Below are 57255 nucleotides of genomic sequence, written 5' to 3'. Positions count from 1 at the left end.
AAATTGTACCACATACTTGTGAAAATAGTCCTAAAGCGATAACAACAATGTTTCTTAATTCCCAGTTCCGAGTTCCCAGTAGGTTTAAACGCGGCATAAGGTGCTCCAACGCGAAATACTCATCTCATTGGTGGTGGTGAGATAAGAGATAGTATGTCAGACTAAATTGCAATTGACTATCATAGCCCCACATTAAAAAGTCTGTGATGGTGAGATGAGACGACAATCAGAAATAATGTTAAAATGTTTTTCAATTGACTGCCATAGCCCCAAATAAAAGAGTAACAATTGGTTGTTAATTAGGCTACATCATTTCTTTCACATTGTTGGGGCCAAAACAGTTTGGGAACCCCTGTTTAGTATATACAAATATACATGCATGATCCTGAAATATCATATGGATTGCTTTTATAAGGTTGTGTGCCTATCTTCACCAAAGGCGATGGAATAAAATAATTTTAACCAAAGACATTCTGCTTCCTTTGCGCACAAAACATGTCTGAAATGAATGAACCCACAAATGAGAAAACCAATGTCATGTTCTTCCTACGTTAGAGACACTGATTAACATAGCCTAATGTATTTTTATTTTTTATTTTATAAGTCAGTTAAGAACAAAAGTTAAGGACAAATTCTTATTTACAATGACGGCCTACCCCGGCCAAACATGGACGACACTTGGCCAATTGTGCGGCGCCTTATGGAACTCCCAATCACAGCCGGATGTGATACAGCCTGGATTCAAACCAGGGACTGTAGTGACACCTCTAACACTGAGATGCAGTGCCCTAGACTGCTGCAACCACTTGTGCATTTTGTCAAAATGTCTCTTTATGATGGGCAATTCTACCTTCAGTGTCCTGCCAACCATATACAGTAATAGGCCTACATTTACAGTATTTTTTCCATAAGATACCTCACTACAGAGATAATAAAGTAAGATAATTGGGTGGGTTTATTTATTTATTTATTTTATTTTACCTTTATTTAACCAGGTAGGCAAGTTGAGAACAAGTTCTCATTTACAATTGCGACCTGGCCAAGATAAAGCAAAGCAGTTCGACAGATACAACGACACAGAGTTACACATGGAGTAAAACAAACATACAGTCAATAATACAGTATAAACAAGTCTATATACAATGTGAGCAAATGAGGTGAGAAGGAAGGCAAAAAAGGCCATGGTGGCAAAGTAAATACAATATAGCAAGTAAAACACTGGAATGGTAGTTTTGCTTACATTGGTCCTATTTTACACATGAGACACCCTTGGGGAGTTGGGTCAGAGCCAGGGATCAGACATTATTTGACGGTGACCCTGGATTCGGACTATAGAAACTCCACCCCTTTTGTTATCAACCAGCCAATAAAATCTGAGCTATTTTGCATTATTTCGAAAAACCCTCCTTTAACAACAAACTTCGTTTAATATTTGTATTTCTTTCATTATAGAGTCAGCAAAACGCTTGTTATTTTCAATTGAGCAAATCCTTACATTCCCTATACTAAATAGTATGGTTGCTTTCGACACAAAATTTGGAAACCGAGACTAAAACACTTATGTAGACTGTCAGGTATAAATTATCACTGGAAACTCCCTCTTAGGTTCCCGGATGAGCCTCGGTGGTCCGAGGTGCAGGCTTCAAACCTGTAGCTGCTTAGCGGCAGAGTGGTTCAATTCCACCTTTCGGGCGTGATTTCTGACCGCGAAATTGTCTTGTCTTTGACCCCCCCCACTTTATAATATTCATCTCAGTTCGCTAATAGAGAATTCTACGCAACAACAAAAATCCATTCCTTGTAGAGCTCTTGAAATTAAATGGCTACAATTGTTGATACTTGTTGTTTCGTTGGAAGGTTTTATTTCAACATAGTCATGCTTTCTAATACAGTTTGGTATTGATGAAAGGTAGCCTAGCTGTCACATTACAGCTTTCGGCCAGTTACTGAAAGGCCGTGGGTTCGAATCCCCGACCCTTGAGCAAAGCACTTGAATGCTTCTGCTAAATGACTAAAAGGAGATGAAAAGATGCCCCGTCAATCAAAAGTCAGGTGCTGCGCGCGCCGCGGCCCATATGGTTTGCATCCTTCAACGAACCAGACCGGATGTACATAATGACTGGCAAGCCTGATAAACCAATCACCACTTCAACGTATTTTTTCTTAACCAATCAATGTTCTTGTTAGAGTGAGTGGGCGGAACCATCTTTTTACGGAAATGTGTGCATGTCCTTGATTATGAAGTAACGTGGAGAGGAATAAGCTTCATCTGATGGTGTAATTTGTCGCTTATCCAATTCAAAGGTAAATTGCTATTTGAGCTGAGTAGAAACTAGTATTTGGCAACAATTTTGGAATTCTATTATAAATGGCTTCATTGCTGTCCTATCTAGCTAGCTATCTAGCTAGCAACTTGTGGTATTGTTCGCCGTTGACTGCCGGACAATCCAGCAGCAACATAGATAGCTAAATTAGCTAGCTACACCGACCTTACCTTGATGTTGTCTAACAACGAGTTTAACACAAGCACATTTAAATGCAACGATATTCCTTTAACGAAATAAGAAAGGACCTGTAAATAAGACTAATCTTTGCCCTATGATATTTTTATGTTTCCCTAACTAGGCGTGTGTCAACACCAGCTCAGTGACCATGCCTCTCCACAAGTACCCCCCCAAAATCTGGGAAGCCATGAAACTGAAGCAGGGGATCTATGCCCGCCTCCCCAAACACTACCTCCGCTCTCTGGAGGAGACCACGCAGCCCACCCCGGTCCACTGGAAGGCCCTGGGAATCAAGTACAGGGCCAACCCCAAAACAGGGCACAAGGAGCGGGTACAAGACGTCCCCATCCCCATCTACTACCCCCCAGAGTCCCAGGATGGCCTATGGGGAGGTGAGGGATGGATATCAGGCTTCAGATATGCCAACAATGACAAAGTGAGTACTATGCAGGGCATTAATTAACATTTGTTTTGTTCCCTGTATTCACATACACACTTTATTCTATATCTGAGCATGTATCATAACAATGTCTCTTTCTTCAGCTCTCCACCAGGCTGGAAAGAGTCTGGAAGCCACAGCTGTTCACCAGAGAGTTGTACAGTGAGATCCTCAACCACAAATTCACCATCACCGTAACGGCTCGCGCACTAGACCTCATTGATGCTGCCTATGGCTTTGACTACTACATCCTGAGGGTGAGAGAGAGGAGGCTGCATGTTGTCATCTTTAGCTATTGTGTGTGAATATATGTAAATTCCCCAATGTGCTGTGTTTTGAGAAGATGACATGGGTTTCATCATCCAGTGACTTGATTTGATTCTCTTCCAGACACCAAAGGAGGACCTGAACTCCAAGCTAGGAATGGACCTGAGGCGGGCCATGCTCCTGAGGCTGGCCTTTAAAGACACCCAGCTCTACCCAGAGGACCCTGCCAAGAGGGAGAACATCTACACCAAGTACAAAGTGGGTTCGTTATGTTTTGGACCATGACAGTTTGAAGTATCAACATACTTTTTTTTTGTTTTGACCATTCATCAAGTTGCTATAGGAGATGATGCAGGAGTTCATAAAGTCAGTTTGTAGATAGTTAAAAGAACTCATTACATTATCTCTCCCTCTCATTCTGTCCTTGCCCCTCTTCCCTTGCCCCCAGCAGCAGTTTGAGATCCCTGCAGAGGAGGCTGAGTGGGTTGGCCTGAGTGTGGATGAGGCTGTGGAGAAACAGAGACAACTGGAGCACAAGGTAACTGCATCGTTTCAGTCAATAAGAACAGGTGTCACTCAGTAATCACCCTGCCAGGGTAAACATACACGGTCGATATCGACACATTTTTAGATTGTATCTACTCTGTCCCATACTCTCTCTCACTATACTCTATTGTTTTGTGTCCCAGGAGCCGGAGCCTCTGTTCAAGAGCTGTGTGGAGAACCTGGTGAAGGAGCTGGCCATCCAGAAACTCTCTGAACCACAGCTGGTGGAGAAGAAGTAAGGGTCATTTTCTGAGGAGCACTAAGGTCACTTAATGTTGACAGTGACACTTCGTCCCATTGAAAGACACTTATTTATTCAGGTTCTATTTTTCAGCAGCAAATTTGGACATATCTCCATCTGGGTTGTTACGATGTAAATATTCCCCATTCCTCTGTTTGATAGTGAGACTTTCCTTGATCAGTGATATCTCATTTGTCTGAGGAATAAAATGTTCACATTTCTTGATTTGTTTTTATTGACAATTTGATGCCTAATCTAGACTGTCATACTCCAGTTTATCCTCTAGATGGAAGTGTTTTTCAGTATCAGAATTTAAGAATGATAGAAGACAGCCAGGAGCCTCTTTTATCAAAGGTGCTTGCGCACGGAAAAATACTCTAAACCGTGCTTGTGGCAGTTTTCCCGTATTGATAAATGTTGAACTTAATGGGGAAGTGTGCGTATCGCAGGTACAGTTCATACCATATGCAGAAGATTCACATTTTCTAGTGGTTGACCAATTGTATTGCAAGCAAATATTGTTATTTTTGGAGGAAGTGGAGGTGTTTGATTCATGTGTATTGTCATAATGGTAGGCTATTAAAAACATGTAGGTCTAATTGTAAAACGGATACATCAGGAGATCAGATGGCAGCAGGAATCCTAATATGTTTCTTTTGCTTTAAAAAAATTTTTATAGGCCTAAATTATTGTCATGTTGCAGGACGTGTCTCTCCTTTTCAGCCATGACTGGTTTATTCCTGCTACACAACGAATAGGTAGTTCCACGAAAAGAGTGCCTTTTTGCATCCCTTTGATATTTTAAGTGGAAATTGTGCACCAATATTGAATTTTAAAAGCCTGTTATTAAATGAAGTGCCCTTTTAATATAGACCGCATGGAGAAGTCAATACATCTGAATAAAAGCTTGCTAGTGTCCCTCCGTCAATCCCTCCGTTCCTCCGTCATTGTAAAGCCCTAGATATTTTGTTGCTTTGGCAAATTAATTTCTGAAGATAATTATTTAGTTATTCATTTACGTCTCTCCCTCATTTTAAGGTCAACCCTGTTGCGTTAACTGAACTCACTTTTTAATATGATGAAACTATTCCTTTTTAAATGTTTATTTCAAAAGAAACATTGAACATCTATTAGTCAAATCATAGTGTAAAAGCAGGTGAGCTGGTTCTAGTCTTTTCGGCAATTTTGTGGTGGAAAAGTGAGCGGGTCGAGCAACAACAAAAATCCATTCCTTGTAGAGCTCTTGAAATTAAATGGCTACAATTGTTGATACTTGTTGTTTCGTTGGAAGGTTTTATTTCAACATAGTCATGCTTTCTAATACAGTTTGGTATTGATGAAAGGTAGCCTAGCTGTCACATTACAGCTTTCGGCCAGTTACTGAAAGGCCGTGGGTTCGAATCCCCGACCCTTGAGCAAAGCACTTGACTGCTTTCTAAATGACTAAAAGGAGATGAAAAGATCAATCAAAAGTCAGGTGCTGCGCGCTCCGCGGCCCATATGGTTTGCATCCTTCAACGAACCAGACCGGATGTACATAATGACTGGCAAGCCCGATAAACCAATCACCACTTCAACGTATTTTTTCTTAACCAATCAATGTTCTTGTTAGAGTGAGTGGGCGGAACCATCTTTTTACGGAAATGTGTGCATGTCCTTGATTATGAAGTAACGTGGAGAGGAATAAGCTTCATCTGATGGTGTAATTTGTCACACCCCTTAGGTTCCAAATCATCAACCTTGTTACTTTATTTGGCACCTAGTAATGTTTTTATATTTAACCACTTGCGTGTTCCAGGCGGAGTTGTAATCCTCATTCACAAGAGCACAAATATACACTGAACAAAAATAGGAATGCAACATGTAAAGTGTTGGTCCCATGTTTCATGAGCTGAAATAAAAGATCCCTGAAATTTTCCATACGAACAAAAAGCTTATTTCTCAAATTTTGTGCTCAAATTTGTTTATATCCCTTTTTAGTGAGTATTTCTCCTTTGCCAAAATAATCCATCCACCTGACAAGTGAGGCATACCAAAAAAGCTGATTAAACAGCATTACACAGGTGTACCTTGTGCTGGGGGCAATAAAATGCCACTAAAATGTGCAGTTTTATCACACAACACAATGCCCCAGATGTTTTGTGGGACCGTGCAATTGGCATGCTGACTGCAGGAATGTCCACCAGAGCTGTTGAAAGCTAATTGAAAAAATTGAATATTAATTTCTCTACCATAAGCCATTTTAGAGAATTTGGCAGTACATCCAACCGGCTTCACGACCGCAGACCACTCGTAAGCACTCCAGCCCTGGAGCTCCCCATCTGGCTTCTTCACCTGTGGGATCGTCTGAGACCAGTCACCCGGACAGCTGATGAAACTGTGGCTTTGCACAAGCGAATAATTTCTGCACAAACTATCAAAAACCATCTCAGGGAATCTCATTTGGTTGCTCATCGTCCTCACCAGGGTCTTGACCTGACTGCAGTTCAGCGTCGTAGACAACTTCAGTGGGCAAATTCTCACCTTCGATCGCCACTGGTACACTGGAGAAGAATCCCAGTTTCAACTGTACCGGCAGACAGCATGTATGGCGTTGTGTGGGAAAGCGGTTTGCTGAGGTCAACGTTGTGAACAGAGTGCCCCATGGTGGGGTTATGGTATGGGCAGGCATAAGCTACGGACAACGAACACAATTGTATTTTATCCATGGCAATTTGAATGCACAGAGATACTGTGACGAGATCCTTAGGCCCATTGTCGTGCCATTTATCCGCCGCCATCACCTCATGTTTCAGCATGAGATCCATGTAGCAAGGATCTGTACACAATTCCTGGAAGTTGAAAATGTACCAGTTCTTCCATGGACTGCATACTTACCTGACATTTCACCCATTGAGCATGTTTGGGATGTTCTGGATCAGCGTGTTCCAGTTCCCACCAATATCCAGCAACTTCACACAGCCATTGAAGAGGAGTGGGACAACATTCCACAATCAAAAGCCTGATCAACTCTATGCCCTTACCTTTTGTCAAGGTATCTGTGACCAACAGTAGCATATCTGTATTCCCAGTCATGTGAATAGATTAGTGCCTAATGAATGTATTTGACTGATTTCCTTATATGAACTCTAAGTCAGTAAAATCTTTGAAATGGTTGCACGTTGCGTTTATATTTTTGTTCAGTGTAGTATGGCTCTAATTTATCTATAAAAACATGCATATGCAGTAGAGGTCTTAACTGATAAACCTGTACTGAATACCTGAGACCCGATCCCAGATCCGGCACATGAGCGGGCCCGGATCCAGAATTCGAAGTAATGTCACACGTCTGGGTCGGATCTGATGTGATTGTCATGGGCCGTAAGTAAGTGTAATTTTAACTGATTTGTCCAGAAGGGCCGGTAAAGATTTTCTCAAACTCTTGTTAAGTTAGATGGGGAGCGGTGGTGAACAGCAATTTTCAAGTCTTTCCATTTTGAATTCAGGTTGTAAGGCAACAAAATGCGGAAATAAGTCAAGCGGTATGAATACTTTCTGAAGGCCCTGTATGTTCCATGCCACAGTTTGATAAATCCCAATCATTTGTTGCGCACGCAAATCCTACAATCTCCACCTATGCCAGATTTTAGTACGAAATGTACTCACGGCTGATAAATGAGGCCCCATGTCATTAATCTAAACACAACAGGCAATAGCCTACAGTAATTGAGTCTTAAACAAATAAGCTCATTTTTCTCATTACAATTTGTATATAACAATTTGTGTTTTGTCCCACTCTCTGTCTGTTTGTGCTTTTTGGGAGATTACGAGGACCATAAGGCAAGATGGACTTCGTCTTATTTACACCACACACCCCTTAACTCACTTAAATGGCAGATAGACCACATACACCCTTGTCTATGAATTCCCTTATATGGAGCCAATGATATTATTGAAAAATAAGCTGCTTGGGTCTTCAGTAAACACAGTTTCTTTAGTGGCTTTCGCTTTCGACTCCTTCAGTGTGCCTGCACAGGTCCGCTGTAACGGTTTCCATTACAAAATGGTGTGTGGTTAAGACACTTGTAGGGCGGGGAGTCCCTGTTAGTTGGGGGACTCCCGTGGGTGGAGTTACCTAGCAACAAAGTAGGAGTTCGCAACAATTATCTGTCTACAGGTTCATCCTTACCTTATAAGGATAGACAATGTTGTATGCCAAAGACTTAAATTACCCTTACTGTAAATCTAATGTATGATAGCACTCGTTTTCCCCATAGGCCCATACTTTAAAAAAAAACTGTCTTTATGCCATTACACAGGCAGAGTCTATACCATGGGAATGCACAGTATGCAAACTAAGCAATAAACGGTGAAATATACTATGTGTGGAGCATCGTTCAGAGAATCTTCGTTCAGTGTCTTTAGTTATTTGATTTGATTGTAGAGATAGTGAATGGAATGACAGTGTTGTAGTATACTATAGATTTGAATATGGATATGTGACTTGAGAGCTTCTCAACTACTTTGAACTTGACGAGATGTGAGAATTGAGTGCTTTGTTCCATTCCCTTATGATTATATGCATACGCTACTGTTCAAAAGTTTGGGGTCACTTAGAAATGCAACTTTTTTTTAAAGAAAAGCAATTTTTTTGTCCATTTAAAATAACATCAAATTGATCAGAAACACAGTGTAAACATTGTTAATGTTGTAAATGACGATTGTAGCTGGAAACGGCAGATTCTTTTATGGAATATCTACATAGGCATACAGAGGCCCATTATCAGCAACCATCTTTGCAACTCTGCCTAAAAGGCCAGCATCCCGGAGTCGCCTCTTCACTGTTGATGTTGAGACTGGTGTTTTGCGGGTACTATTTAATGAAGCTGCCAGTTGAGGACTTGTGAGGCGTCTGTTTCTCAAACTAGACACTCTAATGTACTTGTCCTCTTGCTCAGTTGTGCACCGGGGCCTCCCACTCCTCTTTCTATTCTGCTTATAGCTAAGTTTGTTCTGTGAAGGGAGTAGTACACAGCGTTGTACGAGATTTTCAGTTTCTTGGCAATTTCTCGCATGGAATAGCCTTCATTTCTCAGAACAAGAATAGACTGGCGAGTTTCAGAAGAAAGTTCTTTGTCTGTTTTTAGCCTGTAATCAAACCCCAAAAATACTGATGCTCCAGATTCTCAACTAGTCTAAAGAAGGCCAGTTTTATTGCTACTTTAATGAGAACAACAGATTTCATCTGTGCTAACATAATTGTAAAAGGGTTTTCTAATGATCAATTAGCCTTTTAAAATGATAAACATGGATTAGCTAACACAATGTGCCATTGTAACACAGGAGTGATGGTTGCTGATAATGGGCCTCTGTACGCCTATGTAGATAGTCCATAAAAAATCTGCCGTTTCCAGCTACAATAGTAATTTACTAGATTAACAATGTCTACACTGTATTTCTGATCAATTTAATGTTATTTTAATGGACAAAAAAAAAAGTGTTTTTCTTTCAAAAACAAGGACATTTCTAAGTGACCCCAAACTTTTGAACGGTAGTGTACGTGAATGGTCTACCACCCAAAGGACATCCAGGCAACTTGACACAACTGTGGGAAGCATTGGAGTGAAAATGGGCCAGCATCACTGTGGATTGCTTTCGACACCTTGCAAAGTCCACTCCCCTATAAGTTGAGGCTGTTCTGAAGGAAAAGAACATCTATTTTAGGAAGATGTTCCTAATGTTTGGTATACATGTTCTAGAGGGACTGTTCATTATGAAGGTTGAGTCATTTTGCATTCACACTTTTCCCCTATTGTAACCATTGTGGTTCAGGGGGAGACAACACGATCAGCTAAATTCAGAAGATAGCATCTTGTTTGCTAATTTTTTCCACACAACGATCAGCCAGTCAGCCTACCAGGCCAAAATCCCCTTGAATCCCCCAGAGAAACAGCTATGTAGGCCATCTCTAAACCAGAACAACACCATAGACTTCATTTATACAGCCAGCCCAATTCTGATATTTTGCCACTAATTGGTCTTTTGAACAATCAGATTGTTAATTTGGCAATAATTGGAGCAGCCTTTGTGACTGGTTGTGTTCATGTGGCCCATGATAGATTACAGCTGCTAAATCCCACTGTGTAGGGCCATCAACATTCAGTGATCCCAAACCAAGGTTGGGTAAGGTACCTATAAATGTAATCTGTTTGACTAGTTACCTGTCCAAAATTGTAATCAGTTACGTCACTTTTGGATTACCTAAACTCAGCAACGTAATCTGATTACTTTCAGTTACTTTTGGATTACTTTCCCTTTAAGAGGCATTAGAAGAAGACAAAAAGGATCCATCATAGTGGTCTTTGACTTGTGTTCAGACTTGCTCAGGTGGAACAATGTTGGGCCTTTTTTCAATGTTGAATTGAATGTCATTGAGAAAAAAAGAAAGGCGTCAATGTATTTTTATTTTGCAAACATCCTATCGGAATGTAGAAGTCATCCATGAAGTACTCTAGTTTTTAAAAAGTATATGCAATCTGATTATAATCTTTTTTCTGATAACCTGACAGATTACAGTTAGTTGTTTGTAATCAGATTACATTTAATGGCTCACATGCAATCAGTTTCTCCCCAACCCTGTCTGAAACCAATAGGAGGCAGAAGAGAGTCTGCTAAAATAGAGTGCAAAGGAAACTGTCAAGTTGTACCACTTCCAGGCTTAATCATGGCTCATCCTTATAGCAAACTCCACTCCTATAATTCTGTTATACGGTAATTAAGTTTCATCCTTCAACATGATTTAATCATTCCACATTTAGGACAATCTAGTTTAAATTAATTCTATAATATTCTACAAAAATATTGAATAACATGTCACAAAGATTCAAATTGTCTCACACACAGGTTACATTTTAACACCAGAAAAGGTGAAAGGTTAAACGTCGACTTTGTTATGTCACACATTCTCATTTGCATTCAAACACATTTGCAGGACATACAGTAAGTGATGTGTGAGTAAGACGAGGAGATATGGGGATTGTTGTATGGCCACACAGGACATTTCAACTACCTCAATCAGCATTTTTATAGATGGGAACTTTCAATATCACTGACTTCCCACCATTGTCCTTATATTACAGGGAATAACCACACTGAGAGGGTAGCGGCAGGTTACTCTCTACAAGGTAACCTCATGTCTATGCTTTCTTATGACTAACCGAAATACTTGAAAAGCTCTTCAGCATGAATCTGTAGAAATTTTACGTTACAAAATCCCAAAGTTAATTTCTGGCCAAGTATGCAAATTCTCCTAAAGCTGCTGAGCTAGTTTTAAAGTGAATTCAGACCAAAGCAGGATAAACTTGAGCATGTACAGTAGGCCTAAAGAAATAAAACCATTCATGTGAGTGTGTATACTTTAGTCAAGTATGAAATGTACTATAGTCAAGTTTGAAATGTGTATTGATTTTACCTCTAGTAATACTCATCAGGGTGTGACTAACTGTGTGTACATGCGGGAATGAAACTTTTGGCTGTGAGCCCAGTGTGGGGTTTCCCTGTGGCTTCATGCCACGCTTTTTCCAGTGTTGGTCAACAGGGAAAAGCACATTTAGAGATACACCTGCTCAGACTGGGCCTGTACATCTACAGGAGGAGCAAAGAGACCATTTAACTGGGATATCCAGCTTCTGTGTTATTATTGAGCTTATTAAACAAATGTATGTGGTCATATTGTTCCCCGTGGACCTGTAAAGAGAGATCCATTGAGGCTTGTGCCGTTCAGCAGATAAGGGCGGTGTGAATTGTGCCTCTCTTTCACTGGGTTGCGTTCAGTAGGCATAAAAAAAGGAGCAAACCGCCTAAACTTCTCTCCTGTAAAAACATTTGAAGACATTGTTACTGTTTGTGCCTAATAAACAGGACCTGGGTGAAAGCTTGAACTGCTGCCGAGATTGGGATTTTACAGCGGCCTTAGAACTTCCCATAATGGTCCTCTGACTCAGCAAAAGACTGAACACGGGGGATTAAACTATGACAGTTTAATAAATACATCCAAATAGAAATGCTTCAAAATAAACGAGAACAAGTTTCAGCGGTACAACACACAAGCTGTATGGGAGAATGAGTCATTGTTGACTCAGTGAAGCGCCTCATCAAAGCGCTTCCCAAGAAACTGATGAGCTAACATAAGAGCATTTCTGCTTTTTCATTGGGTAAAACACCCAGTTATACATACAATTCAAATAATATATTTCTGTGTATTACAATAATTGTCAAGTCACAACAGTCAAGTCAGGTCCCATGTACACGACTGGGCAGGTTGTGTGGGTGAGGTTAGGGGAAGTCACGTTGTTTTTGGAGTAAATGTGAGTGAGGCATTAGGAATGTGAGGGGGATGGACTCTGACCGGGCAAGAAAAGCTGGCTGCTAAAAATAGGATTGCATTAAAAGCAGCCGAGCCTGAACACAACAACGGACCCAGGAGGGGACACACTCGTTCTCCCACAGCCGTTGTGTCTTTCATTCAGTCCCCTCTCTTTTTCACTCTCCTTTCTGATATTGGACAGTTTGCTTTTTACATTTAGTAAAAACCTACCATGTCAATTATATTAAATATGAAATAGCCTATACAACCAACAATAAAACGCATTTGAAGTGACCAGAGTTTAAGATGACGACTTGCAATCATTTTATTTTTGAAATACTAATGACAACAATCAAAACGCTAGTGTGAAGGGAGGAGTCTGGCATACAGTATACAAAGAAGCTGTGGATCTGTTAAGAATCTGAACATACACTGAACATGTTTAACTGAATAGGACTTACAGCAACACGACAGAGGTAGACACTAGGAAGGACAGCGCATTGGACTATGGTCGTTTCTACTGTACATGAATATTGGTTATTACAATAAACAGAGTCAACAGGTGAGCCAGAGGTTAAAACTGATGTCAACGTTCAAAAAACGACAGATAACAGACAATGACTGACTACACAATAAAGAATATATCACATATGGAAAGTGAAAAATAAACAGCCTTTGATAGATGGTCCCTTTTACTTAACAATTTCTCCACAGAGGGGTCGTTTTCAGGTTGTCTTACACCGACAGTTAAATGCTTAGGGCTCGATTCAATCTGTCGTGCTGAAGATCCTCGCTACAGCACAATATACATTTAAAGGCAATGATGGCACATTCGCAGAGACTGCATTCATGGTAAACGGTGCATATGTCGGCTCAATTGGAAATGACCTTTCATGTTCAATCACGCTATAGCGCTGAACATCCGCGATATGGATTGAAACGAGCCCTTAGTTATGCTTTCCTTTAGTTGAATCCTCAATTCAGGGATTTCCTGCAGGTCCTTGTCGAAGTCTGCCTCAACCACAATATATACACAGACGGAGCCTGACAAGGAAAACTGACAAGGCAGACAAGAGTTGAGTTTAAGTGTCCATTTTGTATTTGGTCAGAGTACTGGATGGTCCCCTAATCACCACAGGTAGTATTGACAATGGGTAGGTAGGAACCATTTTTAACATCCATGGCTAGCCTATTGGAAGGGCAACTCGTCTCCACCAGTATCACTCTGGTCCCCCCGGAGGCGCTAAAGCTACATGTCATCTGTGAGTGCTGTGCTGATCACGGCTATTAGCCTTAGGCTAACGTTAGCAGCATGGTGAAGGCAACACATTACACTCAAAGGCTTGGGTCTGGACAGACTTTTTGAAATGTATTCTTTTAGGGTCTGGTAGTGGTCGTGTGTGGGAAGGAGAGACAGGGGTCTGGATTATAGCCTCGTCCAGCAAGGCCTTTGGGGGAAAGGGGTAACCACACCATTAGGGTACAAGGTGCCTCAGCTACTGCTATTACCAGTGTGTGTCCAAACTCTCATACTGTACTATGTTTGGGTGAGAGGACTGTCACAGGGTACAGAGTTAGGTCCCTACACACCCTAAACTTCTAGTTTGAAAAATTTAAAAGTTCAGGGGTTACCACATTCAGTCTTAAGGGGGTATGTTTTGCTCTCATAGGTCCCCCTCTGTCTTCACCTGGACCAAATCACACCCCTCGTTATCACACTGACCCTGAGGGGCGGAGCCGGGGAGTGACAGTGGGAAGGGCTGCATCAGAGAGGCCTGATTCTCGTTGACTAGCTGGTTGAACTGCTGGTCGTTATAGTAGCCCAAGTCCTGCCCAGACTCACACTGGTTGGGGTTAAAGTTCATGTCCATGCCACCTGGGACAAAGAGGGAGTTGACCCCCTGGCCAAAGCCAAGGAGGGCAGGGTCATGGAACAGAGGCTCCAGAAGTAGAGAGAGAACACTGATGTCCTCTGGGCTTATGCACTCGTTCAAGAAGCTGTCCTCCTGGGTGTCACTGTAGTGGATCTCCCCCATGGTGGAGGCCCCAGACTGGGTAGGAGGATGCAACTCCTCTGGGACCAGCCAGTTATCTGCTGGGGTGAAGGTGAATGGCTCGAGTGGCTGCGATTCTGCTGCAGCCACATTCTGAGCTGTGGGCGGTAGAAAGGACTTGTGTTAGAACACCTTACTGACACTCAGCTGTGCAGTCATTTGTTTTTGTGAGGCTGCTGTGTAAGCAGCCTTCATTGTTCTCTCTTTCACTTTCCTTTTTACTTTCTGTCCTGAAATAGGTCGCAGAAATTGAAGCTGGAAAGAGAGAGAGAGAGCCGAGGCCAATCCTCACCTGCCACACAGGATCTCTCTGTGAAGCTGATGTCCGTCTTTATCTTTCTCTTCCGCTTCACCTCATAGGGATCTGAACACGGCATCAAAACAGAAAAGAAGAAGAAAAATAAATCACCTAACATGTTATAACACAGCATTTATGATATCATATATAACATTCATAAGTTGTATCAACCTGTGTTGTTGGGCTGGTAGGTAAACGTGACGGGGTCACTGTCCATGTGGTCAGAGAGACGGCGCAGGAAGACTTTTACTTCCACTTCCTCCCCCACGTCCTGTTCCCGGTAGGACGGGGTCTTGAACACGATAGCGATCTGCCGGTGGACGTCCGTCTGGGCAAACTCTGCCTTGGCCTCCCAAGACCCCCTCTTGAAGATGATCTCTATGTCGTCTGAGCGGGCAACACGCCCAGGTACCATGCACGCACACACACACACACACACACACACACACACACACACACACACACACACACACACACACACACACACACACACACACACACACACACACACACACACACACACACACCAACCAATCAGCTTGTATCGTTCTCCAAGCTGTTTGACTTCAACAGTGTATTTCCTGAGAGATGTCATCACACGTCATGTGTCACTTCCATTTAGTTGTTTTAACAGGAGTTTACTTCCCCATTGTATATTACAACTTGGGAGTCTGGCTGCATCTCACCTTTCTGGACTTTGTCGCAGAGCATGTAGATCTCAGTCTTGCCGGTGCATGGCCCTTTAACAATGTTCAGGCGGTTGATCTTCAACTCAGATGTGGTGGTCGCCTCTGTGAACACGCACACATACGCACACTGAACACCTGCTGGATCGTTCAGGAAGTACATTTACATAGCTGTGGTCTTACAGTGCTGTGTCGCATCACGTTAGAGGACTATGTAAAGGCAGTCATGTGTAGGTGGTTGTGTCAGGAGGATGTTTGGGAGGGGATCTTACTCTTGTCATAGACGGGGTTGGACACTATGGGGTTCAGAAAGTCCCTCTTTCCATCCACCCACTCCAGCTCACACTGGAAACACAGCCGCACCACGTTCATGTCCATGTCCTCAATGCTTTTAGAGTGGCCCGCTGGGAGGACAGAGGAGAGGATATTAGCCTACTGCTAATGACAATACAACTTTATTGTACAATAATATTGGATGTGTGTAATTGGATACATTCTGCGTGTGCTTGCGATGTGCTTAATGTGCGTGTCAGGGCTCTACTCACTTTTAAAGGGGTCGATCTTCTGATTCCGTCTCTTCTCTAGAGAGGCATCCAGCTCCTTCCGCCTGACACACTGGATGCCCAGGTTAGCGAAACTGCAAGATGCACACAAAACATGGTTGGTTACCAACCATTAAAAACAGACATGTTTACACTAACCCAGTGCACTTTCCTAGCAAAGCACCCCAAAAATGGTGAAGGAGGAATGAGAAAGGAGGAGGATATGGGCCTCTGGTGGACAAAGGGAGAAACTTAAGAAAAGAGAGTGATGAATAGAGGAGAGAAAGAGAGGGGTACCTGTGACGTCGGTTGTTGTGGGGGTTAAAGCAGACGACACAGATTCCGGTACCATCCGCACAGTCTTTACCCACAAGGCAGTGGGGGTGTGGGCGGTACGGGTAGTCTTTGGTCACCAGGGAAACAGTGACCATCACTTTTTTTATGTTCTGAATGGGACCCTGGAGCTGAAAGAGGGAGGAGAAAGGGAGAAGAGTGTGAAGAAGAGAAAGAAATGGGGAGAGGGACAAAGAAAGAGGAGGAAGAGAGAGATACTATATGCATCATTCAAAGCGAGATATGCATCAATCAAACCGTCTTTCTTCCTCCGACACAAGTGAGAGCATGATTAAAACTGAGTAAATGTAAGGTGAACAACCAAAACGGATTCAGTGCCTCTCCCTTTCAAATGTCAAGTGTCAAACTTCGCACTTGTCTGATAGTGTTCATCTTAGAGAGATGCGGTCTGAATTGTAGTATGTGGGTGGGGATCAACAGTGTTTAAATCAGACAAAGATGTGGATTTGTGGGGTACTTTCTATTTCAGTTACAATCAATTCCTCTCACTCTCCCTCTGCCCCTGATCCTTACACTTGAAAGGCTCTACGTGTTGAGGGCAGCCAAACCAACAAGGGGGGAATTCTGGGATAGATGGTACATTCCGTTAACCCTTCCACTTCCCACACAGACATACACATCCAGTGCAGGTTAGGGATGACATTGGGAACACAATTTGCAGTAAACAAATATAAGGACTAGGTTCTATTCTAATGAGACGTTATAGCAAGGTTCTGACTGAGGGGTCACGAAGATGTAACTTATCACAAGAGTAAGGGTGTTAACTGCTAAATTGTTGTTGTTAATTAAAATACAGCCAAATACAACATGGATCTATTGGGTACCTCTATAGCAGGCAGGGTCTTGTTGGAGTCCCCACTGGAGGCCCCTAGGATGCTCCCGGCTGAGCGGCCCTCACACTCATAGCGGAACCTCATGCCTCTCTCCTTGGGTTGCTCCACCACAGCCAGGGTGGGCCTCTCCAGGATCTGCTCCAGCAGATCAGTGTCTGTCTGGGCCTGTCGAGAGGGACCCGCTGGCCCCCTGGAAGTCCCTGAACCAGAGGATCCCCGTCCTCGTCGGTTTGAGCCCGAATGAGAGACCCCACGAGTGGGGTGAGGTGCTGCCATATCTCTGGTGCTAGAGGGGTGCTGGGGCTGAGGGAAGAAGCAGGGTGCCTGCGGAGAGACATAATTTAAAGACAATGGTCATGTTTAAAAATTCATGTAAAGAACACAGCCCGACAACAAACAGTTAACTTTGTATCCAAAACATCATCATGACGGTACTGAGAATAAAACGGTTGAGGGCGTTTTCAAAGATAACCTGCATTGTTATCGTTTATCTACATACTCCCTCTCGGTACACCACTTTCTATGTCCTCATTTGACACATTCTGTTGCCATGCCCCCCTCTCAACCGTTAAACTAGAGAGCATCTCTTCCGTTTTTGGTAAACCCCTCTATACTTCCGTCCTCTCAGGCGACGGAAGTTTTTCATCCTTCATGCCTCCCTCTCTCTTGCTCTCTCTCGGTCTGCCCATTTCTCCTGGTTTCTCTTATACGTCAAAGTGGTATACTTATATCAGTAAAAAAATGGCCTGTGTTCATTACAGACAGAAGCAATCTCTCTCACACACACTTTGCCCTTAACTCTCCAAGTTCAACCACATACCTTCTAATTAACAGCCCGTTTGAAGAATCCCTAGAGACCAGCAACAGGAAAAGCGATTGGCCAAAAACAAACCGGAACAAAGAAAAACAAGCTGACCGACTTAAGGGATCGCCTTAAACTCTTTGTTATTACAAGCCGTCCTACAACTCAAATCTGTCTAAACAAACCACCAGAAGTGGATAAGGCTGTATGAACAAAAAGAGGTGTGTGTGAGATCAATGTGCTCCACTTCAAAGTAGCGTCTACAGGCGGTTTGTGTGTGTGTGTGTGTGTAAGAGTGATATTATGGGCATGCCTTAAAGCCTCTACACAAAAGCAGCTTGGATCGAGCCAATCGAGCCAGGAGCAGCATGCTCAGGAAACAGGAAGTTGACATAATCTACAGCAGATCGACCAATTAGAAAAGCAGAAAAGCCTCAGAATGTGAACTTCCACCCTGAAAAGGTTGGCCCCCGGAAGGAAGGGAACTCAAAAACGAAAGTTGGAATCAGATGACACTCTTTCTCTCCTTTTCTGCCACCTCCCCCACGAGAGGAAACAACATGCAGACGGGGGTGTGTCAACTCAGCTAACAGTCTATTCCAAGGCACCACTTTGACACACAGACACACACAGACCACAATTGTCTCACTGTGAGTTCCAGACTATTTGAGAACAGCAACCCAAGACATAACAACAAGGTGCTCAAGGACGCCTTAGACTTCAAGCACCAGTGAATCGAGGCACCACGCTATGTGCCGTTGTGCACATTCCTTATCCATGGAAACTGTCAGTAGTTGAGTTTCACTTAGCCCCGAGGTGTGTCTGTCTGCCTTGGAAAAAGCGATAGCACACATCCCTGATAAGACTATACTTCAGATCAACCCATTAGCTGTTTTCTTGACTTTATCTCCCAGCTATTACAACAAACTGAGATACCAAACATTAACAGTGTGAACTGATGCGACCATAAAGAGTACCTGAGAGGCTGCAGAAACAAATCAAATCACTAACTAACCACTACAAGTCGACCTCTCGGTTTTACCTATTGAACTCTATGAATCAATGGCCTAACAAAAACGACAATTTATTGTACATATTTTCCTTCAAGAGTGGCTGAATATATTTTTGCATTAGATCCCGAAAGGCTTGGTACTCACCCTGGAGGTCGTGCCCCTTGGCACCAGTACTGGGGGCGTAGAGGAGGGTGTCTGCCTGGGCATGACCCTGTGGTTCTGGGCCTGGAGGTCAGAGTCTACGGGGGGATGAGGAGGTCCAGGGAGGCAGAAACCAGACTGGACATGACAGGGAAACTCCCGGTCTGCAGAGATCACCTCCTGAATGATGTCTAAAAAGTAGAGGGAGTGGGATGAGAAGCCTGCAAAGGGAGCTGGTGTGTAGGCCATCTGAGTGTGATCTATGTCTGTATGTGTGCAGTACCAGCTACATTAAACCACGAGCATGATGCATAGGCCAAAGAGGCCCTATGTATGTAGACTATAGGCCTACTAGATATATATATATTTTTAAAGTATTTCAAACTGTACATTAATAATAAATAGCCTACTCACCCAAGTCGATTGCTGGTGTACAAAGCAGGAGAAGAAAAGTGAGTTAACTCATGAATAATTACTTTGTGACAATGTTATACTATAGGTGTAACAGGCCAGACTAACTACATGTATGACAATGACTAATAGTATAACAGGTAAGTATATGTATTACAATGTAATAGTATATGTTTAACAGGTAGCCTAAGACTAGTGCCCAATACTAGTGTGATATCTCAGAAGTGGGTGTTGGCCCCTCTACTCAACTGTCAGTCACGCTTGGGAAGACAGAATGACAACACAAACTGCCAATTGAATAGCATGGCAGTGTACCGTTTAAACTGTAGGTTCACTTGTCTGGGCCCCTGCAATCAGTCCCCTTTTTGACACAGACCCATGACAATGCGTTTCCTTTACACTATTCTGTATATCTGTATAAAATACGTATGAAAATTATACTACTGTCCATGCCAATGTGAATGCCGTGGGACAACACACATCAGACACCGTAGATGCATAACTCCGATTTAGTTTACGTAAAAGAAAAGTCACTTACTTGAAGTGCCATTTTGAACACTCATGTTTCTCATGGCACGTTACGATGTTTGTCCTGGAGGTGGAAAGCTTGTTCGAGTAGTTTAAAAAACCCAGACACAAACACAATTCTGTCCTATTTCCCCAGACCGATCATTGCGTGGCAACGGTAGGCTACAGCGATCAAAAAAATCGCTCTCCGATATGCTTCAAATGGCCTTTCGTTTTTAAGAAGCATACGACGTCTGGGTGGAAATCCCCTTACATCACCAGTTGGGGAAACCCCCCAGCGGCAGTGTTGTGCTGGCTGTAGCCATGTACAGACGTCAAATACCATGTACAAACGTCAAATTACGGCTCATTCCATCACCTATATTTAGCAAACTACTGTAGCACAATAGCCGCCAGTGCAATGTCCCGAGTGGGATTATTGTTTTTATCTAATACATTTGAAAACATTTCTAAAAACCTGTTTTAAGCTTTGACATATGGCTGCTACTAAAGGGGTAGATAGTTCAATAGTAATATCCTCTAAAACGCTCCGGTGACAAACAAACTCTGCTGCCCTGTTTCCAATCGTCCACATGGCTGGGAGAACCTATTCAAGTAAGTAAGTAAGTAAATACATTTCGAAAATAACTGTATTATTAGCTCATTTGCTACAGTGCAGGCTAACTCAAATGAGCTAGCCAGTCGGTTAGCTACCTAGCCATCTTCACATACTGTATAGATAGCTAGCTAAGTGAATGAAATATCACCATCTACCTAACGTCATATTAGCTAGCTATCTTGATGTATTTATCGCTGTAAAAAAAAACTCTAAATGCATTCGTAGGTAGCTAGCTAACAGCCATGGAGGACGGTGAAAGGATAGCAGCCCCAACTCTCAGTGAAAGTAACGTTAGGCTATTCTGAATAGGACATGTACTTTTGTGTAGTTCCTGTCCCTAGAAGTGAGGATGGATATAATAGCAACATAATATTCAGTGTGGTGTAATTTGACTACAATGAAGTTTGTTTCTTGTGAGGTTTTCTGTCCTCAGATAAAGAGAGCTATGAAAGCCTGTCTACATATGACGAGGTCCCAAATGAAGAGCAGTGGTTCTCAGTCCTGGGGACTCAAAGCGGTGCACATTTTTGTTTTTGCCTTAGAACTGCACTGCTGATTCAAATGCTCAACTCATCATCAAGCTTCAAATGGTATTCATGTATTCGTTTGTGATGCTATCCTTGATATGATCCTGTTATTGTTATATGCTACACATGCATATATGTGTGCCCATGCATCTTTCAATCCAATGTTATCATGATTTGTTATCAGGGATATTATACTTTATTTATTATACTTTAGTAATCCACAATGACCTGGTGATGTAAAAGTCCATATTCCTACAGATACCTTGTAACTGGAGATTCCTTCAAAACGATTGCCTACAGTTAATGTGTAGGGCACAGCAAGGTTGGGTGACTAGGGCCATCTGGGACTGCCTGCTGGAGGAATTCAGGTGTGTGAAGGAGCAATTCAGGTGTGTGAAGGCTACCTGTGTCCTGCATAACTTCATGAGGATAGACACAAGGACCAGGAGGGGATCTGCAGCACCCCGCCGTGTGCCAGAGGAAAAGTCTGCTACTCTGCAGGATGTTTTAAAGATGGGGTCCAACAATGCAGCAAGAGAGGCAATCTGTGTGCGGGAGATCTTCACCTCCTACTTCTTTGGAAGAGGGTGCTGTTCCCTGGCAACACCATAGACTACACTATGCACAACCAAAGGCTCTTTTAAGAGCCATTCACATTGCAATAAGAGTATTCTTCCATTTACTTAGCTATGTCAACTGCAGTTATTCCATTCCCAGTTTCCCTTTGATTCCTACTTCTCAGGTGAGGGTGCTGTTTAGGTAAGGGTGTGATGTTTGTACAAAAACAAAACAGGCTATTTTAAATCACCCATATTGAAAAAATGTAGAACAATTAGACACCCTATAACCCACACCTACACACTCATGTATCAATCTGATTGATGGATTGTGTTGTGCAGTAAGCAGGCTCAGGTGTATAACTGTGGCGCCTTCCACCTTCAAAGAATAGGCAAGAGTGCCAACTATGGAGAATAATAAGACACTTAATTATTTCTATAACTAGATAGCCAGCTAGCTAGCTGCTAGGAGGATGTCATGTCATGTCATTGGAGGAGTGGGTGAGTGACTGACTTTTTCCCATCATATCATTTTCGGTGGCTACACACAGCTAGAGATGCACGTGTCATTTGTTTAGCTAACAAGAACTTGATTGACTGTTATACAGTTAGCATATCTCTTGCGTTTGCAAATTCACTCTAGCTATCTAAGTTACTTTGATTTCAGAGCAGTCTCTTTTGAGTGTGCCAGAGCACAGAACAACTGATGCATTTACGAACGCAACACCTACTGAATATGGCCGGTGTCAGTACACGTAGGCAAAACAAGTAATAGTTTTTTATTTATTTAACCTTTACTTAAACAGGTCAAACCCATTGAGTCTAAAAACCTATTTGTGAGGGCGACCTTGCAAGAAGGCAAAACAGGGAAATAGCAGCGTGTCCATAAAACACAGAAAAATACGGAATACACACAAAAGACAAAGTGTCACAAGTTAAAGATACAATTGAAGATTAGAAACAACTGCAGTCTTCACAAACAGTGTTGTCGATCAGAGTCTTAAAAACAGACAAGGGCACTAAACTCCCTTAACTTTAAAATCTTCTGAAGCATGTTCCAAGATGACGGCATTATGGGAAAAATATGTTTTCCCCATTTCAGTTCTAGCCTTAGGAACAGACAAGGACAGCAGCGATTGTGAATGAAGACTATATTGAGTGACTGATCTGGTCAGTAAAGAACAGCGATACAAATGCTTTGTACACAAAAGTGTACCAGTGCTTTAGCCTCCTGGTGGAGAGAGAGTTCCATTGCACCATAGCATACAAATCACAGTGATGGGTAAGTGATTTAGCGGTTGAAATACATTTTAGAGCACCATGATACACTGTGTCCAGAGTTTAAGGTACTTGCTGAGGCATATAGACAATATCACCATAATCCAGCACTGATATAAAAAAAGTGCTTTGAACAATAACTTTTCTGACTAACTTTGAAAAGCAAGATTTGTTCCTGAAATAGAAACACAATTTCAACTTCAGTTTCTTGGTCAAGTTATTACAATTATACACTTCACATTGTTTACCAATCCTGGTCCTGCGACATCAATTGTTACACATTGTAACTGCAGTAGACTAAAACACTATTTAACTAGTTAAAGGCTGATTTGTAATTCAAATATATAGAACCAGAATTTTAAAAAACAGTACATTACACTGGGGTCCCTGGTGCTCTGCTCCAGGAATCAGGCGGTCTTCAGGAAGATCCAGGGTGCCATGTCTGAGGACCTGACCAAAGCCAGAGTGCCTCCGTCGCTCGTCCTCCCGTAGCTGCCGACATCCACTAACCGAAAGAGATAATTGGCATCCACAACCGCCAAGAACAATGGAGAACATCCCCTTGTAGATGTAGAACAGGGAGCCGGAGTTTGCTGTGGCTTGCAGGTCCACATGCTTGCCATCCACTGATTCCAGACAATGAGGAAAGTTCCACCGTTCTTCAAAGCCAGCAGCGATTGCCCTCCAGTCGTCCATGGTTGGGACAGGCATGAATTCTCCCACGAGACAGTCCCAAATGTCCCTGGTCACACGCCCTACATGGTAACAGTAGGCAGTTGTTTTGAAGGAATCTCCAGTTGCAAGGTATCTGAAGGAATATGAAGGAAGGACTAATAATAATAATGATGTAATTATAATAATGTAATTAATATACTTATATATCACTTATTATACTTTTATATCACCAGGTCATTGTGGATAACTAAAGTATAATATCTGAAAAAAAATTATGATAACATTGGATCGATACTTTAGATGCATGTGCACACACGTGTGCTGCATGTGACAACAGGATCATGTGAAGGATAGCATCACAAATGAATATATAAATACCACAATACAACAGTAGCATCAGTAACCTCCAAGATGTAGTCAATACACATTTCATGTACATTAATCCCATAAAGAATGTTTTTTAGTGTAGCCTATGAAAATGTTGTACTATTTGTTATTGTTCTGATATATTCATTTAGGCTATTGTCTCACTCATTATATATTTATTGATCGATAATAACGTGAGGATTGTAGAATTGCTTGACAATATTTACCTTAAACAAATGGCGAGATGTTCAGCTTGCCGAAATGTTGTGTCTTCCCTTGCAATGCGAGGTCCCATCCTGGACAGCAGGTCATAAAACTGGGCTTTATCAAGCCTGAAATAGCCCTGGAACATCACATCGTCGAACCGCAGCTCCTGCACCAGATGATGGTACTCTCCATACCGGCTGCTAGTCATCAGAATGAGGTGAATCCACATGGAGCGCCGTCGCTGCAGGTTCAATGGTCGATAGGTCGCCACAATAGCCAAGAGTTTCCTCAGTTTGTGATTCATGATGGTAATAGAGATATGAGGATGAAATCACTATTTATAGGCAAATACTCTCCTTCCAAAAATCTAAATATTAGCAGGAAGACATTTAATTTCGGTGTCAAGGTGTATTTAAAAAAAATGTGCCTATTGTATGCAAATAAACAATGAAATACATTTTCTGATTTTAAAACAGTTTTTATAAATCATTTAAAAAAGCTTAAATTACTCTTTACCCATGGATAAATTAATGAAACGAAGAATGGATTAAAGTATTTACCCATTTCATATACCCAGTGGCAATTTTAGCAAAAGAAAAGTGGGATGCATGCCAGCAAATACACTACACAACACTAAACAATACATTAATTGCACTGTAACGGTGTCAAACTGTGCACACAAACTGTTAGGGCCTACATAAAGCTGTCCCAACAACGGATGTACCTGTGACTAGAACCATTCAACGCTGGCCTGACCAATTGGAATCCACGTTTCAAAATTGTTTTGATCAAGTGGACTGGGAAATGTTCCGGAAAGCCTCAGAGAATAACATTGATTTATATGCGGACTCGGTGAGTGAGTTTATAAGGAAGTGCATTGGAGATGTCGTACCCACTGTGACTATTTAAACCTACCCTAACCAAAAACCGTGGATAGATGGCGGCATTCACGCAAAACTGAAAGCGCGAAGCACAGCACTCAACCATGGAAAGATGTCGGGGAATATGGCAGAGTATAAAAAGTGTAGTTATTCCCTCCGGAAGGCAATCAAACAAGCAAAATGTCGGTATAGGGACAAAGTGGAGTTTCAATTCAACGGCTCAGACACGAGACATGCCTCTTCCCCTTCATCTACACCTGAAGATGATTTTAAAAATGACATCACCTGGGTTTACCTAGTCAATCTATAATAGTAAGAGCAGGTTTTCATAATGTTTTGTACACAATGTATGTGGGATAACATAAAGCAGTGTTTCCCAAACTTGGCCCTGGGGACCCCAAGGGGTGCACATTTTGATTTTTGCCCTAGCACTTCACAGCTGATTCAAATATTCAACTAATCATTAAGCTGTGTAAATCTCTGTGGTACTCTAATTAAGACAAAACATTTTCATTAACCTAGCACCATTAAAACACAACCTGTAAAGTGTTGGTCCCATGTTCCGGGAGCTGAAATAAAAGATCCCAGAAATGTTCTATATGCACAAAAAACATATTTTGTTCAATTGTTTTAAACAAATGTGTTTACATTCACATTTCAGTCATTTACAGTAGAGAGTGCGTTAATATTTTTTTATGTACCTGCTCAGCCCACAACCCTTGCACTGAGCGACATGGGACTACATCCCTAAATCCCCATTAGTGAGCATATCTCTTTTGCCAAGATAGTCCATCCACCTGACAGGTGTGGCATATCAAGAAGCTGATTAAACAGCATTATCATTACACAGGTGCACTTTGTGCTGGGGACAATAAAAGGCCACTCTAAAATGTGCAGTTGTCACACAACACAATGCCAGAGATGTTTCAAGTTTTGATGGAGCGTGGAATTGGCAGGGATGTCCACCAGAGCTGTTGCCAGATAATTGAATGTTCATTTCTCTACCATAAGCCGCCTACAAACGTTGTTTTAGAGAGTTTGGCAGTAAGTCCAACCAGCCTCACAACGACAGACCACGTGTATGGCGCCATATGGGCGAGCAGTTTGCTAATGTCAACGTTGTGAACAGAGTGCCCCATGGTGGCAGTGTTGTTATGGTATGGGCAGGCATAAGCTAAGGACAACAAACGCAATTGCATTTTATCGATGGTAATTTGAATGCACAGAGATACCGTGAAGAGATCCTGAGGCCCATTGTCATGCTATTCATCCGGCCCCATCACCTCATGTTTCAGCATAATAAGGCAGCACGGCCCCATGTTGTAAGGATCTGTACACAATTCCCCGGGAAGCTGAAAATGTCCCAGTAGTTCCATGGCCTGCATACTCACCAGACATGTCACCCATTGAGCACATGTAGGATGCTCTGGATCGAGATGTACGACAGCGTGCTCCAGTTCCGGACAATATCCAGCAACTTTGCACAGCCATTCAAGAGGAGTGGGACAACTTTCCACAGGCCACAATCAACAGCCTGATCAACTCTATGCAAAGGAGATGTGTCACACTGCATGAGGTAAATGGTGGTCACACCAGATACTGACTGCTTTTCTGATCCACGCCCCTACCTTTTTTATGACGGTATCTGTGACCAACAGATGCATATCTGTATTCCCTGTATTGTGAAACCCTAACGAAAGATCTAAATAATTTAATATAATTAACTGATGCAATGTAACATATTTGAAATGGTTGTTTATATTTTTGTTCAGTATACATTGTTTACATAGTAAAACAAGCCTATTTTGGGTTCTGACGATGTACGACATTTGAACTAAGCCCATGAGACAAATAATATTTTTTAATAAACAATATGTAGATATAATTAATTTACAAGTCCAAAAATGGATGCACCAATTACAGATTGCAACAAAACATGTAGTCAGTCTTTTGTGATAATATTACAGAAAACCACTAACCAGACAGACAAAATATGACTTATCCTGAGATATGGCTCACTAGAGATCATAAAGATGCTAGTTTTAAGCTTATCGTCAGATAACATAACAGATGTCTGTACAATAGCCCATGTCAAAACCCAGAATTAATTTTCTGTTGAGATGGTTCACCTTCTCTTTCTTCTAGGCTGGATAAAGGTTGAGCACCTGGAAAGGATGGAATGAAGAGGGGAGGAATGATCGCTGAGATCAGAGATGAAACTTATGGTGTCGGAGAAAGGATTTTTCACCCAGATGTAAGTGTTGCCCGGCACTAGTTCAGGGGAGCTGCAGTGGTCGGGTAATGTGAGGTAGTGAGGGGAAGCCATGGCTTTGAAATGGCCATGCGAGGCAAGCAAAGACAAGGCGTTTACCATCACGATGGACCGCTCGTTCATTTTCACGGACACACTCTCCACTGTCCCCAGCAGACCTGGACAAACACACACACACACTTTCAGATCAGCGTTGTGAAGCCAATGTACATCAGTGTCAAAATGAGGGTAGATTCAAGGGCTTCCCACTGTTCTTACTAAAGATCAAAGTAGTGAGTAATGTTTCCTGTCATCTTGTGCTTCAAACTGGAGGTCTTACCTCTGCTGTGACACAGGACTTCAGTCTTCAGATCCCCCAGTGGTAGAAGTCTGGGTCCTGAGGATAATGAACAACAGTCTAATCAAATGGACAGAGACAGACTCCAGGCAGGGACACATCAGAAGACTCCTCCTTTATCTTATATGAACTAGATATAGAATTCAATATTCATATCACTTGTCTGACTTGTAGGTTGGTCTTTCAGAGACCTTTCAGAGATAAACAGATGCAACTCAAGCTGTGGCATAAATCACAGATCGATTGTATCCTGTTCCCACTGACCTGGAATCACGTTCTTGGCGGTGTTGTGTGGTTCAGGCCTTGGGTGCAGGACCCCGGCGCAGCAAGACCACAGGGATGTGTTGGGGTAGCGGTGCCCACAGCAGGTGAAGCCTGGCTGGGTAGGATAGAGCAGGTCTAGCCCTGGGGCAGAGCAGCAGGTCTGGGTGGAGCCGGCCTCCATCAGAACACTCCCACAGCACTGGGTATCCTCTGTGAGCCTGCCCTGAACCTGCAGGTCGTACAGACTCCCTGCACAGCACTTCATCTGGCTGCTGCTGGGGTTGTACACCTTCCCTCCACAGCAGGACATGTTTCCCAACCTGTTGTGTCTGTGCAGAGAAAAAATATTTGACCTCCCAATAGAAAGAGAGCTGTCCTGTTGGGTGAACTCAGAGCCATATTGTACAGATTATTTATCATTTAATGGATTTTACCCATTACACTTTGATGAATATAGCACTCAAGGAAATGCAATCTGGAGAGTCTAGCAGCAATAAGAATGATTCGTTTTCATTGATTGCTTGTTTCATAGCCAAAGTATTGAGTAATGGCATCGGTATAAATTCAGACTGCCATGCAACTTCCTGAGGACCTAACTAGGAGGTCGTGACCCACAGTTTGAATGACAGGGTTAGAGCCTTTAACATTGGAGCATTGTTTGTTAATTATGTGTTCGACCACGTTTCCACAGACTTTAGATCAGCTTGTGAAGCCGCTGAAGAGTGTAAAAACATGCAGTACCAGCCAAAAGTTTGGACACACCTACTCATTCCAGGGTTTTTCTTAATTTTTTCATGTTTTCTACATTGTAGAACAATAGTGAAGACATGAAAACTATGAAATAACACATATGGAATCATGTAGTAACCAAAAAAAGTGTTAAACAAATCAAAATATCTCTCTCATGAGGACCGCCACAGGAATGGAAAGTAGCCACCCTTTGCCTTAATGCCAGCTTTGCACACTCTTGGCATTCTCTCAACCAGCTTTACCTGGAATGCTTTTCCAACAGCCTTGGAGTTCCCACATATGTTGAGCACTTGTTGGCTGTTTTTCCTTCACTCTGCGGTCCAACTCATCCCAAACTCTCAATTGGGTTGAGTTCAGGTGATTGTGGAGGCCAGGTCATCTGATGCAGCACTCCATCACTCTCCTTCTTGGTCAGATAGCCCTTACACAGCCTGGAGGTGTGTTGGGTTATTGTCCTGTTGAAATACAAATGATAGTCCCACTAAGCACAAACCAGATGGGATGGCTTATTGCTACAGAATGCTGTGGTTGCCATGCTGGTTAAGTGTGCCTTGAATTTTAAATAAATCACTGACAGTGTCACCAGCACAGCCCCCCCCCCCGCCTACACACACCATCACACCTCCTCCTCCATGCTTCACAGTAGGAACCACACATGCGGAGATCATCCGTTCACCTACTCTGCGTCTCACAAAGACAAGGTGGTTGGAACCAAATATATAAAATATTGACTCATCAGACCAAAGGACAGATTTCCACAAGTCTAATGTCCATTGCTCGTGTTTCTTGGCCCAAGCAAGTCTCTTCTTCTTATTGGTGTCCTCTAGTAGTGGTTTCCTTGCAGCAATTCAACCATTTATTGAAAAATGTATTTTACCCTTATTTTACCAGGTAAGTTGACTGAGATCACATTCTCATTTACAGCAATGACCTGGGGAATAGTTACAGGGAGGGGAAAGGAGGGGGGATGAATGCCAATTATAAACTGGGGATGTTTAGGTGGCCATGATGTTATGAAGGCCAGATTGGGAATTTAGCCAGGACACCGGGGTTAACACCCCTATTCTTACGATAAGTGACATGGGATCTTAAGAGACCACAGGCCCGATCAGACCATGAAGGTTGAGAGAATGCCAAGAGTGTGCAAAGCTGTCATCAAGGCAACTTTGAAGAATCTCAAATATAACATATTTGGATTTGTTTAACACTTTTTTGTTACTACATGATTATTTCATAGTTTTGATGTCTTATTCTACAATGTAGAAAATAGTCAAAATAAAGAAAAACCTTGGAATGAGTAGGTGTGTCCAAACTTTTGACTGGTACTGTAAGTAGATTCAAGTGGTTTTTTTGTTTTGTTGTTTTTTTGTTGAATTTTACCCCTTTTTCTCACCAATTTCGCGGTATCCAATTGTTTAGTAGCTACTATCTTGTCTCATCGCTACAACTCCCGTACGGGCTCGGGAGAGACGAAGGTTGAAAGTCATGCGTCCTCCGATACACAACCCAACCAAGCCGCACTGCTTCTTAACACAGCGCCATCCAACCCGGAAGCCAGCCGCACCAATGTGTCGGAGGAAACACCGTGCATCCAACCTTGGTTAGCGCGCACTGCGCCCGGCGCGCCACAGGAGTCGCTGGTGCGCGATGAGACAAGGATTTCCCTACCGGCCAAACACTCCCTAACCCGGATGACGCTAGGCCAATTGTGCGTCGCCCCATGGACCTCCCGGTCGCGGCCGGTTACGACAGAGCCTGGGCGCGAACCCAGAGTCTCTGGTGTACCCCATACATGGTACACTTTTCTGTATTCCAAATAAACACTTCAGTCAATAATTAACAACATTTACTTGGAACATACATTAGTAACATTCCTCAAATGTCAAACAAGAGTCAACCACCAAGGTCAAGAGTCAGACACCAAGGTCAAGCACAAGTCACACAACAGGGCGAAGTACAAAAAACAACTACCCATTGTCGGACCTCTTTCTTAGAGACCAAAAAGCAGACACAACATGTCTTAAGAGATGTCTGGCTGTCTAACTGTCTGAACGCCTCTGACTGGAACAAGGGAAGTGAAGTGCAGAACAGTTGGGGACCTTTTGGCTGCAGCAGTAGACGCCCTGTTGAACCATGTCTGGGAGGCTAACATACAGTAGTCTGTATGACATGGCGCATCCATTTGGCCGCCAACAGAATTGTTCCACATCCTGAGGGAGTGGAACAGTGGGAATGTTCTTTTGAATCACAATTAAATCCATCAATGTCTCTCGCACACAAAGATGCACACCCAGTCTCACACAGTGGGTGGGGAAATCGTTTCTGCAGTTAATTATAGTACAAACGCGGAACGTTAGTCCATCGTATCTGATGATGACTTCCACTTCCGAGTTAACGGTGAATTATTTGGTGACTGTAGAGTCCAATCTGAGATAGACAAACTTTATTGCAAGTGGGGCCTATGCAGTCCGTGTTGGAGGGGGCAGGCATGGTTGCACGTCTCCTGAGCAGTTTTTGCTGTCTTCTTTGTGCTCCTCTCTGGCAGAGCTGCCGCCAGGTGGAACGGTCTGGAACCAGGTCTGTGGGTTCGATGTTGCACTTCTTCAGCGACGTTTTCAGCTGGTCCTTGTAGCGCTTCATCTGCCCCCCTGCAGAACGCCGGCCAATATGTAGCTGGCCATACAGGATCTTCCATGGCAGGCACTCCTGAGACATTCTAATGACATGCCCAAGCCAGCACAGTTGGTGTTGGGTGACCATGGCCTCCATACTCTTGCAGTTGGTCTTAGCAAGTATTTCTGTATGCGCCACACGGTTGCACCAGGTGATTCATAGGATTGCTGCAGGCATCTTATGTGGTATCGCTCGAGCTGCTTGTTGTGGCGACTGTAAGTGACCCAGGCGTTACAGCTGTAAATTTGAGTAGAGTAGTAGTTCCCTGCTTACAGTGTCAAAGGCCTTGGAGAGGTTGACAAAGGCCATGAAAAGGTCCTGTTGTTGTTCACGTCACTTCTCCTGGAGTTGCCGTGCCGTGAATATCATGTAGACGTACTCCTCTTCTTTCTGAAGCCGCATTGTGACTCTGGCAGCATCACCTTGGCCAGGACCTTGCAGGCAACAGCCAGAAGGGATATCCCTGGCTGTTGCCGCAGATGGACTTGTCACCCTTGTTCTTATATATGGTGACAATGTTTGCAGGCCGCCACTGTTGGGGGACAATCTACCGGTCCCAAACCTTCTGGTGCAGAAGTAACCTCCCTTCTTAAGTAGCTCTGCCGGGATGCTGTAGGCACCAGGAGTCTTATTGTTTTTGAGGGAACGGAGAGCTGATAACACCTTTTGGAAGGTTGGTGGATGGTTATGGTCTTGAATGGGTAGACGGACAGGCAGTTCTTCCAGGATGGAGTGGTCTGTAGGAGAGCGCTGATTGAGTAGTGCTTCAAAGTGGTCAGCCCACCTGATCAGGATCTGGTTTTGGTCCTTCAAGAGAGAGACCATCAGCTGTTTTCAGGGTGGTGATGGAGCGACTTCTAGAGCCAGGGGTAGCTTTAGCTGAATTGCATGTAGTTTTTGTCTGCATAAATGTGTATTTCCTGTGCCTTATTCGTCCACCATTCGTTCTGCAGAGCATGCAAGGTTGTTTGCACGGCCTTGTGTGATGCACACCATTGCTGGCAGAGGGTAGCAGATGTGGGGCTGTTGAGAGGAGCCCTGTGCGCTTTGTGGATATTGTCCAGTAATGTTGCGATGGCGTCCGAGTTCTCATCAAATCAGTCTTGATGTTTCCTACCTCTGTAGCCAGTGGAGTGGGCCTCTGCACTCAGAAGAGGCTCAGTCTCCCTCAGAATTTCAGAGAGAGAGCTACGGAACTTTCACAAGCTGGGTACAGTGCAGATGCCTCTTAAAGGTACTTCTGCAGGCGCATATTTTCACCTGGAGTTAAGCCAGTATCATACGGTGATCTGTCCAGCATTCTGCACGCCTCATGGCACGTGTCAGCAGGACGTCAATAGTGTCAGAACGTCTCACTATGCAGTAGTCGATCCGGTGCCAGTGTTTGGAGCGTGGGTGCATCCATAGCGTTTTATATTTGTTCTTCTGCTGAAACAAGGTGTTAGTGACAATGAGATCAAAGCTGTTCTTAGCGCCTTAGTTCTGCCCTTAGGCACTCTGAACTGCTCTTGCGGACAGTGATAACCCCACGTCTTTGGGATAAACTTCCTACAATTTCCAGCCTTCCAGAGCTACTCACTTGTGTCCGTTGCAGCAGATTTCATACTGAGGGTAGTATGTCTCCTCCCCACAGCAGTGTTTGCCTGGATCGTTCAGATGAACTTATGTGCCACACACCATCTCACGGGATGGCAGATACAAGTGGCCACCTGGGGAGCACTGGTACCCATCCTCCACCGCACGGTGCAAGGTCTGGTTACAGCACAGCACCCCTCGGTCCTCTATACCATACGGAGTTGTACCGCAGCACTGGGAGAGAGACACACCAGTCAGCAGGGTAACAACACACACACAAACACACAGCATGTACAACAGACACACATACAGACAATTTCATACACTCACAAACGGTAGCATGCAAATTCACACACAATCTCAAAAGAAAGTCCACATGCTAGAAAAGAGAGTCTAACTTTCTTACCAGTCAACACATCCTCTACCGACAGAGTGTGAAGCGATAAAGGAGACCCAATGAGAACTATTGTTATCCATTGTCTGACTAACGCACACACAAACGAGGAGACACTAACTGGTTGTGGGTTGGGACTTACAGAACTAACGATGCAGATGGAAATGACATAGTACAGCATATAGCCCAAGTAAAGCAATCACCAATAGAAATAGTAATTGTTACTAGCAAAACATGGGACAGATTTTCTCCCTAATAGACTTTTAGATCAAGCACCAGTCTAAAATATTGGCCTACAGGTATGAACATTCTGACAGGACTGAAAATGGGTCTGTGGACAATGTATAGATTCAGGCTCGTCTTCAGATATTTAGACTTAAAAAAAAAAAACATCCCTGTACTGTACAGCTTTTGTCTTTATTGCTTGACCAACAACTCCTCAGCAAGCGGATGGAGGATTTAGCTGTTTACCTTCAATTTGAATGAGATGAGGACACATTTTTTACATAGCGGAGGAGGTTCAGTGAACTAAGCTTTAGCTATAGGCCTAAGATCTATGGGCTAATGGACTTACCAGGTTTTTCCCAAACACCCTTCTGGACAGCTTCCCGGCACAGCAGATGTTGATGTCTGGATTGTAACAGACACAGCTAACACCTTTGTAGACACCTGGCTAGAGAGATGGGAAGGATGGAGGACAGTGATAGTGATGGAGGTGACCCACATGGAAAAAATACTAGTTTACTATAGAACACTACAGAAATTACTAGAAAATGATATAGTAAACTGCAGTATCATCATGTGTAGTATTTACAATACAACGTTGTAGTATAGAATACTACAGTAAATAATAGTGTTATCTGAAAAAACACTACTGTAAAAAATACAGTAATGTCCGCACAAACACTACAGTCCACCCCCCATTTTTATTAAACTATAGTAAATACTACAGTATTCTATGTTCATATATATACTCTGCCCATTCCCCTCCCCCATATCCCAATTTGGGCCATCCATAAGTGACAAACCACCATGCCAAGTATAGACCATATTGTGTTCCTTACAGGTCATAGAAAAGAGCAGAATCACTGAACTATCCAGAGCACAGTCCTGCCTTATGGAAAATGTGCTCTTTTAGTATTTCTTCAGTAGGTTTCCTCAAGGAGAAAGCCTCCACTTCTATGTCAAATACAATAAAATAAAAACACTATAGTAAATACTAAAGTAATGCAAAAGCAGTACAGGAATACTACAGTAGAGTACAGTCTGCAAAAACACTACATTAATTACTATAGTATATACACTACAGTTATTTTACTACATTATATATACTATAGTTATCTGTAAATACTACAGTAAAGTCAGCAAAAACATAACAGTGAACACTATAGTATTTATACCATAGTATACAATAGTATTTTTTTCAAATCAAATTAAGAATGGTAAATAATCCATGTCAACCAGGCTAATATATAGTCCATTCGGAAAGTATTCAGACTCCTTGGCTTTTTTCTACGTTACAGCCTTATTAAAAATTAAAAACAAATACCTTATTTACTTAAATATTCATACCCTTTGCTATGATACGTGAAATTGAGCTCAGGTGCATCTTGTTCCCATTGATCATCCTTGAGATGTTTCTACAACTTGGAGTCGTACCGGTGGTATATTCAATTGACCCAATGGTCACTCTGATAGAGCTCCAGAATTCCTCTGTGAAGATGTGAGAACCTTCCAGAAGGACAACCATCTCTGCAGTACTCCACCAAGCCACTCCTCAGTAAACGGCACCTAAAGGACTCTCCACGAGAAACAAGATTCTCTGGTGTGATGAAACCAAGATTTGAACTCTTTGGCGTGAATGCCAAGTGTCACGTCTGGATGAAACCAGGCACCTCTCATCACCTGGCCTATACCATCCCTACGATGAAGCATGTTGGTGGCAGCATCATGCTGTGGGGATGTTTTTCACCGGCAGGGACTGGGAGACTCGTCAGGATCGAGGGAAAGATGAAAAGAGCAATGTACAGAAAGATCCTTGATGAAAAGGAGGTCCAGAGCACTCAGGACCACAGACTGGGGCGAAGGTTCACCTTCCAACAGGACAACGAACCTAAGTATACAGCCAAGACAACGCAGTAGTGGCTTCGTGACAAAATCTCTTGACAGACTTGAAAAGAGCTGTGCAGCAACGCTCCCTAGCCAACCTGACAGAGCTTGAGAGGATCTGCAGAAAAGAATGGGAGAAACTTCCCAAATACAGGTGTGCCAAGCTTGTAGTGTCATACCCAAGAAGACCCTAGGCTGTAATTGCTGCCAAAGGTTCTTCAAGAAAGTACTGAGTAAAGGGTCTGAATAATTATGTAAATGTGATATTTCAGTTTTTACTTCGTCATTATGGGGTATTGTGTTTAGATTGCTGAGGAATAAGGCTGTAACGTAACAAAATGTGGAAAAAGTGAAGGGGTCTGAATACTTTCTGAATGCACTGTACGTGTGCAATAGATTAAAAAAACAGGTGAGACAAATGCGTCAATCATTTTGAAAAAAAGTTGATATAATATAGGGAGAATTTTTTGAAAGGGCAGCCCCCTGTGAGCATGACACATTTTATAGAAAAGGTTATGTCTACTTTCTTGTTTGGGCCTCTTGGAGACAGAGTGTTGAGGGAATGTATCCAAAAGGACTCCAAAATGAAATTGTCAATGTTACAGATTCTACAGACATGTTTTAACTGACTGATCAGGAGGCTTTTCTTTAGGAGGATTAGGGTGGAAACTACCACATCTTAGAAGCGTGTTTCGATCTGTGGGCTTGCTGTATAGATCGGTGAGGAGTGTCATTTTCTTTGGTGATCTGAATGTCAAGGAAACTGACACTAGAGTAATCAAAGTACGTGGTGAAACGAAGATGATAATTTTACTTATTAAGAAACTCATGTAACATCTCAAGACTCCCATTAAATAATACCAATACATCATTTATATAACGTCGATATAGTTTGATCTTCAATAGAAAGGGATTTTGCTCAGGGCTGAGAATGCAATCGTGTTCTAAAAGTTGGCATAATTGGGGGCCATCGTACTCCCCATAGCAGTTCCTATTGTTGGTAGAAAAAAGTTACTTCTATACATAAAACTGCTATTTGTGAGTACCAACTTTGCTAGGTCTTTGATACATGAGGAGCTAGGCCCGAAAGTCTATAGGGCATTGTTCTAAAAAGAAGCTTAAGAGCCTCTAGGCCACCTTGGTGGGGTATTGACAATCTTCACTCTCACACTAACTCTCTTTTATCCTGTCATCTCTCCCTTCTGCTAAATCCTTCTCCCTCCTGTCTCCTGATTCTTCCTCTTCGACCCTACTCTCCTCCCTTTCCGCATCCTATGACTCGCACTGTTCCATTTCCTCCCTGCCAGCTTGGTCCTCCCCTCTTGCTCTGTGGCTAAGTGACTCAATGGAAGCTTACAGAACAGGGCAGCTGAGCGGAACTGGAGGAACCCTAAACCTCCGGAGGACCCATCATCCTTTTACTTCCTCTTATCTACCTTCTCTTCCTCTGTATCCACTGCTAAAGCTACTTTCTATCACTCTAAATTTCAAGCTTCTAACTCTAACCCTAGGGAACTCTTTACACCTTCTCCTCCCTCCCTTCCACTTTGAAAAGAAGGTTGACGACATCCACTCCTCATTCACTCAGCCTATTGAGTCCACTGGTCCCACTCGCACAGAACTACCCTACGCCTTGACCTCTTTCTCTCCTCTCTTTCCAGATGAAATTCTGCGACTAGAGAGGTCTGTCCACCTGACAACCTCCCCGCTCGACCCCATCCCCTCCTTCAGACCATCTCTAGAGACCTCCCATTCCTCACTCCCCCCATCAATGACCACTGGCTGCATCTTCCCTGACTTCAAAATGGCCCAAGTCGCTCTCCTCCTCAGGAAAATAAACACTTGACTATCTGACCTCTAAAACTATAGACCTGTATCCCGTTCTTTTCAAAACACTTGAGCGTGCTGATCAACTTTCTCGTTATCTCTTTCAGAACGATCTTCTTACCCTAAACCACCTTCAAGACAGGTCACTCAACCGAGACTGCTCTTCTCTGTGTCACGGAGGCTCTCCGCACTGCCAAAGCTGACTCTCTCCTCTGTTCTCCTCCTCCCAGGTCTATTCACTGCCTTCGACACCGTGAAAAATCAGATTCTCCTCTCCACCCTCTCAGGGCTCTGCGTCTCAGGCTCTGCACACTCTTGGATTGCATCCTACCTGGCAGGCTGCTCCTACCAAGTGACGTGGAGAGAATCTGTGTCTGCACCACGTACTCTCACTACTGGTGTCCCCCAGGGCTCGGTTCTAGGTCCTCTGCTCTTCTCTCTATACACCAAATCACTCAGCTCTGTCATATCCTCACTGGTCTCTCTTATCATTGCTTGGCGGGTGACAACTACTTTTCTCCTTCACCCCTTTTGACACCATCATTCTTTGGGGATGCTTTTCTGCAAAGGGGACAGGACGACTGCACCGTATTGAGGGGAGGATGGATGGGGCCATGTATCGTGAGATCTTGACCAACAACCTCCTTCCCTCATTAAGAGCATTGAAGATGGGTCGTGGCTGGGTCATCCAGCATGACAACGACCCAAAACACACAGCCAGGGCAACTAAGGAGTGGCTCCGAAAGAAGCATCTCAAGGTCCTGGAGTGGCCTATCCAGTCTCCAGACCTGAACCCAATAGAGAATCTTTGGAGAGAGCTGAAAGTCCGTATTGCCCAGCAACAGCCCCGAAACCTGAAGGATCTGGAGAAGGTCTGTATGGAGGAGTGGGCCAAAATCCCTGCTTGCAGTGTGTGCAAACCTGGTCAAGAACTACAGGAAACATATGATCTCTGTAATTGCAAACAAACGTTTCTGTACCAAATATTAAGTTCTGATTTTCTGATGTATCAAATACTTATATCATGCAATAAAATGCAAATGAATTACTTAAAAATCATACAAAATCGGCATTGTAATAAAATACTTGTTCTCACCACTGTATATATTGGTTAAAAGCTTAAATTCTTGTTCATCTAACTGCATTGTCTGATTTACAATAGGCTTTACAGCTAAAGCATGCCATGCGATTGTTTGAGGACGGTGCCCCACATCAACATATTTTTCTACCGGCAAAGGCTTCATAAAATCACAAATAGCGATTAAATATTCACTCACTATTTGAAAATCTTCCTCTGATTTGTAATCCAAAGGGTCCCAGCTACAACATGTATGGTCGTTTTGTTAGATAAAATCCTTCTTTATATCCCAAAATGCCCATTTAGTTGGCGCCATCGATTAGAGTAATCCACTCGTTCAACATGCAGAGAAAGGAATCCAAAAAGCTACCACTAAACTTTTTTAGAACAAGTCAAAATATCTAATCCTCAGGTAACCTAAAATGTAATTAAACTATAATATTTCATACGGAAAGAAGTATGTTCAATAGGAAAGCAAAATTAGCAGGTACGAGTCCTCTTCGTCGTGCGCGCACAGACTGATTTCCAACTCTGACTCCCAGTACTAAAACTCAAAATTCTTCATCGTTTGGGAAGAAAGAAGCCTGAAACCTTGAACAAAGACTGTTGACATCTAGTGGAAGCCATAGGAATTGAAATCTGGTTGCTGGATTTGGATATGACCCTATAACTTCCATTGTAAGAGCATGGGCTTTCACAATAAAATAATTTCCGGGTAGGTTTTTCTTTGGATTTTCTCCTACCATATCTATTGTGTTATAGTCTCATACATTATTTTAACATTTCTACAATCTTCAAAGTGTTTTCTATTATATGCATATCCTGGCTTCTGGGCTTGAGTAAAAGGCAGTTTACTTTGGGCACGTCAGTCAGGCGGAAATTCAGAAAAAAGGATCCTAGCCTGAAGAAGTTTTTAAGATGAATGCACTAACTGTAAGTCGCTCTGGATAAGCTAAATGACTAAAATGGACAATGTAAAATGGACAATGTTTATGCCTGTAGAGCAGTAGAGTCTCCTCAGAGTAGGAAGGGGAGGACCATCCTCAATGAATTTAATAATCATCTAAATAGAGAAACATTTACAAAAGTTAGCATTTTTAGGTAAACCTATACTAAATATATTCACATCAACAAATAATTGATTAAAATACACTGAAGGTCTACAGTAGTCTCAACAGCACTCTGTAGGTTGGCACCATGGTTTAGCCGGAGGACAATTAGCTTCTGTTCTCCTCTGGGTACATTGACTACAATACAAAACCTAAGAGACTCATGGTTCTCACCCCCTCCCATAAACTTACACAGTAATTATGACAACCTCCGGAGGACGTCCTCCAACATATCAGAGCTCTTCCAGCATGAACTGACGTTGTCCACCCAATCAAAGGTTCAGAGAATTAATCTAGTACTGAAAGCATAAGCTACAGCTAGCTAGCACTGCAGTGCATAACATGTGGTGATTAGTTGACTCAAAGAGTGAGAAAGACAATTAATTACTTCCAAAATTAAGGAGAAGCAAGAGAGAGAGAGAGATTTGGTCGTATTTAAAAAAAAATGCAGCTAGCTAGTTTAGCCTACTCAAATACCCAGCTAGAACAGAGAGGGGTGCTATGTTAGCTAGCTGGCTATGGCTATCTAACACTGGAACTCCAAGTCAAGGTAAGCTTTTGGTTTTATTATTTTATTGCCACCGGGGCATGCTGGTGTAACTGCTAAACTGCTTTCTGACTGTACTGTATGATTGTAGCCAGTTTAGTAACGCATTAGTTCTAGGTGACTATGACATGACAACAATGTAGGCTGTGTATAGCGGTTAGTGGTCATGACATGAAGGTTTGTCTTTAAAATTTTTTTGCCTGGTCATAGACAGCTGATGTGTTGTGTAGTGAATTCTACAAGCGAAGAAAAGGTGGGAGGAGGAGAGCGCATACAGTAGATAGTTGCACAAAGTGTTTTTATCTGGCTGTTATGAAAGTGAACTGTTTGCATGTGATCAGGGGTGTATTCATTCCGCCGATTCTGTTGAAAAAAAATTCTTAAACAGAAACAAGCATAATCAAGTCACCTTGATTACTCAAAATTCTCTTGACCTGTCCACCTATGTAAATTTGATTTCATAGGCCAGGTTGTAGCAACCTCAAGATGGGTACAAGGAAAGTTTGAGTATCATGCAGTAGCCTAAACCTATCGATGGTACATTGAGCTGGGTGAATGGAATATGAATGACAGTAATCTAATATGTTCCAATAGAATTAAGACGAAGCTCTTAAAAAGTATCATCCTCCCTCAACTTAAATGGCACCGACCGCCACTGCTCTAGATTATTTAAGTAGGTGCGTTTCACAGTGGTGTATGACCCGATGAAGATCCAACTTGGATCAAAACGTTATCTTTATTGTGCTCTGATTAAATCACCCTGGGACCATACCAGAGTTGCGGAGATTCCTTTTTTCTTCTATGGAAATAAAGGGCCACACAAATCCAACACTACAGCAAAGTTTCATATAAAGGGATGTTTCAGGGACAATATGGTGCTGATTCATGCATGGGTAATGGTCTGGTAATAAAATAATCATACATGGGAAAAATTCCACAAATTGTTTGTTTCATTTTCCATTTTTGTTCAGCCAACCATTCTGGAGATTTTAGCCCGTAACCCTTAAGTTGCACAGTATAATTATTACATGACTAGAGATTTTACAAGAAACACTTTAGAGAGCGGCCAAGTGAAACTAAAGTCATATCTTTTGAAATACTTATCATTACTTCTTATTTTTCATTTAAATTGAACTTTAAAAAAAAAAACTTGGCAAGATAGTTAAGAACAAATTATTATTTACAATGACAGCCTACCAAAAGGCAAAAGGCCTCCTGCGGGGATGGGGTCTGGGATTAAAAATAAATGTAATAAAACAAGAGAAACAAGATCACGACAAGAGAGACAACACAACACTACATGAAGAGAGACATAAGATGACAACATAGCATGGCAGCAACACATGACAACACAGCATGGTAGCAACACAACATGGCAGCAGCACAACATGGTAGCAGCACAAAACAGAGTACAAACATTGTTGGGCACAGACAACAGCACAAGGGGCAAGAAGGTAGAGACAGGAATACATCATGCAAAGCAGCCACAACTGTCAGTAAGAGTGTCCATGATTGAGTCTTTGCTGCAGCGAACTGAAAAGAAGAGCGACCCAGGGATGTGTGGACTTTGGGGACCTTTAACAGAATGTGACTGGCAGAATGGGTGTTGTTTGTGGAGGATGATGGCTGCAGAAGATATCGCAGAAGGGGGGAGTGAGGCCTAAAATAAGCAACAACCAGTGGGTCTTGCGACGGGTATATAGAGATGACCAGTTTACAGAAGAGTATAGAGTGCAGTGATGTGCCCTATGAGGAGCATTGGTGGCAAATCTGATGGCCGAATGGTAAAGAACATCTAGCCGCTCGAGAGCACCCTTACCTGCCGATCTATAAATTACTCCATAGTCTAGCATGGGTAGGTTGGTCATCTGAATCAGGGTTCGTTTGGCACAAGGCTACCATCGATAGCTGGGGTAAAAGAGGAGTGATTACGATAGAGGAAACCAATTCTAGATTTAACTTTAGCCTGCAGCTTTGATATGTGCTGAGAAAAGGACAGCGTACCATCTAGCCATACTCCCAAGTACTTGTATGAGGTACCTCAAGCTCTAAACCCTCAGAGGTAGTAATCACACCTGTGGGGAGAGGGGCATTCTTCTTACCAAACCACATGACCTTTGTTTTGGAGGTGTTCAGAGCAAGGTTAAGGGCAGAGAAAGATTGTTGGACACTAAGAAAGCTTTGTTATAGAGCGTTTAACACAAAATCTGGGGAGGGGCCTGCTGAGCATAAGACTGTATCATCTACATATAAATGGATGAGAGAGCTTCCTACTGCCTGAGCTATGTTGTTGATGTAAATTGAGAAGAGCGTGGGGCCTAGGATCGAGCCTTGGGGTACACCCTTGATGACAGGCAATGGCTGAGACAGCAGATGTTCTGACATTATACACTGCACTCTTTGAGAGAGGTAGTTAGCAAACCAGGCCAAAGACCCCTCAGAGACACCAATACTCCTTTGCCGGCCCACAAGAATGGAATGGTCTACCGTATCAAATGCTTTGGCCAAGTCAATAAAAATAGCTGCACAACATTGCTTAGAATCAAGGGTAAGGGTGACATCATTGAGGACCTTTAACGTTGCAGTGACACATCCATAACCTGAGCGGTAACCAGATTGCATACCAGAGAGAAAACTATAGACATCAAAAAAGCCAGTCAGTTAATTATTGCCAAGTTTTTCAAAACTTTTGATAAATAGGGCAAAATAGAAATAGGCCTATAACAGTTAGGACCAGCTTGATCTCCCCCTTTAAATAAAGGACTAACTGTGGCTGCCTTCCAAGCAATGGGAACCTCCCCAGAGAGGAGAGAGGTCAGAGATAGGCTTGGCAATTATAGGGGCAGCAACATTAAAGAAGAAAGGGTCTAAACAATCTGACCCAGATGTTTTTGGGGGTCAAGTTTAAGGAGCTCCTTTAGCACGTCGGACTCAGTGACCGCCTGCAGGGAGAAACTTTGTAGAGGGGCAGGGGAAAAAGAGGGAGGAGCATCAGGGCTAGTTGCATTAGAAGGGGTGGGAGATGAGGAAATGTTGGACGGGCAACGAGGCATGGCTAAGTCAAATAGGAATCGTGACTTATTGAAGTGGTGATTAAAGAGCTCAGCCATGTGCTTCTTGTCAGTAACAACCACATCATAAACTTTAAGGGACATGGGCAGCTGTGAGGAGAAAGGCTTATTCTCCAGGTCTTTAACCGTTTTCCAGAACTTCTTGGGGTTAGATCCACAGAGAGAGAACTGCTGTTAGGGTCACTCTAGGAAAAGTCATTCAATTTCAAGTTGAAAAAATGTAATTTAGGGGGGTTTCTCTGCTGTTAAACATAGTGGCGGGTCATTTTTGACCCTTAAGACAACACAAGGGTTAAGGAAAATTATGAAACACAGAGAGACTAAAGATAAATATTTACCAGTAAACAATTTTGGGGAAGCCTGGCTTCCCTTGGCATCCATGAATACACACCACAGATGGATATGAATTAATCTCTGAAACCACTCTCTACTGCTGCGCTACAATATAAGGATTGCAGCATGTGCTTTGTCAGTGACGTAGGGTTTAGACAGGAGTTGACGGACAGTCTGAAGACAGAATGAAATGATAGGAGGGACATCCCAGCTTCAAGTGGTTTCAGATTTCACATCCTGTCAGTCGGAACCAGTACCAGAACCATGCAGGTCCCCTAAACGAGGGACTTGACATCTCAGAGGTTTTAACCTGTCTCCTCCCCTTTATCTACACTGTCTGAAGTGGATTTAACAAGTGACATCAATAAGGGAATATGGCTTTCACCTGGTCAGTCTGTCATGGAAACAGCAAGTGTTTCTAATGTTTTGTACACTCAGTGTACATACACACCAAAGGAGGCTGGTGGGAGAAACTATAGGAGGACTGTCTCATTGTATCGGCTGGAATTGAATAGATGGAGCGGAGTCAAACATGTGGTTTTTGTATATGTTTGATGTGTTTGATACCGTTCCATTTATTCCATTCCAGCCATTACAATGAGCCTGTCCTCCTATAGCTCTTCCCACCAGTCTCCTCTGAAACACACAAACATACAGACACTAGCAGGGCACCTTGTGCTGTCTTACTTGGGGTGTGGCTGAGTGTTCCATCAAAGCGGGCCTGGTCATGAGAGTAGCTTTGACCCTGGTGAGAGCTAGGGTTCACACAGCAACACTCTGTTGTTGGGTTGAAACAGGCACCTAGACCATAAGGCTTCTCCCCAGGCATACTGGAGGCATGTGGAAAGCGAGAGAGAGAGAGAGAGAGACACACACTTAGATGCAATACAAACACATGCACATAAAGACACATAAACAAACATAATGTACACAAATACACATACAAGTTTTACCAAACTACATAATAGTTTTAAAAAATCATGTTAAAAAACATAATCCACCGTCATGTTTCTAACTATTCCACCACTCTTGTTCTACAGACAAAGGTTTACAATTAAAGTGCCCACTTTAATAATCACAGTGTCAATGTGGGTGCTGGCCAGGCACGGCGCTACACCGGGGCTAAGGGGTGCTATAGCAACTTCACAAATCTGCATAGCCCAGTTAAGCGTTTTAGTATTATTATTTTATAAATAAAAATACATATGTAAGAGTTAATAACCAGCCATTCTGTTCGCAATCCGATCCCTGGCATCATGCACGTGTGTGTGTAAGGCTACAGTTAGGCTACGTTATGTGAGTGTTATGATCCCCAGTTTCTGTCTTGTGGTTTGTGTATTTGTATGTGTGTATTTTTGGAAATGGCTTCCTGGATTCCCCTAAGCAGCTGATTGGTCAGCCCCATTGCAGATTGGAGCTGACCCCGCCCCCTCGTCAGGATACACCTGTATCCCATTAGACTCCTTCTCCAGCTATATCAGCCAGTCTTCTGTTGCGCTGTAGAGAGTTGAGGGTTGTATCCTGGGTTGGTTGTTTCTCAGAAAGATGATGAGTATGTCCTATGTTGGTTTTTGCTGAGAGACAGGGTTTTGTGACGTATTTTGTAGCGGTCCTGCGGAGGTATGTTTATGTCCAACGGACTGTTTTGATTATTGCACTTGTTTGTACTCTTCTGTTTAATTTGTTCCCAGGGTGGAAGGGGAAGGCACCTAGGGAGTGCTTAGGCAAGAGGCCTGCGGGCATACAAAAGCCGTGGTATTTACTGTCTATACACACTAGGTAAGACCTGGGCGGACCACCCCCTGTGTTTTGGTTAGCGCACCAGGTGGTGCTAAGATGGTAAGGTAGGAGGGGGCTTTGACATTTGGTTCCGTTCAGCCCCTTTCCCCCAAAATTACCGTGTGACGGAATAAATTCCCAGTAAACAGCAAATTCTCTGCCTTTGTCATCCTTACTCGCACCTACAGTCCCATACCTCTTCCACTCCACGGGGAGTGTAGTTGTAGCAGGGTGTTGTGATCACTCTTCCTAGAGGGGTACGTAAAGTCGACTAGCTAGAAGTTAGCTCACTATCTCGCTCCGTTGCGATGGACCTTTTTCTGATCAGGAGAAGAGTACGGGTAGTAAATGACAATCCAGACCCTGTCACAGATGGGAGATAAGATGAGTGTTAGCACAGCCACCGGCCCCTCTGATTTAAGCCAGTCACCTGTTGAAGAACCAAGGCGCCCTCTTCAGCGTTATTCAGCCACAAAAGTTGGACAGCAGGATCGCTACATCAATCGTAGGTGGTATGAGGATTACTTTACTTATATCTGTCACACTGCCAGTAAACTCTACATGTGTGCGCAGTTTTTCCTGAATGCGGCGTGTAAAAACCTACCTAAGAAACATAATGGCAAACCCTTGATTTAGCAACCTTGCCAGCTTGTTCATACACGCAGAAAGAACCAAGGCACTGGATATCCAGAAGATAGTCTAATTTGCACTGGACCCCAACACTCGTGTCCTATAGAACACCAGTTGATGAGTAACTGAAAGGCCTATTTATTGACAGAGCGCACCTGTCTTGTGGTGGGAACATGACTCGATCGCGCTGATCTGGATGGAACAAGAAGACGCATGCATATTCTCGGCCTAAAAGTATTTTTGCAATAGAAATCTAATCGCTAAGATTGTGACAGCCATCTCGTTTTAGACCGTGTGCACAGTGGACAGGCATAGCGTAAATGCACTTCTCGTTGTGGCTGCACTGTGGATATTATTCCATTCATGTCTGATGATGTGATAGACATTTAATGTTAATCCGTAACATTATAACCAATGCACACCAGGATGCGTGTATATCGTCGGCCTACAAGTTGTTTGCATAGAAACATAATCACTAAGATTGTGATAGCCAGTTTGTTTGACAAGTGTGCATAGTTAACAGGCATATCGAATCGCGGAGCTGACAAGGTAAACTGTTCCTAGGCCGTCAAAAATAAGAATGCCGCCTTAACCGACTTGCCTAGTTAAATTAAGGTTAAAAAAAAACATGCATAGGCTAAATGCATTGCACTTCTCTTTGTGGCTGCACTTTGAAAATTATTCATTTAATTTCTGACGTTGTGATAACCCTTTCATCCGAAACATTATTACCAATGCACAGTTTGATTATGCACTTGTTGTCGAATTTTGGATGTATTGTTATTGCTGAAAGACCTTGCCTTTGCACATGAAATAGGTGTTTTTCATTGCCTTGTGGTCACTTGTGTTAGACTTATAGCTATTTGGTAAATTCTTTGGCCAAATTCAATTGGAAACGATATATTTATGTAGGAGAGTTAAAGTTTATTCCATCAAACTTCAAATTATTCGAATAATACGCAGAACAGAACAACCAGGTTGGGGGTCAGTGGCTAAAGCCCGCGAACAGGAATATTCCAAGTTCAGACAGAAGTCAGATCGCTATGATCGCCAGGAACTTTACTTTTGGTGTCAATTTTTTATTGTTGCACTACTGGTGCTACCCGTTGACGTTAGGTAGGCAGCTACAGTAGCTGAATGATAACATCTTCGGGTTTTGTTTCATAAAATACATTACATTTCATCTGGGTGCTTGCGTCACCTACTAACACCATGGTACTACTCGTAGCTCCTGTTCTCCGTCTGAGAAAACTAAGGTATGTTGCAGTTACTGTTTGAATGTTAAATGACGAGACAGGCATTGATGCGAGTAACCAGTCTTGTTCAGTACATGACAACGCATCCGGTATCTCAAGCACCCCGGTAAAACACAAGAGTTGCAGTAATGAACATTTACCAACAGATGGCATCACTGTGCCATCTTACACCCATAACAGTTACCTCCTTTCTAGGCGTCCATAACGTGAAATAAAACATCCCAAGATTAATGCTGTGGATATTGTTATAAGGGAGTGAGAGACTATTGAAACATGTGACTTTCAGTGTTTTATTGTTAATATATTTTTGTGCTAAAGTGTTGCTCTTGCTAGCTAGCATGCCTTTCTGTGACGCAGACGGTTAGCTGAGCTGGTGCTGCATTCTGGGAGGTGTAGTTTTGGGCCTATTAAGGTCTGAATGGGACAGAGACGATATGACTTTGTAGCTTGTTTTTGCAGTGTTGTATTTTGGTACTGTCAACACTGAAAGCACCGAGCAATGTATAGGGGATGTGAGACAGGATATGTGTTTTACCTTTCTCCGTGCTCCTATGTATGTATGTATGTATGTATGTATGTATGTATGTAACAGTTGTTAAAGTACTGTGAATTTCATATATTGTCATGTTGATTTGTTATTATGCATGCCTGGGAGTAGGGGAATGTGTACTTACGTTTTGCCCTTAGTGCATCAAAGTGATTTGAGCACTGAGGTAGGCACACTTTTTCTGTCTTCAGAAAAGTTTGATTCTTTTAAGCATTAAAGTCGGTGTGTTCATGAATATTGTTGTGTATTTAGAGGTTACTCATAAGTGGATGGTATTGTTAAGATCCACTTGTAATTGTACTTTTTAGGATATCAACATTCTGAATTACACATGTGGTTAATAGCTAGCTAAGGTGTGTGTGTGTGTTTGAATGATGGCTAGCTCCTTGAATGATCCCAGTCTCTTGTCTTGTGCATCTGTTGTAGAAAGAGGCGACCATTCGAAGAACATGTGCTCTACAAATGTGTTACGCTCTTTTGGATGCCGAGTGAATTCTGCTTATTAAAACTACCTGCTCTGAAGTTCACGTCTATAGTCTCAATCAACCCCACAACGCGGTGCAGTACACCACCGGTTACATATGGAACAACTTGTCAGATGGTGCATTGGAGATGTGTTCCTGTCCTGTCTTTTCACAATACTATTGCAGATCGACATAAGTCAAAAAGACAGCCGTGGTGTCACTTAATTTATTGGTTCTCCTGTGGTACGTAATAAAGACCGCTACATTTATATCAAATGTGCTGTGTCATATCTGCTTTTATTGAAAAAACGAGAACTTCCTTAACTCTGAAGTCATGAAAATCAACTCTTCTTAGCACCCCGCGTATTGGTGAAGCTCCCCCTTAACACCGAGAGAGCAAGAATCCTGGCGCCATGTCTGTTGGCAGACCATTCAATGCCTCGGCCAAAAGCATAAAGCAACGGATGCCACACCCATTGTTGCTTTTAGCTATAGGACATCAAAATTATTATTTTAAAACCTGACTGTTAATGAAATGGTTAACTTGAATAAACAAAGTGAGACATGAGGTTCAGTATGTGGTTGAAGGCCAAAGGCAACCTTACCAGTTTGGAGGATTTGGAGCTATTGCCCTGTGGTGAAAAATGTTCGACCCTGATGATGCACAGCAGCTTGCATTGAGAGGCTCTAGGGTTAGTAGTCCAGAATCAAAGCAGTGGCTTCGCTGGTCAAACTGGTGGTCTCCACAGCACCGGTGGTGACCGGACATTTTGGCCAGGACCTTCCTTCCTTGGCCTACTCCACAGCAAAGCTGGTGGTCTTCATCATAAAGGTCTGTGAGACAGGTAATAACAATTGAGTGCTTTAAACAATCTGATCAAGTGTTCAAGTTTGTCATTGTGAAGGGGAGTAAGTGAGCATAGATGTACAGACTGTGGCAAGTGAAATTCAAGGACTTTCGAGCACTAGTATGTATTTTCAATGATCTGTTTAATAGTTCCTATCATGCAATGGTTTCTAGTTGAACACCAGATGACATATCACCACTAACTTACTATTCATCACTACCTTAAGTTCTAATCAATGTGTTTCACTACGTAATTACTACACACAGGAGTGCTAAGTCAGTGATGAGGATGTTGACTGATTTCCTTGTATGAACTGTAACTAAGAAATATTTAGTTTCATGATGCATTTATATTTTTGTTCAGTGTACGTGGTGATATAAAATGGTCTATTTAAATTCTTTATTTTTAGCAAAATGCTTGGTCCCACAGGCTGTCCCAACACATGACAAAGTGAATTCTGACAGTGTAACACCCTTAGAGTCAACTAAAATGTTTTCTATACCCATTTTGAAGAAACAAATGAATGTGTTTAAGATTAAAGATTCTCTCGGGACCCTACTTAAATTTTAGGAGACCCCACATGGGTCCCGGACCCCAAGTTTGGGATCACTGTACTACTAACCTCTCTCCCTGCTGGCTTCAATGCTTCCTCTCTTTGTATTTCCTTTCCATTTTTTTAAAAACCTTTTCTTTAACTAGGCAAGTCAGTTAAGAACAACTTCTTATTTACAATGGCGGCCAAACCTGGATGATGTTGGGCCAATTGTGCGCTGCCAGACCGCGGAACACGTGAGGAAATAAAACTGGGTTGTCTGTCTGGAAATTAATTCGCAAGACCACATTTGTCATATCAACCTATTTGATCATTCTGTTTTCTAATTTTAATTAAATGTCCTTTTCAAGTACTAACCTAAGAATGTCAGATTTGTTTTCATGCTTTTCCTACTTCAATTTCAGTGTGTCGAATTTAAGTACCTAGTGCGAGCTCTGGGTGCAGGTGGGAAATTAGGTTGTCACAATGACTCCGCATGAGAGAATTGGGAAATATCTCCCAAAAAGCTTTCTGACTAGACAGACCTCAATGGGGTGAGCCAAGTCTAAGATGCACACTATGACACCACCTATTTGTATGCCTTTTGATGTAGTTGTGTTATTCTTCCCAATGATGAAAGAAAAGGCCTCGACCTGACACCACTGACCTTTTCCACAACACGTGGCATAGGGTTGGGTCCTGGTTAGGATCTGAGAGTCACAGCACAGTTGGTTGAGTGGGTCATAGGCCTGACACCCACAGCAATCTGACACCAGCTGGCTCACATTAAGAGTCAGCTGACCTGCATCGGTTGAATCACAGATAAACACACAAAATACCAATTCAAACTTGGGAGATGCTGAGAATGTTTTCAACCTAGTTACCAGATTTGAGTGAATAGATACAGTGGGATACTGCTAGAAAGTCATGTCTCCTCTCTCACCTTTACAACAGGAAGCCTGGATGAGGTTGAAGGCCCTGTTTCCACAGCAGGACAACCCCACCCCTTCATGTAGTACTTTCTCACAGCAAGTGTAATCTAGAACATCATATTTCCTCTTGCTGCAGAGGTGATCTCTGGGAGACCTGAAAGGCAGGGTTTAATTTTCATGTCTAGAGTGCATTTTCTATATCTATGTGCAGCATATATACTAGACAAAGAATGGAGTCACAATGCTCACACATAGTCACATCATGCTGCCACCTTAATTAAAGGTAGTGTTTAGGGGCAAATTCATCCTATCAGGTCAGTTTTTCATATCCCCGCTTAAGATTTGAGCCCTAGGGCAGCTTCTACCCAGAGCACAGATAATAAGGGTACTTGCTATACTCACGTGTCGTAGAACTTCCCAGCATGGGCAGAGACTGGAACTCCAAAAGGATTGACTTGCCCTGTGAAACGTGGAACATCCTCACATCAAGACAAAGCGCTGGCTACGTATTCTGTGAAAAGCTCGATCTCAGGTCATGAGGAATGCTTATTAATCTAAGTGTGGTATTTGCAAAACGCTCACTAAGAAAATATTGGAACTGTAAATCGCTTTACAGTAAAAAAGTAAAGCAATGCAAAATGTATTGTTTAAAATCGCATTTTACAACTGCCGATACAGTGACTGAAGTTGAATAACGTATTGTCAGGAAGCAACGGTATCTATAACTCCAGTTAGCACTTCCTAAAGGTCTCTGCAGCTCCATATAAGTAATTTGAATTCAAAAATGTTAATCAGTCTTAATATCCCCCATCACTCTATAAACTACACAACCAGTAGTAGAGGTCTACTACTGATTCCGATTTATTGGAGGACCAAAAAAAGCTGATACTGATTAATCGGGCAATTATTTAAAAAAAATTATATACACATATTTGTAATAATGACAATTAAAATAAGTGTTGTAACTTAACATCAATAAACATCAATTTAGTCTCAAATAAATAATGAAACATGTTCAATTTGTTTTAAATAATGCAAAAACAAAGTGTTGGAGAAGAAAGTAAAAGTGCCATGTAAAAAAGCTAACGTTTAAGTTCCTTGCTCAGAACATGTGAAAGCTGGTGGTTCCTTTTAACAAGAGTCTTCGATATTCCCGGGTAAGAAGTTTTAGGTTGTAGTTATTGTAGGACTATTTCTCTCTATACCATTTACATTTCATATACCTTTGACTATTGGATGTTCTAATAGGTTTCTTTAGTATTGCCAGCCTAATCTCGGGAGTTGATAGGCTTGAAGTCATAAATAGTGCAATGCTTGAAGCACAGTGAAGAGCTGCTGGCAAATGCAGGAAAGTGCTGTTTGAATTAATGCTTACGAGCCTGCTGTTGCATACCAACGCTCAGTCAGACTGCTCTATCATATCATAGACTTAATTATAATATAACACACAGAAATTACAAGCCTTAGGTCATAAATATGGTCAAAAATGGGAACTATAATTTCAAAAAACTTTTTCAGTGAAATACGGAACCGTTCTGTTTTTTATCTAACGGGTGGCATCCCTAAGTGTAAATATTGCTGTTACATTGCACAACCTTCAATGTTATGTCATAATTATGTACAATTCTGGCAAATTGATTACGGTCTTTGTTAGGAAGAAATGGTCTTCACACAGTTCGCAACAAGCCAGGCGGCCCAAACTGCTGCATATACCCTGACTCTGCTTGCCCAGAACGCAAGAGCAGTGACACAATTTTCCTAGTTAAAAGAAATTAATGTTAGCCGGCAATATTAACTAAATATGCAGATTTAAAAATATATACTTATGTATTGATTTTAAGAAAGGCATGGATGTTTATGGTTAGGTACACATTGGTGCAACGACAGTGCTTTTTTCTCGAATGTGCTTGTTAAATCACCCGTTTGGCACCGATTATATGCAACGCAGGACAAGCTAGGTAAATTAGTAATATCATCAACCATGTGTAGTTAACTAGTGGTTATGTTAAGGTTGATTTGTTTTTTTACAAGATAAGTTTAATGCTAGCTAGCACCTTACCTTGGCTCCTTGCTGCACTTGCATAACACTAGTCAGCCTGCCACGCAGTCTCCTCTTGGAGTGCAATGTAATCGGCCATAATCGGTGTCCAAAAATGATTACCGATTTGTTATGGAAACTTGAAATCGGCCCTAATTAATCGGCCATTCCGATTTAATCGGTTGACCTCTAGCCAATAGTGTGCCCTAGAAGGCTATGCTGATCTAGTAATGATGACAACTAATTTCACTGACTTATCTACACTGAACAAAAATATAAAACGCAACATGCAACAGTTTCAAAGATTTTACTGAGTTACAGTTAGTATAAGGACATTTTGTCAATTCAAATACATCAATTAGGCCCTAATCTGTGGATTTCACATATGCATCTGTTGGTATTACCTTTTAAAAAAGGGTATGGGCGTGGATCAGAAAACCCGTCCGTATCTGGTGTGACCACCATTTGCCTCATGCAGCGCAACATATCTCCTTCGCATAGAGTTGATTACGCTGTTGTTTGTGGCCTGTGGAATGTTTTCCCACTCCTCTTCAATGGCTGTGCGAAGTTGCTCGAATGGAACTGTGTTCGTTGTTCGTAGCTTATGCCTGCCCATACCATATCCCCACCACCATGGGCACTCTGTTCCACAATGCTGATATTAGCAAACCGTTCACCCACATGATGCCATACACGCTGTCTGCCATTTGCCCTGTGAGGTTCCCAAGTGGCGCAGCGGTCTAAGGCACTGCATCTCAGTGCAAGAGGCGGCTTTGATTGGGAGTCCCATAGGGCGGTGCACAATGCCGTCCGAATTTGGTTGGGGTAGGCCATCATTGTAAATAAGAATATGTTCTTGCCTAGATAAAGGATAAATGTAAGAAGAAAAAAAATGTGAGGACGAAGAGCACGCAGATGAGTTTTCCTGAGACTGTTTCTGACAGCTTGTACAGAAATTCTTCACTTGTGCAAACCCAATTTCATCAGCTGTCTGGCTGGCTTCTCAAATTATCCCGCAGGTGTAGAAGCGGGATGTGGAGGTCCTGGGCTGGCGTGGTTACACATGGTCTGTGATTGTGAGGCCGGTTGGATGTACTGCCAAATTCTTTAAAAACGACATTGGAGGTGGCTTATGGTAGTGAAATTAACATTAAATTATCTGGCAACAGCTCTGGTGGACATTTCTGCAATCAGCATGCCAATTGCACACTCCCACATCTGTGGCATTGTGTTGTGTGCCAAAACTGCACATTTTTAGAGTGGCCTTTTATTGTTCCCAACATGAGGTGCACCTGTGTAATGATCATGCTGTTTAATCAGTTTATTTATATGCCACACCTGTTAGGTGGATGGATTATCTTGGCAATGGAGAAATGCTCACTAACAGGGATGTAAACAAATTTGTAGACAATTTTAGAGAAATAAGCCTTATGTGCGTATGGAACATTCCTGAAGTATTTTATTTCAGCTCATGAAACATGGGACCAACATTTCATGTTGCGTTTTATATTTTTGTTCAGTATAGATTGCACATATCCCTAATAGGCTTCTAGACCAGAAAGCATGATTTGGCCACAGAGATTTGTTAGCGTATTGGATTTTTTTATTTTTATTGATCTGTTTGTCCGTGTCAGCAGATTAGGCAACTCTAATTTTTGACCTATTAACAAAATATATTCTGTCTCCAATCATATAAAGTGCAGTAGAATTGAATGAAATGTGTTTATAAAAGGGCATTCTTCCTGTGCAAAGAAATAATACACTGCTCAAAAAAATAAAGGGAACACTTACACAATGTAACTCCAAGTCAATCACACTTCTGTGAAATCAGACTGTCCACTTAGGAAGCAACACTGATTGACAATAAATTTCACATGCTGTTGTACAAATGGAATAATTTTTTATTTGCCAGAGAACACCAAGATTGGCAAATTCGCCACTGGCGCCCTGTGCTCTTCACAGATGAAAGCAGGTTCACACTGAGCACATGTGACAGACGTGACAGTCTGGAGACGCCGTGGAGAACGTTCTGCTGCCTGCAACATCCTCCAGCATGACCGGTGTGGCGGTGGGTCTGTCATGGTGTGGGGTGGCATTTCTTTGGGGGGACGCACAGCCCTCCATGTGCTCGCCAGAAGTAGCCTGACTGCCATTAAGTACCGAGATGAGATCCTCAGACCCCTTGTGAGACCATATGCTGGTGCGGTTGGCCCTGGGTTCCTCCTAATACAAGACAATGCTAGACCTCATGTGGCTGGAGTGTGTCAGCAGTTCCTGCAAGAGGAAGGCATTGATGCTATGGACTGGCCCGCCCGTTCCCCAGACCTGAATCCAATTGAACACATCTGGGACATCATGTCTCGCTCCATCCACCAACGCCACGTTGCACCACAGACTGTCCAGGAGTTGGCGGATTCCTTAGTCTGGGAGGAGATCCCTCAGGAGACCATCCGCCACCTCATCAGGAGCATGTCCAGGTGTTGTAGGGAGGTCATACAGGCACGTGGAGGCCACACACACTACTGAGCCTCATTTTGACTTGTTTTAAGAACATTTCATCAAAGTTGGATCAGCCTGTAGTGTGGTTTTCCACTTTAATTTTGAGTGTGACTCCAAATCCAGACCTCCATGGGTTGATACATTTGATTTCCATTGATCATTTTTGTGTGATTTTGTTGTCAGCACATTCAACTATGTAAAGAAAAAAGTATTTAATAAGAATATTTCATTCATTCAGGTCTAGGATGTGTTATTTTAGTGTTCCCTTAATTTTTTTGAGCAGTGTGTATATATATATATATATATATATATATATACATACATACACACACACACACACACACACAGTTGAAGTCAAGACGTTTACATACACTTAGGTTGGTGTCATTAAAACTAGTTTTTCAACCACTCCACAAAGTTCTTGTTAATAAAACAATAGTTTTGGCAAGTTGGTTAGCTTCTGGAAGGCTACCCAAAATGCTTGACCCAAGTTAAACAATTTAATGGCAATGCTAACAAATTCTAATTGAGTGTATGTAAACCTCTGACTCACTGGGAATGTGATGAAAGAAATAAAAGCTGAAATAAATCATTCTCTCTACTATTATTCTGACATTTCACATTCTTAAAATAAAGTGGTGATCCTAAATGACCTAAGACAGGGAATTTTTACTATGATTAAATGTCAGGAATTGTGAAAAACCAAGTTTAAATGTATTTGGTTAAGGTGTATGTAAACTTCTGACTTCAACTGTACATTAGTCACATTCCTCAAATCCCAAACCAGAATCAACCAGCCTCTTCCTAGAGTCAGACACCGAGGCCAAGCACAAGTCACACAGCATAATAAAAACAGCTACCCACTGTCTGACTCCTTTCCCGGAGGCCCAAAAGCAGACATCCCTGGCCAGGGAAATTAAGTACAGAACAGTAGGAGACTGTATACATACAGTTGAAGTCGTAAGTTTACATACACCTTAGCCAAATACATTTAAACTTAATTATAAGTGAAATATTGTTTCTGTAAACAATTGTTGGACATATTACATGTGTCATGCACAAACCAAATTGCCAAAACTATAGTTTGTTAACACAAAATTTGTAGAGTGGTTGAAAAACGATTTTTAATGACTCCAACCTAAGTGTATGTAAACTTCCGACTCCAACGGTATATAAACTGATCACATCAAGAGTAGTAGGCTCTTACATAAGTCTGCAAATGCGAAGGTGGTTGGAATACTTTATATTACGATGAACATTGAAAAACTTGAAACACGCTGCCCATGAGCGGACGCATAAATACTTGGGATTCTATATGTCATTCTATGATTAGGCCCATAAAAAGGTCCCGTACCGGGAAGAAAATAATTTGTCCCTGATGATGCATTAATTCTCAGGCCCAACACCCCCAATAAACAATAATTCACAAGTTCCACTGTGGCTTATCGTAACCGAAGAGGAGCCCACATTGCAATACTATCTCTGCTGTATACTGTACACACATCAATCTGAGAGGCAGAATAGTAGCCCACATTACAATACTATCTCTGCTGTATACTGTACACACATCAATCTGAGAGGCAGAGTAGTAGCCCACATTACAATACTATCTCTGCTGTATACTGTACACACATCAATCTGAGAGGCAGAATAGTAGCCCACATTACAATACTATCTCTGCTATACTGTACACACATCAATCTGAGAGGCAGAATAGTAGCCCACATTACAATACTATCTCTGCTGTATACTGTACACACATCAATCTGAGAGGCAGAGTAGTAGCCCACATTACAATACTATCTCTGCTGTATACTGTACACACATCAATCTGAGAGGCAGAGTAGTAGCCCACATTACAATACTATCTCTGCTGTATACTGTACACACATCAATCTGAGAGGCAGAGTAGTAGCCCACATTGCAATACTATCTCTGCTGTATACTGTACACACATCAATCTGAGAGGCAGAGTAGTAGCCCACATTGCAATACTATCTCTGCTGTATACTGTACACACATCAATCTGAGAGGCAGAATAGTAGCCCACATTACAATACTATCTCTGCTGTATACTGTACACACATCAATCTGAGAGGCAGAATAGTAGCCCACATTACAATACTATCTCTGCTGTATACTGTACAAACATCAATCTGAGAGGCAGAGTAGTAGCCCACATTACAATACTATCTCTGCTGTATACTGTACACACATCAATCTGAGAGGCAGAATAGTAGCCCACATTACAATACTATCTCTGCTGTATACTGTACACACATCAATCTGAGAGGCAGAA

General features: G+C 42.4%; 4 protein-coding genes, 3 long non-coding RNA genes and 1 other non-coding gene across 11 annotated transcripts; 5 read left to right on the top strand and 3 right to left on the bottom strand.

Moving 5' to 3' along the window:
• Positions 1-1607: 1607 nt before the first annotated feature.
• Positions 1608-1694, top strand: trnastop-uca. The gene has a single exon. It is a non-coding gene; the product is annotated as a tRNA-Sec (tRNA).
• LOC121839084 lies at positions 1635-5915 on the top strand. The gene is made up of 2 exons (XR_006078650.1): positions 1635-2052; positions 5475-5915. It is a non-coding gene; the product is annotated as an uncharacterized LOC121839084 (long non-coding RNA).
• mrpl28 (mitochondrial ribosomal protein L28) lies at positions 2147-4217 on the top strand. 2 transcript variants are annotated; one of them, XM_024412442.2, is made up of 6 exons: positions 2147-2304; positions 2626-2940; positions 3048-3200; positions 3334-3468; positions 3662-3748; positions 3900-4217. In XM_024412442.2, exons 2-6 carry the CDS (start codon positions 2653-2655, stop codon positions 3993-3995), a joined length of 759 nt encoding a protein of 252 aa, XP_024268210.1. In that variant the 5' UTR covers positions 2147-2304; positions 2626-2652; the 3' UTR covers positions 3996-4217. The 2 variants fall into 2 exon arrangements, with proteins under 2 accessions (XP_024268210.1, XP_024268209.1); XM_024412441.2 differs by having other exon boundaries at positions 3659-3748.
• A 6726-nt stretch (positions 5916-12641) lies between the features above and the next one.
• relb (v-rel avian reticuloendotheliosis viral oncogene homolog B) lies at positions 12642-20305 on the bottom strand. 2 transcript variants are annotated; one of them, XM_024412439.2, is made up of 11 exons: positions 20014-20305; positions 19479-19490; positions 19068-19255; positions 17100-17432; positions 16219-16385; positions 15925-16016; positions 15652-15783; positions 15380-15484; positions 14865-15080; positions 14688-14759; positions 12642-14493 (listed from the first exon to the last, which is right to left on the bottom strand). In XM_024412439.2, the coding sequence occupies exons 1-11, from the start codon at positions 20045-20047 to the stop codon at positions 14006-14008; spliced, it is 1839 nt and encodes a 612-aa protein (XP_024268207.1). In that variant the 5' UTR covers positions 20048-20305; the 3' UTR covers positions 12642-14005. The 2 variants fall into 2 exon arrangements, with proteins under 2 accessions (XP_024268207.1, XP_024268208.1); XM_024412440.2 differs by lacking the exons at positions 19068-19255; positions 19479-19490; positions 20014-20305 and adding an exon at positions 17929-18223.
• A 577-nt stretch (positions 20306-20882) lies between these two features.
• LOC121839082 lies at positions 20883-23161 on the top strand. Its single transcript, XR_006078648.1, has 2 exons — positions 20883-21191; positions 21387-23161. It is a non-coding gene; the product is annotated as an uncharacterized LOC121839082 (long non-coding RNA).
• Positions 23162-23260: 99 nt separating this feature from the next.
• On the bottom strand, positions 23261-24969 carry LOC121839081. Its single transcript, XM_042295863.1, has 2 exons — positions 24232-24969; positions 23261-23771 (listed from the first exon to the last, which is right to left on the bottom strand). Exons 1-2 carry the CDS (start codon positions 24513-24515, stop codon positions 23300-23302), a joined length of 756 nt encoding a protein of 251 aa, XP_042151797.1. The 5' UTR covers positions 24516-24969; the 3' UTR covers positions 23261-23299.
• A 1658-nt stretch (positions 24970-26627) lies between these two features.
• On the top strand, positions 26628-37874 carry LOC121839083. The gene is made up of 3 exons (XR_006078649.1): positions 26628-26668; positions 27238-27346; positions 37524-37874. It is a non-coding gene; the product is annotated as an uncharacterized LOC121839083 (long non-coding RNA).
• LOC121839080 (galaxin-like) lies at positions 27340-52998 on the bottom strand. Of its 2 annotated transcripts, XR_006078647.1 has the most exons (11): positions 52862-52998; positions 50822-50879; positions 50431-50573; positions 50155-50289; positions 48713-48941; positions 44119-44261; positions 33932-34026; positions 32968-33197; positions 27966-28294; positions 27684-27740; positions 27340-27522 (listed from the first exon to the last, which is right to left on the bottom strand). XR_006078647.1 is itself a non-coding variant. In XM_042295862.1 (8 exons), exons 1-8 carry the CDS (start codon positions 52941-52943, stop codon positions 33051-33053), a joined length of 1032 nt encoding a protein of 343 aa, XP_042151796.1. In that variant the 5' UTR covers positions 52944-52998; the 3' UTR covers positions 30512-33050. The 2 variants fall into 2 exon arrangements, 1 of the variants encoding a protein (XP_042151796.1); XM_042295862.1 differs by lacking the exons at positions 27340-27522; positions 27684-27740; positions 27966-28294 and having other exon boundaries at positions 30512-33197.
• Between the last annotated feature and the right edge of the window lie 4257 nt (positions 52999-57255).

Source organism: Oncorhynchus tshawytscha, linkage group LG13 (assembly GCF_018296145.1).
Source record: "Oncorhynchus tshawytscha isolate Ot180627B linkage group LG13, Otsh_v2.0, whole genome shotgun sequence".
NCBI classification, from domain to species: Eukaryota; Metazoa; Chordata; class Actinopteri; order Salmoniformes; family Salmonidae; genus Oncorhynchus; species Oncorhynchus tshawytscha.
The sequence above is the reverse complement of the archived record's forward strand: the minus strand, read 5'-3'. Positions and strand labels throughout refer to the sequence as shown.

Excerpts from the sequence above, each read along its gene's own strand:
- mrpl28 (XM_024412441.2), top strand. The coding sequence starts at position 2,653 with ATGCCTCTCCACAAGTACCCCCCCAAAATCTGGGAAGCCATGAAACTG. Across the intron at positions 3,201-3,333 it reads TTGACTACTACATCCTGAGG|ACACCAAAGGAGGACCTGAA; the intron begins GTGAGAGAGAGG and ends ATTCTCTTCCAG. Across the intron at positions 3,469-3,658 it reads ACATCTACACCAAGTACAAA|CAGCAGTTTGAGATCCCTGC; the intron begins GTGGGTTCGTTA and ends CCTTGCCCCCAG.
- relb (XM_024412439.2), bottom strand. The coding sequence starts at position 20,047 with ATGAGAAACATGAGTGTTCAAAATGGCACTTCAA. Across the intron at positions 16,386-17,099 it reads AGACCCTGCCTGCTATAGAG|CTCCAGGGTCCCATTCAGAA; the intron begins GTACCCAATAGA and ends TCCCTCTTTCAG. Across the intron at positions 16,017-16,218 it reads CACAACAACCGACGTCACAG|TTTCGCTAACCTGGGCATCC; the intron begins GTACCCCTCTCT and ends TGCATCTTGCAG.
- LOC121839081 (XM_042295863.1), bottom strand. The coding sequence starts at position 24,515 with ATGAATCACAAACTGAGGAAACTCTTGGCTATTGTGGCGACCTATCGA. Across the intron at positions 23,772-24,231 it reads CATCTCGCCATTTGTTTAAG|ATACCTTGCAACTGGAGATT; the intron begins GTAAATATTGTC and ends ATATTCCTTCAG.
- LOC121839080 (XM_042295862.1), bottom strand. The coding sequence starts at position 52,943 with ATGTTGCGCTGCATGAGGCAAATGGTGGTCACACCAGATACGGACGGG. Across the intron at positions 34,027-44,118 it reads AACACTCAGCCACACCCCAA|GTGTCTACAAAGGTGTTAGC; the intron begins GTAAGACAGCAC and ends CTCTCTAGCCAG. Across the intron at positions 33,198-33,931 it reads GGGTGTTTGGGAAAAACCTG|TGCTGCGGTACAACTCCGTA; the intron begins GTAAGTCCATTA and ends TCTCTCTCCCAG.